Source organism: Grampus griseus (genome assembly GCF_964374135.1).
Source record: "Grampus griseus genome assembly, chromosome: 4".
Classification (NCBI taxonomy): Eukaryota; Metazoa; Chordata; class Mammalia; order Artiodactyla; family Delphinidae; genus Grampus; species Grampus griseus.
Window position 1 is genome coordinate 39,654,872 of NC_138997.1, and position 72,089 is coordinate 39,726,960.

A 72,089-nucleotide genomic window follows, 5' to 3' on the forward strand; every position below is an offset into this window, starting at 1 on the left:
TGTTTTAGTTGGCTGCAAGTAACAGAAATTGATTCCAATGGCTTTGATTGATTCCAATGGCATTGATTCCAATGGCTTAAACCACCACACGTTAATAATCCCACATAACAAGAAGTTCAAGTAGGGTGAGCTCCACTGCTCAGTATGTCATCAAGGAATCGGTTTCATTCCATCTCTCTGCTCTGTCACCTTTAGTATTGGCTTCATTCTCAAGCTGGTTTCACTATGGCTGTAGCTATTCCATGGGCCCATTCAGACCTGGCAGCAGCCAGAGAAAGAAGATGAGCAATTTTTTCTGTCTCCTTCATAGACTTTTGAAGGACCCTTTCTCAGAGGTTCTCTCAGCAAAACTCTCCTCATGCCTCCTCGTGTCATGGTCGCATGGCCATTCTCCCCAGTCACTGCCACCATCAATGAGATTCCTCCAATTGTCTCCTAATAATCTTTTGGAATGGAGAGGGTGTTTGGGAAGTCTATAACACTGACCACTACTGTTCTGTGCTTTTATCAGTAACAGAATGTATTATTTGCTCCTGTGTCTTAATTCTTAGAAATATAATTCTCCTTATATTTATGCCTGCTATGAATATTGTCATCAATTAAGTACATTTATAAGGAACTAAAGCTGAAACTTAAAGTTTGGATGCTTTAATATCCTTAAATTTTATATGTAAGTAATTTTTATATTTTCACATTTGAAATAAAGTAACTTTTATAACCTCAATATTGCATGATTATTCTTTCTGTTTTTTAATTTATTTACTTATTTTTGGCTGTGTTGGGTCTTCGTTGCTGCGCATTGGCTTTCTCTAGTTGTGGCGAGCGGGGGCTGCTCTTCGTTGCGGCACGCGGGCCTCTCACTGCGGCGGCTTCTGTTGTTGTGGAGCACGGGCTCTAGGCGCGCAGGCTTCAGTAGTTGTGGCTCGCGGGCTCTAGAGCGCAGGCTCAGTTGTAGCACGGGCTTAGTTGCTCCGCAGCATGTGGGGTCTTCCCGGACCAGGGATCAAGACCGTGTCCCCTGCATTGGTAGGCGGATTCTTAACCACTGCACCACCAGGGAAGTCCTTGATTATTCTTTCAATAAAGCTTAAGCCTACAGATCCCTTGTTTCCTTCACCACTTTATTTACACCTCCTACCTTTATTTGTCCTTTCAGCCTCCCCCATACCGACTTGACCTTGAAGAAAAGAGATCATCAGGCACAAACACGATTTCCTCCCTCATCATGTAGATTCAATCATGATCAGGGTTCGGTCCTATCTATTTTTCTTTTCCCTAACCCCTCCTTCACTTAATAAATTCAAGGCCCATTTTTTCACTTGTATTATTGTAATAATTTTCTAATTGTTCTTCCTGACTTTGCTTAAAATTCTTAAACTTTGCTTAAAGTTTGCTTAAAAATTAAAATGGCTCTCCATTTCCTATAGCATATAAGGTCCTCCATAACCTGGCACCTGCTGTTTTCTTCAGCCTCAATTCTTGCTACTTTCCCCATGAATTCTGCTCTCCACCCACACATCGGTTGAGCAGTCCAGACACACAGCCTCTTTTACCTTTTGCTCCTGTAACTTCGGTACTGCTCTTTCTGCTCTCCACCTGGACTCTTCTACCTCTCCTCTCTATGTGGCAAACTTTTATGTTTATTAAGACCCAGCTCAAACAGCAGTTTCAATGCCTCCCCTATCATTCAAGTAGCTTTAGTCATATTCTTTGCTCCTATAGCAGTTTGAACATTTACTGTGGCACTTATGATACATCTAAATTGTGTCCATATATCTTTCTAACTTGACTCTAAGCTTAAGAAAGAAGTTCAATATCTTAATCATCTTTGTATTCCCTATGCTTAGCACATTGGCACACAGTAGCCATTCAGATGTTTCCTTGATGACAGAGAAGAACGTTCAAATTTGAAACTAGCTTAGGTAGTTTGATTTTGAGTATACAGAAAAACTGAGTGATGTTTCAAACCTCAAAAAGTATTGCCTGATAACTTCAAAAATTTTTTTAAAAATTATCACTAGAAAGTTTTTACTGTGGTGGGTGGTTATATGAAGAACAGGGGCATAGTTATGTGAAGAAAGGAATGCTCTCAGTTGTATATTAATGAATATTAAATGCATTATTAATAAATAGGGTTTTTTTAACTTTTTTAGAGGAAGCTTCTTGCTTGTCACATTAGTGAGACTTTTTGAGCCCATATGATTTCATTAATTTATTTAATCAATCAAATATATTTATTTTCTGCAACTTATTATATTGGCTCAAAATTACATCTGTCTTTTAGTTTGGCCCTTGTGATTCACCTCATCTACACGATAATGGGAATTACCAACTCCTGCTGTGAAACTTGTATGTTCAGGGCTTGTCAGTTCTGTAATTGCACCCATTTTCTTTTTTAAAACTTCTGATGTGTCTCATCAACCTATTGAAACACCTCATGGTTGATAAGTCTTTTAATTATCCTTCTAACCAGAATTTTGATGACCAACCAAACTAACATAAATACCAATCTATTTTATCTGATAATGCAATACAAAATCAAAGCAGTAGTATTCAAAATTAAACGGTAGTAGAATAAATAATTAGTTTCAACTGTAGAAGAAAATATTACCAATGATGTGCAGACCAACTTACGTACTGTGTGCCTTAGAAAAATATAGTGTGAACATTCCCATACTCACTCCATCCCTGGGTCAGAGATTTGTGGTTTTTTTCAAGGATAAGTTACTCCTGTCTTCTCCTTTTGCAATTTTATACCATTCTCAATTCTACAGACTTATGGGTTAGAAAGCCCTAGAGCAAGTTAGATACTTAAATATTTAACAGTATTTTAAAAAAATCTTCCCTATCATTGTCATTAAACACTGTTTCTTTTTTTATATAAATTTATTTATTTATTATTTATTTTTGACTGAATTTGGTCTTCATTGCATGTGGGCTTTCTCTAGTTGCAGTGAGCAGGGGCTGCTCTTCGTTGGGGTGTGCAGGCTTCTCATAGCAGTGGCTTCTCTTGTTGTGGAGCACGGGCTCTAGGCATGCAGGCTTCAGTAGTTGTGGAGCGTGGGCTCAGTAGTCGTGGCACACAGGCTTAGCTGCTCCGCAGCATGTGGGATCTTCCCGGACCAGGGCTCAAACCCGTGTCCCCTGCATTGGCAGGTAGATTCTTAACCACTGCACTACCAGGGAAGTCCAAACACTGTAAGTTTTTATAACACCTTTGATTTAAGTTAAATTTGTTCCTTACTTCTATATATTTGATGATAGTCACTAGTTTTTAAATTGGTTCTTAGGTTACTTTATTAAATGCAACTTAACATATTTATTTCAATTCCCATAGACCTTTGAAAGGACAATAATAAGGCTAGTTTTCTGATTCTGCAGCACTCCAAAATTAATAAGGCAAATTTGCATATTTAACATATTCTTCCTAACCACATTTTAAAAAAATTCTTATATATCTAATAAATCACACACAAATTTAGTAGATCAAGTTCCCTAAGCATTTCAACATCTTAAAAAACAAACAACAGTGATAGCAAACCTATATAAATACAATTTGTAGGGCTTCCCTGGTGGTGGGCAGACCTGTTCCGGGAAGATGCCAAATGCCGCGGAGCAACTAAGCCCGTGTGCCACAACCACTGAGCCTGCACTCTAGAGCCCACGAGCCACAACTACTGAGTCCGTGCACCACAACTACTGAAGTCCACGTGCCCTAAAGCCCGTGCTCCGCAACAAGAGAATCCGCCACAATGAGAAGCCCGAGTACCGCAACGAAGAGTAGCCCCCACTCACTGCAACTAGAGCAAGCCGGCGTGCAGCGACGAAGACCCAACGCAGACAAAAATAAATAAATAAAATAAATTTATTTTTTAAAAAATACAATTTGTACAAAAATGTCATTTTCTCATGCCAAAACTACAAATTTACTCCTCTGGCCAGAGTTAATAGAATTACCAATTCAGGTCCGCTACACCAAGTACGGTAACAATTAGCTTTTGATTAGAGGGTCTATAGACAGGATATAGAACCACTAGTGTGTTGGGTTCAACCCCTTCCTATGCTTAAGTATCAGATGTTGGGGGTCATCTAAAGCAAAGGCTGAGACAAGGACTTGGGGTCCAGTAGTTTATTTGGGAGGTGATCTCAGGAAGCAGGTGTGAGACATCAGGGAGAGTGAGATGGAGGAGAAGGAAAAGCCAGTACTTAGGTTTGTTGCTGAATTTGCTGCAATAGGCAATGAGAACTCAGTTCCACCAGTACCACTGAGAAACATGGATGCCTTTCATAATTTTTCTCTTATTATTCTCATATTTCTTAGCAGCTATCATTTTATAATAATTTTCATAAAGAACACAAACTTCACATAAAATAATTTTAAGGCCTGAAGCATTATTGTTATTGATTCTACTATTTAAGCTCCAAAGGTACTTTTACACATTTATTTTTATTATTTATTTTATTAAAAATTTTTTTACTGGAGTATAATTGCTTTACAATGTTGTGTTAGTTTCTGCTGTACAATGAAGTGAATCAGCTATATGTATACATATATCCCCGCCTTCTTGGACCTCCCTCCCACCCCTCCCATCCCACCCATCTAGGTCTTCACATAGCACTGAGCTGAGCTGCCTGTGCTTTATAGCAAGTTCCCACTAGCTATCTATTTTAAACATGGTAGTGTATATATGTCAATCCTAACATCCCAATTCGTCCCACCCCTCCTTCCCCACCATGTTCACACGTCCTTTCTATACATCTGCATCTCTATTCGTGCCCTGCAAATAGGTTCATCTGTACCATTTTTCTACATTCCACATATATGCATTAATATACAATATTTATTTTTCTCTTTCTGACTTACTTAACTCTGTATGACAGTCTCTAGATCCATCCACATCTCTACATAAGTCCCAATTTCATTCCTTTTTATGGCTGAGTAATATTCCATTGTATATATGTACCACATCTTTATCCATTCATCTGTTGATGGACATTTAGTTTGTTTCTGTGTCCTGGCTATTGTAAATAGTGCTGCAATGAACATTGGCGTACATGTATCCTTTTGAATTATGGTTTTCTCAGGGTATATGCCCAGTAGTGGAATTGCTGGGTCATATGGTAGTTCTATTTTAAGTTTTTTAAGGAGCCTCCATACTGTTCTCCCTAGTTACTGTATCAATTTACATTCCCACCAACAGTGCCAGAGGGTTCTCTTTTCTCCACACCCTCTCCAGCATTTGTTGTTTGTAAATTTTGTGATGATGGCCATTCTGACTGATGTGAGGTGATACCTCATTATAGGTTTGAGTTGCATTTCTCTAATAATTAGTGATGTTGAGCATCTTTTCATGTGCCTCTTGGCCATCTGTATGTCTTCTTTGGAGAAATGTCTATTTGGGTCTTCTGCCCAATTTTTGATTGGGTTGTTTGTTTTTTAGATATTGAGCTCCATGAGCTATTTGTATATTTTGGAGATTAATCCTTTGTCCATTGCTTCGTTTGCAAATATTTTTCTCCCATTCTGAGGGTCGTCTTTTCATTTTGTTTACAGTTTCCTTTGCTGTGCAAAAGCTTTAAGTTTAATTAGGGCTGATTTGTTTATTTTTATTTTTATTTTCATTACTCTAGGAGGTGGGTCAAAAAAGATCTTGCTATGGTTTATGTCAAAGAGTGTTTTTCCTATGTTTTCCTCTAAGAGTTTTATAGTGTCTGATCTTACATTTAGGTCTTTAATCCATTCTGAGTTTATTTTTGTGTATGGTGTTAGAGAGTGTTCTAGTTTCATTCTTTTACATGTAGCTGTCCAGTTTTCCCAGCACCACTTGCTGAAGAGGCTGTCTTTTCTCCATTGTATATCCTTGCCTCCTTTGTCATAGATTAGTTGACCATAGGTGCATGGGTTTACCTCTGGGCTTTCTATCCTGTACCGTTGATCTATATTACTGTTTTTGTGCCAGTATCATACTGTTTTGATTACTGTAGCTTTGTAGTATAGTTTGAAGTTGGGGAGCCTGATTCCTCCAGCTCCATTTTTCTTTCTCAAGATTGCTTTGGCTATTCGGGGTCTTTTGTGTTTCATTTTTAAAATTTAACATCCATTTTTGGAGTCAAATTATACTTTTTTGTAAAATGATACTTAAAAAGAAATCTAAAACAGCTCTAGGACTCAGCTCCAAAATCAGATTAAATATAGTAGAGAAGTAAAAATTGTTCTAAAGGTCAACTATTATGATGAATATAGAATTACTTAAAAAATATAAATCCGTAAAAATGAATGGTGCATATAGAGTGAAATGTCTGGTTGATTCATCATTTAAACAAATATTTGTGGAATAAAGAAATTTATTCACCATCCACTAGGTGTTATTTTCCTGTATTCAGCGGGTTTCTCCAGAGAGTTATGATTTATTTTAAAGAATTTGCTCATGGGATCATGGAGGCTGGCAAGTCCACAATCTGCAAGGTAAGCCAGCAGGCTGGTGACCCAGGAAAGAGCCATTGCAGTTCAAGTCTGAAGGTCATTTGCTGGCAGAATTCCTTCTCACTTGGGGGAGGTCAGTCTTTTGTTTTATTAGGCATTCAAATGGTTGGACAAGGCTCACCCACATTATGGAGGGCAATTTTCTTTACTCAAAGTCCACCTTTTTAAATGTTATTCTCATCCAAAAACATCCTTATGAAAACATCCAGAATAATATTTGACCAAATATCTGAGCACCATAACTCAGCCAAGTTGACACATAAAATTTACCATCCTGGTTCCTATGGGTAATAAGTTTAAAAAAAATAAAGAGTCCCTTCTCCCAGGTACTCACAATCCAGATTGAGGGATGAGAGTGCTGCAGATATTTTAGAGATAATCCAGTCTCTGCTTTTTTCTAAAGAGTTTACAGCAGTTGAGTGCCTTGCCCAAGAGGCACTATACTGTATGCCTAGCAAGTACCTCAGCAATAAAGTCTAGAGGGGACCCTGAAAGTTGGGGTTCCACTCCACGTGACTGCTCTATTGTCCTATAAATTAAAACAGTGACATTTGAGTACTTCCCTCAGTCTCTTGTACATTTTAATTGGCCCACGTTTTTTTGGGAACCCATCACCTCAGGGCAGGGCCAGCATCATAGATATGATGTATGCAGTCCCTCAAAATCCTCCACTCAGAAAAACCTCGCACTTGGTTTAATGTCCTGCTATTGCCATTTTGAAAGTCTTAATAATTTTTGAACAAGGCACTCTGCATTTTCATTTTGCACTGGGCCCCACAAGTTATGTAACTAGTCTATTCTCTGGGTACTGGGTAAAGAAAGAGTCACTGAACCTTCAAACCAGAAGTTCATATCCATCCAGTCTTCCCAGCATCTATATTCTCTGGTAGCTTTACTTCTGATCCCACTCTCTACCAATTTTTTAAACACTTACCTTCGTGCCTCTTTTTTTTAAATTTTTTAATTTTACGTTATTGATTTTTTCATACGGCAGGTTCTTATTAGTCATCAATTTTATACACATCACTGTATACATGTGAATCCCAATCTCCCAATTCATCTCACGCCCCCTACCCCCCACAGCTTTCCCCCCTTGATTTCCATACATTTGTTGTCTACATCTGTATATCAACTTCTGCCCTGCACACCGGTTCATCTGTACCATTTTTCTACATTCCACATACATGAGTTAATATACGATATTTGTTTTTCTCTTTCTGACTTACTTCACTCTGTATGACACGTCTCTACAAATGACCCAATTTCATTCCTTTTTGTGGCTCAGTAATATTCCATCATATATATATGTACCACATCTTCCTTATCTATTCGTCTGTTGATGGGCATTTAGGTTGCTTCCATGACCTGGCTATTGTAAATAGTGCTGCAATGAACATTGGGGTGCATGTGTCTTTTAGAATTATGGTTTTCTCTGGGTATATGCCCAGTAGTGGGATTGCTGGATCATATGATAATTCTATTTTTAGTATTTTAATGAACCTCCATATTGTTCTCCATAGTGGCTGTTTCAATTTACTTTCCCACCAACAATGCAAGAGGGTTCCCTTTTCTCCACACCCTCTCCAGCATTTGTAGTTTGTAGATTTTCTGATGATGCCCATTCTAACTGCTGTGAGGTGATACCTCATTGTAGTTTTGATTTGCATTTCTCTAATAATTAGTGATGTTGAGCAGCTTTTCATGTGCTTCTTGGCCATCTGTATGTCTTCTTTGGAGAAATGTCTGTTTAGGTCTTCTGCCCATTTTTGGATTGGGTTGTTCATTTCTTTAATATTGAGCTGCATGAGCTGTTTATATATTTTGGAGATTAATCCTTTGTCCATTGATTCATTTGCAAATATGTTCTCCCATTCTGAGGGTTGTCTTTTCGTACTTTTTATGGTTTCCTTTGCTGTGCAAAAGTTTTTAAGTTTCATTAGGTCCCCTTTGGTTATTATTGGTTTTATTTCCATTAGTCTAGGAGATGGATCAAAAAAGATCTTGCTGTCAGTTATGTCAAACAGTGCTCTTCCTGTTTGACATAACTTTACCTCCTTTACCTCTAAGAGTTTTATAGTTTCCAGTCTTAAATTTAGATCTCAAATCCATTTTGAGTTTATTTTTGTGTATGGTGTTAGGAAGCATTCTAATTTCATTCTTTTACATGTAGCTGTCCAGTTTTCCCAGCACCACTTATTGAAGAGACTGTCTTTTTTCCATTGTATATCCTTGCCTCCTTTGTCATAGATTAGTTGACCATAGGTGCGTGGGTATATCTCTGGGCTTTCTATCTTATTCCATTTATCTATGTTTCTGTTTTTGTGCTAGTACCATATTGTCTTGATTATTGTAGCTTTGTAGTACAGTCCGAAGTCAGGGAGTCTGATTCCTCCTGCTCCATTATTTTCCCTCAAGACTGTTTTGGCTATTCGGGGTATTTTGTATCTCCATGCAAATGTTAAGATTTTTTGTTCTAGATCCGTAAAAAATGCCATTGGAAATTTGATAGGAATTGCATTGAATCTGTAGATTGTTTTGGGTAATACAGTTATTTTCACAATATTGATTCTTCCAATCCAAGCACATGGTATATCTCTCCGTCTGTTGGTATCGTTTTTAATTTCTTTCATCAGTGTCTTACAGTTTTCTGCATACAGGTCTTTTGTCTCCCTAGGTAGGTTTATTCCTAGGTATTTTATTCGTTTTATTGCAATGGTAAATGGGAGTGTTTCCTTAATTTCTCTTCCAGATTTTTCATCATTAGTGTATAGGAATGCAAGAGATTTCTGTGCATTAATTTTCTATCCTGAAATTTTACCAAATTCATTGATTAGCTCTAGTAGTTTTCTGGTGGCATTTTTAGTATTCTCATGTATAGTATCATGTCGTCTGCAAACATTGACAGTTTTAATTCTTCTTTTCCAATGTGTATTCCTTTTATTTTTTTCTTCTCTGATTGCCGTGGCTAGGACTTCCAAAACTATATTGAATAATAGTGGTGAGAGTGGACATCCTTGTCTTGTTCCTGATCTTACAGGAAATGCTTTCAGTTTTTCACCATTGAGAATGATGTTTGCTGTGGGTTTCTCGAATATGGTCTTTATTATGTTGAGGTAGGTTCCCTCTATGCCCACTTTCTGGAGAGTTTTTATCATAAATCAGTGTCGAAATATGTCAAAAGTTTTTTCTGCATCTATGGAGATGATCAGATGGTTCTTATTCTTCAGCTTCTTAATATGGTGTATCACATTGGTTGATTTGCATATATTGAAGAATGCTTGCATTACTGGGATAAATCCCACTTGATCGTGGTGTACGATCCTTTTAATGTGTTTTTGGATTCTGTTTGCTAGTATTTTGTTGAGGATTTTTGTATCTATATTCATCAGTGATATTGGTCTGTAATTTTCTTTTTTTGTAGTATCTTTGTCTGGTTTTGGTATCAGGGTGATGGTGGACTCATTGGATGAGTTTGAGAGTGTTCCTTCCTCTGGAATTTTTTGGAAGAGTTTGAGAAGGATGGGTGTTAGCTCTTCTCTAAATGTTTGATGGAATTCACCTATGAAGCCATCTGGTCCTGGACTTTTGTTTGTTGGAAGATTTTTAATCACAGTTTCAATTTCGTGACTTGTGATTGGTCTGTTCATATTTTCTATTTCTTCCTGGCTCAGTCTTGGAAGGTTATACCTTTCTAAGAATGTGTCCATTTCTTCCAGGTTGTCCATTTTATTGGCATAGAGTTGCTTGTAGTAGTCTCTTAGGATTCTTTGTATTTCTGCGGTGTCTGTTGTAACTTCTCCTTTTTCATTTCCAATTTTATTGATTTGAGTCCTCTCCCTCTTTTTCATGATGAGTCTGGCTAATGGTTTATCAATTTTGTTTATCTTTTCAAAGAACCAGGTTTTAGTTTTATTGATCTTTGCTATTGTTTTCTTTGTTTCTGTTTCATTTATTTCTGCTCTGATCTTGATGATTTCTTTCCTTCTGCTAACTCTGGGTTTTGTTTGTTATTCTTTCTCTAGCTCCTTTAGGTGTAAGGTTAGATTGTTTATTTGAGATTTTTCTTGTTTCTTGAGGTAGGCTTGTATTGCTATAAACTTCCCTCTTACAAATGTTTTTGCTGCATCCCACAGGTTTTGGATCGTCGTGTTTTCATTGTCATTTGTCTCTAGGTACTTTTTTATTTCCTCTTTGATTTCTTCAGTGATGTCTTGGTTATTTAGTAACACATTGTTTAGTCTCCATGTGTTTGTGTTTTTTACATTTTTTCCCTGTAATTGATTTCTAATCTCATAGCGTTGTGGTCACAAAAGATGCTTGATATGATTTCAATTTTCTTAAGTTTACTGAGGCTTGGTTTGTAATCCAAGGTGTGATCTATCCTGGAGAATGTTCTGTGCACACTGGAGAAGAAAGTGTAATCTGGTGTTTTTGGATGGACTATCCTATAAATATCAATTAAATCTATCTGGTCTATTGTGTCATTTAAAGCTTCTGTTTCCTTATTTATTTTCATTTTGGATGATCTGTCCATTGGTGTAAGTGAGGCGTTAAAATCCCCCACTATTATTGTGTTACTGTCGATTTCCTCTTTTATAGCTGTTAGCAGTTCTCTTATGTATTGAGGTGCTCCATTATGGGTGCATATATATTTATAATTGTTATATATTCTTCTTGTATTGATCCCTTGATCATTATGTAGTGTCCTTCCTTTTTTCTTGTAACATTCTTTTTTTTAAAGTCTATTTTATCTGATATGAGTATTGCTACTCCAGCTTTCTTTGATTTCCATTTGCATGGAATATCTTTTTCCATCCCCTCACTTTCAGTCTGTATATGTCCCTAGGTCTGAAGTGGGTCTCTTGTAGACAACATATATATGGGTCTTGTTTTTGTATCCATTCAGCGAGCCTGTGTCTTTTGGTTGGAGCATTTAATCCATTCACGTTTAAGGTAATTGTCGATATGTATGTTCCTATGACCATTTTCTTAATTGTTTTGGGTTTGTGGTTGTAGCTCCTTTTCTTCTCCTGTGTTTCCCACTTAGATAAGTTTCTTTAGCATTTGTTGTAGAGCTGTTTTGGTGGTGCTGAATTCTTTTAGCTTTTGCTTGTCTGTAAAGCTTTTGATTTATCCATTGAATCTGAATGAGATCCTTGCCAGGTAGAGTAATCTTGGTTGTAGGTGCTTCCCTTTCATCACTTTAAGTATATCATGCCACTCCCTTCAGGCTTGTAGAGTTTCTTCTGAGAAATCAGCTGTTAACCTTATGGGAGTTCCCTTGTATGTTATTTGTTGTTTTTCCCTTGCTGCTTTCAATAAATTTTCTTTGCCTTTAATTTTTGCCAATTTGATTACTATGTGTCGTGGCGTGTTTCTCCTTGGGTTTATCCTGTATGGGACTCACTGTGTTTCCTGGTTTGGGTGGCTATTTCCTTTCCCATGTTAGGGAAGTTTTTGACTATAATCTCTTTAAATATTTTCTTTGTTCCTTTTTCTCTCTCTTCTCCTGCTGGGACCTTTGTAATGAGAATGTTGTTGCATTTAATGTTGTCCCAGAGGTCTCTTAGGCTGTCTTCATTTCTTTTCGTTCTTTTTTCTTTATTATGTTCTGCAGCAGTGAATCCCACCATTCTGTCTTCCCCATCACTTTTCCAATTCTGCCTCAGTTATTCTGCTATTGATTCCTTCTAGTGCAGTTTTCATTTCAGTTATTTATTGTTCATCTCTGTTTGCTTGTTCTTTAATTCTTCTAGGTCTTTGTTAAACATTTCTTGCATCTTCTCGATCTTTGCCTCCATTCTTTTCCCGAGCTCCTGGATCATCTTCACTATCATTATTCTGAATCCTCTTTCTGGAAGGTTGCCTATCTCCACTTCATTTAGTTGTTTTCCTGGGGTTTTATCTCTTTTTCTTCATCTGGTACATAGCCCTCTGCCTTTTCATCTTGTCTATCTTTCTGTGAATGTGGTTTTTGTTCCACAGGCTGCTGTATTTTAATTCTTCTTGCTTCTGCTGTGTGCCCTCTGGGGGATGAGGCTATCTATGAGGCTTTTGCAAGTTTCCTGATGGGAGGGACTGGTGGTGGGTGGAGCTGACTGTTGCTCTGGTGGGCAGAGCTTAGTAAAACTTTAATCTTCTTGACTGCTGATGCTTGGGGCTGTGTTCCCTCCCTGTTGGTTGTTTGGCCTGAGGCAACCCAACACTGGAGTCTACCTCAGCTCTTTGGTGGGGCTAATGACAGACCCTGGGAGAGCTCATGCCAAGGTGTACTTCCCAGAACTTCTGCTGCCAGTTTCCTTGTCCCCACCGTGAGCCACAGCCACCCCCCACCTCTGCAGGAGACCCTCCAACACTAGCAGGTAGGTCTGGTTCAGTCTCCCCTGGGGTCACTGCTCCTTCCCCCGGGTCCTGATGTGCACACTACTTTGTGTGTGCCCTCCAAGAGTGGAGTCTCTGTTTCCCCCAGTCCTGTTTATGTCCTGCAATCAAATCCCACTAGGCTTCAAAGTCTGATTCTCTAGGAATTCCTCCTCCCATTGCCAGACCCCCAGGTTGGGAAGCCTGACGTGGGGTTCAGAACCTTCATTCCAGTGTGTGGATTTTTGTGGTATAAGTGCTGTCCAGTCTGTGCGTCACCCCCCAGCAGTTATGGGATTTGATTTTACTGTGATTGCGCCACTCCTACCATCTCATCGTGGCTTCTCCTTTGTCTTTGGATGTGGGCTATCTTTTTTGGTGAGTTCCAGTGTCTTCCTGTCGATGATTGTCCAGCAGGTAGTTGTGATTCTGGTGTTCTCACAAGAGGGAGTGAGAGCACGTCCTTCTACTCCGCCATCTTGAACCAATCTCAAGCCTTGATAAACTCTTGAACAAGATTCACAGCACTTCCGAGTTGTTGAACATATTGATATGCCAGGAGGGTGGTATACTTTGACTCCATAGGGACAGATGTTCCTGTGCTTGGGACAATTCTGATCCTTGCCCTATGTACCTCTTCAACTGATTGTTCATTTGTATCTTTTATAATAAATTGCAACCGTAAGTGTAGTTCCTTCTTGAGTTCCATGAATCATTCTAGAGAATTATCAAACCTGAGAGAGGGTCATGGGAACCCCTGAATTTGTGATCAGTCAGGCCAAGTGCAGTTAATCTGGAGATCCAATTTGTGGCTGGCATGTGAAGTAGGGGCAGTCTAATGGGACTGAATACTTAACTTATGGGATCTGTGCTAGCTCTAGCCAGTTAGTATCAGAATTGAATTGAATTTTAAGACACCCAGTTGGTATCAGAGGATTGGAGAACTGGGAATTGTTGTTGGGGAAACAACACCCAGCTTAACCTAGAGGTCTAGTTTGGGGTATTACCATTTGTCCTCTACAGAGAGATAAGAGAAATTTTATTGTCCTTTGGGTCAGAGCAATTCATTGGACAAATGGTTACAGATCTGCTCCTCATGGTATGTGAAAAGCAAAGTATTTCTAGGGAAAGCGAACACCAACATTCTTTGTCTTTATACCATATATATCTCTGTATCTCAGGAGGCCAGGGCTTTTTACAGGAGCACTAAGAAATCCAGGAAGATTTATTTTCCTACACCTCAGAACTTTGTATGTGTACTTCGATTAGTACATCCTGCCTCCATCCCTCCTCCCCCTATCCTGTCTTGACCTGGTTAATTTGAGCCGAAACTTCAGATCTCAGATTACACATCACTTCTTCTGGAAAGCTTTCTTGACCTTCCCACTGAAAGTTTGACAAGAATGCTCCTCCTGAGTGCTTGCACAGGGCCCTGGGCCTATATAGCACAGCACTGTCATATAGTATCAAATTCTGTCTGTTGTCCCTCTAGTCTGTGTACCCCTTGAAAATAGGATATTTTCTCCTTAATATACCCTGTGCTAAGTAGAGTGCTTTCAGAAAATAAGAATTCAATAAATATTTTGTTAAATTATTTAGTCTCAGACTTTAAGGAGTTTACAATCAAAATGACAAAAACATACAAATGAGTATAATACAAAGGAAAATTATGTAAATTCTGTAAAACAAATAAAGCTGTATTTGCGTTTATGGAGAGAGAGAAATCTTACATAGTTGAAGTAATAGGGAGAGTAAAGGGACAAAGTAGGTGATTAAATAGTTAATCCCACTAGGGGATCATAAGTAGAAAAAATATGGGACACCCCTGTAAGTTAATGATTACTCAAGAAAGCAGGATTGGGACTTCCCTGGTGGCACAGTGGTTAAGAATCCACCTGCAGAGCAGAACCAAGAAGAACTACAATCCTTCAGCCTGTGGAACAGAAACCACATTCACAGAAAGATAGACAAGATGAAAAGGCACAGGGCTATGTACCAGATGAAGAAAAAGAGATAAAAACCCCAGGAAAACAACTAAATGAAGTGGAGATAGGCAACCTTCCAGAAAAAGGATTCAGAATAATGATAGTGAAGATGATCCAGGAGCTCGGAAAAAGAATGGAGGCAAAGATCGAGAAGATGCAAGAAATGTTTAACAAAGACCTAGAAGAATTAAAGAACAAACAAACAGAGATTAACAATAAAATAACTGAAATGAAAAATACACTAGAAGGAATCAATAGCAGAATAACTGAGGCAGAAGAACGGATAAGTGACCTGGAAGACAGAATGGTGTAATTCACTGCCACAGAACAGAATAAAGAAAAAAGAATGAAGACAGCCTAACAGACCTCTGGAACAATAGTAAACACAACATTTACACCTAGGGACACATACAGACAGAAAGCGAGGGGATGGAAAAAGATATTCCATGCAAATGAAAATCAAAAGAAAACTGGAATAGCCATACTCATATCAGATAATATAGACTTTAAAATAAAGAATGTTACAAGAGACAAGGAAGAACACTACATAATGATCAAGGGATCAATACAAGAAGAAGATATAACAATTATAAATATATATGCACCCAATATAGGAGCACCTCAATACATAAGGCAACTGCTAACAGCTATAAAAGAGGAAATCAACAGTAACACAATAATAGTGTGGGACTTTAACACCTCACTTACACCAATGGACAGATCGTCCAAACAGAAAATTAATAAGGAAACACAAACTTTAAATGACACAACAGACCAGACAGATTTAATTGATATTTATAGGACAGTCCATCCAAAAACAGAAGATTACACTTTCTTCTCAAGTGTGCATGGAATATTCTCCAGGATAGATCACATCTTGGGTCACAAATAAAGCCTCAGTAAACTTAAGAAAACTGAAATCATATCAAGCATCTTTTGTGACCACAACGCTATGAGATTAGAAATCAGTTACAGGGAAAAGAAGGTAAAAAACACAAACACATGGAAGCTAAACAATGCATTACTAAATAACCAAGACATCACTGAAGAAATCAAAGAGGAAATCAGAAAATACCCAGAGACAAATTACAACAAAAACACGATGATCCAAAACCTATGGGATGCAGTAAAAGGAGTTCTAATAGGGAAGTTTATAGCAATACAAGCCTACCTCAAGAAACAAGAAAAATCTCAAATAAACAATCTAACTTTACACCTAAAGGAACTAGAGAAAGAAGAACAAACAAAACCCAGAGTTAGCAGAAGGAAAGAAATCATCAAGATCAGAGCAGAAATAAATGAAATAGAAACAAACAAAACAATAGCAAAGATCAATAAAACTAAAACCTGGTTCTTTGAGAAGATAAACAAAACTGATAAACCATTAGCCAGATTCATCAAGAAAAAGAGAGGACTCAAATCAATAGAATTAGAAATGAAAAAGGAGAAGTTACAACAGACACCGCAGAAAAACAAAGCATCCTAAGAGACTACTACAAGCAACTCTATGCCAATAAAATGGACAACCTGGAAGAAATGAACACATTCTTAGAAAGGTATAACCTTCCAAGACTGAGCCAGGAAGAAATAGAAAATATGAACAGACCAATCACAAGTCACGAAATTGAAACTGTGATTAAAAATCTTCCAACAAACAAAAGTCCAGGACCAGATGGCTTCGTAGGTGAATTCCATCAAACATTTAGAGAAGAGCTAACACCCATCCTTCTCAAACTCTTCCAAAAAATTCCAGAGGAAGGAACACTCCCATACTCGTCCTATGAGGCTACCATCACCCTGATACCAAAACCAGACAAAGATACTACAAAAAAAGAAAATTACAGACCAATATCACTGATGAATATAGATGCAAAAATCCTCAACAAAATACTAGCAAACAGAATCCAACAACACATTAAAAGGATCATACACCATAATCAAGTGAGCTTTATCTCAGGGATGCAAGGATTCTTCAATATAGGCAAATCAATCAATGTGATACACCATATTAACAAACTGAAGAAGAAAAACCATATGATCATCTCAGTAGATGCAGAAAAAGCTTTTGACAAAATTCAACACCTATTTATGATAAAAACTCTCCAGAAAGTGGGCATAGAGGGAACCTACCTCAACATAATAAAGGCCATATATGACAAAACCACAGCAAACATCATTCTCAATGGTGAAAAACTGAAAGCATTTCCTGTAAGATCAGGAACGAGACAAGGATGTCCACTCTCGCCACTGTTACTCAATATAGTTTTGGAAGTCCTAGCCATGGCAATCATAGAAGAAAAAGAAATAAGGGAATACAAAATGGAAAAGAAGAAGTAAAACTGTCACTGTTTGCAGATGACATGATACTATACATAAAGAATCCTAAAGATGCCACCAGAACACTACTAGAGCTAATCAATGAATTTGGTAAAGTTGCAGGATAGAAAATTAATGCATAGAAATCTCTTGCATTCCTACACAGTAATGATGAAAAATATGAAAGAGAAATTAAGGAAACACTCCCATTTACCATTGCAACAAAAAGAATAAAATACCTAGGAATAAACCTACCTAGGGAGACAAAAGATCTGTATGCAGAAAACTATAAGACACTTATGAAAGAAATTAAAGATGATACCAACAGATGGAGAGATGTACCATTTTCCTGGATTAGAAGAATCAATATTGTGAAAATGACTATACAACCCAAGCTATCTACAGATTCAATGCAATTCCTATCAAACTACCAATGGCATTTTTTACAGAACTAGAACAAAAAAATCTTAAAATTTGTATGGAGACTCAAATGACCCTGAATAGCCAAAGCAGTCTCGAGGGACAAAACTGAGCTGGAGGAATCAGACTCCTTGACTTCAGACTATACTACAAAGCTACAGTAATCAAGACAACATGATATTGGCACAAAAACAGAAATATAGATCAATGGAACAGGATAGAAAGCCAAGAGATAAACCCATGCACCTATGGTCAACTAATCTATGACAAAGGAGGCAAGGATATACAACGGAGAAAAGACGGTCTCTTCAATAAGTGGTCATGGGAAAACTGGACAGCTACATGTAAAACAATGAAATTAGAACACTCCTTAACACTATACACAGCAATAAACTCAAAATGGATTAGAGACCTAAATGTAAGACTGGACGCTATAAAACTCTTAGAGGAAAACATAGGAACAACACTCTTTGACATAAATTACAGCAAGATCTTTTTTGATCCACCTCTTAGAGTTTCTCACAAAAATAGACAAATGGGACCTAAAGAAACTTAACACTTTTGCAAAGCAAAGGAAACTACAAACAAGACCAAAAGACAACCTCTGCATGGGAGAAAATATTTGCAAATGAATCAATGGACAAAGGATTAATCTCCAAAATATATAAACTGTTCATGCAGTACAATATGAAAAAAACAAACAACCCAATCCAAAAATGGCCAGAAGACCTAAATAGCCATTTCTCCGAAGAAGACATACAGATGGCCAAGAAGCACATGAAAAGCTGCTCAACATCACTTATTATTAGAGAAATGCAAATCAAAACTACAATGAGGTATCACCTCACACCAGTTAGAATGGGCATCATCAGAAAATCTACAAACAAATGCTGGAGAGGGTGTGGAGAAAAGGGAACCCTCTTGCACTGTTGGTGGGAATGTAAATTGACACAGTCACTATGGAGAACAGTATGGAGGTTCGTTAAAAAACTAAAAATAGAATTACCTATGACCCAGCAATCCCACTACTGGGCATATACCCAGAGAAAACCATAATTCAAAAAGACACATGCATGGGGCTTCCCTGGTGGCGCAGTGGTTGAGAGTCCGCCTGCCGATGCAGGGGACACGGGTTCGTGCCCCGGTCCGGGAAGATCCCACATGCCGCGGAGCGGCTGGGCCCATGAGCCATGGCCACTGAGCCTGCACATCTGGAGCCTGTGCTCCGCAATGGGAGAGGCCACAGCAGTGAGGGGCCTGCGTAGCGCCAAAAAAATATAGACTTTATGCCCAAGACAACTGAAGGGGATCAACTTCCAAGACTAGAGGTACTTTTCCCCTAATTACTAGAAGTGCCTGACGGAGGACTTCCTGAGCCCTGATGTCAGTCTTCCCCCCCCTGACCCTTACAAGCGCTGACCCTTTATTCCAATTTGCAGCCAGACCAGTTCTTGCTCACTGTCAACAGCACTGGGGACCCCTTCTGTACTCTTCCTTTGCGACAATCTCTCGGGCATTAACACCTGGTTGGGAGACTACTTTGGAAGGGATAACATCTAAAGTTGTAAGCACAAATCTTAATTGAACTGCATGGTGGATTTTGACACGATAAGAAAACCTTTGGATGGCTAACTATTGCTCTGGTGAAAGCTGCTATATCTATGGAAATGGCTGCTCCAACAAGGGCTATCTCACAGGTGGGAGCCGTTGCTCCAGCCAAGGCTATTATCCCAGGGGAAACTGCACCCAAGGGTGAGGAGAGACCTCCTTTTATCCCAAGCTACCCAGCGGGCCCATTTTCAGCCTAGTTAGCATCCGCAGCAGCATAAGTTACCAACCAACTGCCCCTACGGTTCTGCCTCCAAGAGAAATTTCTGATAAAAATCAAGGAACAATAAGAGTTCATATGCTTTTTTCAATGTCCTGTCTAAGGCAGAGGATAAGTTGGGAAGTTTTTCTGAGGATTCTGAACTTTTCACAAAGGAGTTTACTGGGTTAATGAGATCTTTTGATCTCACCTGGGGGGATTTACAGATCTTATCCCACTGCTACACCCCTGAGAAAGAACAGCATATAATACTGGCAGCCAGAGCCCATGCTGACCAAGTGGCAGCCCAAGCCCAAAAGGGCCATACAGTACACCAGGTGGGAAACAACACTGTCCCCGAAGCAGTTCCACAATGGAATGGCCAGATAAACTTTATTGACAGGGATTGATGGGACCATATGATTAATTGTTTAAGAGGGTATGAGAAAGCTTACAGTGAAACCCGTCAATTATGAAAAAGTGAAAGAAGACCAACAGGGACCAGATGAAAATCTTACAGTTTTTCAAGGGAGATTAGTGGAAGCTTTTGAAAAGCATACAAATGTGGATCCCTTCTCCCCTGACAGACAGGCCCTTTTGGCTATGCATTTCATAGCCCAGTCTGCCCCAGACATCGGTACAAAATTCAAAAAACAACTGCCGGTCCTCAGACCCCTATGAATCATTTGCTCCAATTGGCTTATTTGGTTTTCAATAAGAGGGATGTGGCCAAAAAGACTGAATGCACCCAGAGAGATAAACGAAAAGCCCAAATGATAACAATGGCTTTGTCCACTCAGAGACCACCAAAGGGGAGGCCAGGTTTTCTAGGCCAATTTGGCCATAGTAGACCACAAGGCCCATGGGTACCTGGACAAAATCAGTGTGCCCTGTGTGGACAGAAGGGACACTATAGGAAAGATTGTGATTGATGTGCCCTTTGCAAACAGCCAGGAAATTGGAAGAGGGAATGCTCCAGATGCCAGAGAGCAACGGGGGCCTCTCATCCTTTGATGGTTTCACAATCAAAGGACTGAGGGGGTCCAAGGCCCAAGATAGCCCTGCCTAAAATTACCATCTACCTAACTAATGCTGAACCTCAGGTGGTCATTGAAGTGGTGGGCCACCTGATAAAATTTCTTACAAACACTGGTGCAACCTTCTCAGTCTTAACATAAAAGACTGGAAGCCTTAACAACCATAAGAAATACAGAAGGGAGTATCAGGAAAGAGACAGGGACACACTTTCCTGGGACCCCTTTTGTGCAACATCAATGGCTGGTCATTTCTATATTCCTGATTATCCTATTTTTTTAATGGAAGAGACATATTAATTAAGTTAGGGTCCGCTCTGTTTCTCAAGGGACAAGGAAGGCACCCTTATCACCAAATGATATTAACAAAAAATAAAGAAGAACAGATTAAATCTATAACTGAGATAAAAGACTCAGTAGACCCTAAAATATGAAACACTGACGTTCTAGGCCTAGCCAAAAACAAACAGGTAGAGGCCGTAAGTGACCCTCTTCCAGATTTAGAAACTGTTTGGGAAAAAATGGTTTGGATCTTCAAAATCATGGTTATAATCTCTTTTAATGACTCCTTTAATGCTTAATTTCTTTTAATTTATATCTTTTCGTAGACTCATCCTCTGACGCTTAACATCCAAGAGGGCTTAAAGGATGATGCTAAACAAAGTGACATTCGTTTACAGTTCTCCCAACAGAGAAGGGACAGTCAGCCAGGTGTTTTACTCCTTCCCCAGGCAGGCCTACTTCCCATCTCAGCAGGAAGCAGTTAATGATCAGTTGTCACCCCTTACTCCCTTTTAAGCATAAAATGGTAAACACCTGGAGGGGGGAATGATAGGGACAGAGTAAAGGGACAAAGCAGGTGATTAAATAGTTAATCAATCCCACTAGGGGATTGTAAGTAGAAAAAATATGGGAGATCCCTGTAAGTTAATGATTACTCAAGAAAGCAGGTTTGCTTAACCACAAAACCAAGCAGGCTTGCTTAGCAACAAAACCAGGCAACAGAAGCATGAGACACGCCCCGAAACAATAAAACAATGGTGGAATGAGACCCACATCCTACCCAGTGAGCTCAGTAAGTTAATGATCCCTAGGACATGCTCTCTGCACACATAAAAAACAATAATTTATAGAAAGGTGTTCATTGTACAGAGACCTGAAATACTTTTTTACAGTCCTGGCTTGACGATGTAGGGACAAAAAAACTCCCCTGCCCAACCTGGAGGAGGAGCTGATGATGGAAGTATGACGTCTACTCAAAAATGAAGAACAGGGCTTCCCTGGTGGCACAGTGGTTGAGAGTCCGCCTGCCAATGCAGGGGACACGGGTTCGTGCCCTGGTCCAGGAAGATCCCACATGCCGCGGCGCGGCTGGGCCCGTGAGCCACGGCCATTGAGACTGTGCGTCCGGAGCCTGTGCTCCGCAACGGGAGAGGCCGCAACAGTGAGAGGCCCGCGTAGCGCCAAAAAAAAAAAAAAAAAAAAAAAGAAGGAGAAGAAGAAAGTGGTCTTTTCCCCCTCCCCACTTTTCCTTTGATTATAAAACTGCAGCCCACTAAGTTCTCGGGATGTGGCATCCTCTCGCCCGCCCGCTTGTAAACCTCACAAGCATCCTATTCTAATAAATCACTTATCTCTCACTTTGCCTCTTGCTGAATTCTTTCTGCATTGAGACATCAAGGACTGGGCTCTTCAGAGCCCCCTGATACCACATCTATCAGTTTCAGGAGGACTGTCTACAATTCCAAAAGTCATGGCAGTGGTTATATGGGCAGATGCTGTTCTCATTTAAGTTTCAGGGTAGAGAGTATGCGCAAACAAAATAACAGACTCAGAAACTCAGCCTTCATCTGCATCTCCCCACAAAATCCAGTTCCAAGGCTCTTTTCCCCACCAAGCACAAAAAGCACTCTGATGGCAAGTCTGATGATTGCTCTACAGTAATGAGCCCACCAAGGGAGCTAGAAGAGGCCCAGCTCCAGAGGCCCAGCTCCCAGCTAGAAGAGGCACTCCCATTGAGGGTGACAATGGCAGGAAAAGGTCTAGGACTAGTACTTCTGCATCAAGCTGCAGAGCAAGGTCTGGCTACTCTGGAAGTTCACATTTTCTCTGTGTCTCCCCTGAGTTCCATTCATCAGAGATAGGACCACATACACTATTCTTATTCCTCATTTTAATCTCCTTAAAATGATGAAAAGCTAAGGAAAAGGTGGGATATTTCCCTCAAATCTATAGAAATACACACTGACAGGCTTCTAAGAAGTATAACTAAGAATCACATCACATAGATAATTTCTACTTTGGGGACAATTTAAGTGCTTGATATGCCTACAGAAACATATTGTTCCAAAGGCCAAGGCAATGTCTACTGAATTTAAGTCTGAGATGTCTTTGTTGAGTTTGAGAATCCAGATGAAAAGACATCGAAACTGTTAAAAGGTAAACTGAGGCATATTAAAAATTTTAAGAGTTTATTTGAACATTTATCTATTCAAACGGTCCAGAACCAAACTGGAAATGGTTAGGAACACACCTTGGACAGGAGCCAGGTAAAAGATATATGAAGAAAGTGTGAAGCAAAGTAAAATAAATTATTTGATTGGCTATAGCTTAAAGCCTAGTTGGCTATTTGTGACTAGTTATCCTTAGCACTCTGATTTCCTAACCTTGAGGCAGTTACAAACTTAGATTTGGGTTTGCTTATTTAGGCTGCCACAGCATAGAATCACATAAGTCTAACGTTCTCCTCATTTAATTAATTTAACAAACATATGGAGGAAGATGGCTGTGTGATCAGGAGGCCCCCTCCAACAATGCTGACCCTTGGCCTAAACCTCTTACCTGTCTCCCAGCCACACAAGACACCCTATGAAGACCCATATCCCCAAAGAGTACTCTTATCCTAGGGCCAGTGCAGCCTCAGGAGCTCTTTATAGTCCTCCCTTGAATCAGGGTTGCAAGAACTCCTGCCTCTCTGTAGCAGATCCCAACCAGAGAAATACTGTAATGTTTATAACTGGGGGAGGATAGGTAGGAAAAGTCCATGCCAGAAGGCTGGATCAGCAAGGGCTGCCACTTTAGAACTTTCCTCATCCCCAGAGGCAGGCATACAAATCTTTAACTGAAGTGCTTATCTGATGTGAGTCTATTTGTTTGGGCTGCAGAAGAGTGGTGTCTCTGGGTTACTGTTTATCACTGCCCTCCAGTTCTGTGTCCTTAAAAGTGAGCTCATCTGTTTCCAACTTCTGAAAGAGTAAGTCGCAAAGTCAGCTGGAACAAGTAAGCTTCAGGATGCTACTGCTCTGTCTCGTCCTTGGAGCATGTTTTTTATTTTCACATAAAATATCCTAAGCTGAGTCTAGGGACCTGACTGAAAACATCTGCCTGTTAGTCTGTCTGTTACTTTAAGAAAGGAAGAAGTTTATGCAGGTAAAGTTTCTATTAGGACTAGAACTGCTATACCTTTAAGTCCCCTTCTGACTCCTATATACATATACATATGTATGTATATATAACATTTATATATGGAATATATATTTATGAATATTTGTATATTTATATAATATTGCCATATAAGAAAAATATTTACTTTTTGTCTCTAGTTCCTGGCACAAAGTTCCTAAAACCCTTGGAATTTCCTGAGTGGTGTCTTTTCTCATTCATAAGGAGCCCCCTTTGAATGCACCAGAGTTTATACTAATGAGGGGACTTTTGTAAAGTCCCAAAGAATGGGGGCTGGTTGCCAGAGGAACCAACCACCTGATTAGTGGGTTGGAACTTTTAGCCCCACTCAGATCTCCAGGGAGGGGAGAAGGACTAGAGATTGAGTTCAGTCACCAATGGCCAATGATTTCATACACCATGCCTATGTAATAAGACCTCCATAAAACCCCAAAAGGACAGGGTTCAGAGAGCTTCAGGGTTGGGAAATAAGTGGAGGTGAGGGGAGAGTGGTGCACGTATAGAAAAGGCATGGAAGCTCTGTGTTCTTTCCCACATACCTTGCCCTATTTATCTGCTCAATCTGGCTGTTCCTGAGTTATGTCCTTTTATAAAAAACTGATAATTAGGTACGTGAAATGTTTTCCTAAGTTCTGTGAGTCACACTGGCAAATTAATCAAACCCAAGGAAGGGGTCTTGGGAACCTCTGATCTATAGCCAGTGTAGGGAAGCAAAACTTTGTCACCCCAAAATGTGTCTCTTTGACATGGAGATCTTTTTTTTTTTTTTTTTTTTGCGGTACGCGGGCTTCTCATCATGGTGGCTTCTCTTGTTGCGGAGCACAGACTCTAGGCACGTAGGCTTCAGTAGTTGCAGCACACAGGCTCAGTAGTTGTGGCTCACGGCTTCTAGAGCACAGGCTCAGTAGTTGTGGCACACGGGCTTAGTTGCTCCACAGCACGGGGGATCTTCCCGGACCACGGCTCAAACCTGTGTCCCCTGCATTGGCAGGCGGATTCCTAACGACTGCGCCACCAAGGAAGTCCCAATAAGCTGGACCTGTGATGGGCTTCTGAAGTGGGGGTCAGCGAGCTTACAGAACTGAGCCTGCAACCTCTGGGCTCTGATGCAAACTCCAGATAGATAGTGACAGAACTGAGTAAAGTTATAGGACACTCAGGGGTCGCAGAGTTTCTTGATGTGTGGAAAATCCACACGTCTGGTGTCACAAGCCAAGTAGTGTTGTAGTAGAATACTGAGAGCAAACGCAAACAGGAGGAAGTGTGTGTTTTCCTTTACAAATATAAAACGAAATTTCCCAGGGCCTTGATCCCTCTGTCTACAACTGAACAGGCTGTGAGCTACTTTTGTAAATTTATTAAGGACCACCCCGTTGCCACCACCACGGGAGACAAGATATCACAGAATCACTGTTGAGGTTTTAAAGAAAGGTGCTGAAAGACTAACCCAATTCCCTAGAATACTAAAATTCAAATGACAGACTTGCCCATAGTCAGTCAGTAAGTGATTAAATGGGATAATACATGTAAAGTGCCTGTAACCGTGTCTGGCACAGAGCGCTATCCATTAATTGGCTATGATTAACCCCTTCGATCAGATATTCTAGCTGCAGGCTCATAGCATCCCACACACTCGCTGCCTCTGGATTATACGAACTGCTTTGAATTGATAATCAAGTTTAAGGTTTTCACTTGTGTAATGCATGTCTGTTAACTCTGAGTACGATTTTAATGTACATTCTCGGATTTGGCCGCTTGGTGCCCTTTTAGCTTTAAAAAGGAAACACCGCAAATCAGTATTTTGGGTTCAGTAAGTTTTTCTCGGTGTTTTTGTTTTTTTTTTCCTGTTACAACTGCTACGTATTTTGATAATAGGAACTCCTTTACCTGAAGAACTCCCTTACAGGTCAAGGTGACCACAATCCTTCCCGTTTCACGTTACTCGAAAAGCTCCGACCAACCGGTCATCCTGCTGATGTCACTGCGCATGCCTGCCTGTGACAGGACGCTCGGGAATGACGTCAGGCCCCCGCGGGTCCGCGCTCTCCCGAGCGCCATGCTGGGCGCGTCAGGCACGGGGCTCGTGCGGGCCCTGCGGGCAGGGACGCAGGTGTGGCTGTGGGGCTCGCGCGGCCGCTCCCTCACCTTGCCGCACGCGGCCCGTGGGCTACACGCGGGAGACTGGCGGCCCTCAGCCGGGCGGGGACCGCTCGAGCGGCGGCCGAGCCTGCCTGCGGCGGCGATCGTGAACTCGGCGCCCCGCCCTCTGCAGCCCTACCTGCGCCTCATGAGGTTGGACAAGCCCATAGGTGAGTGTGGACGGATGTGGCGGTCCGGGGGCTGCGGGCGCAGTGGAAGTGAAGTCCGAAAGCCGGGGCTTGGCCGCCAGGTGCCGAATACCGTCAAGACACCCGAACAGGGCTATCTCCGAGGTAACCGGCCGGCTGTCAAGCCTCTCTGAATCCTGAGCACGTGAGCTGGGCAAAAAATTCGCTCATTCCACAGTCCGTGTTTAAGTAGTGAATCGAGCAGAAATTCCGTACCCGTATCTCTGCATTTGCGCAGATTTACAGTGTGGAAACACTTCTACGTTCATTATGTTTCATCCTTCCCATAATCCCAGAGCAAGTAATTGAGACGATAAAGACGCTGAGGAAATTAAGGCTCTTTGGCAGAGCCAGACCAGATGATGCTGAGTTTTTTTTTGCTCTTTGCCCTGCACCATCCGTCACACAAAGATTTAATTCATTTGGATGCTGCGGGTACAGCATTTATGGACTACTTATCAGCTCACAGTCGCCTCCTAAGGGAGGATTTTGCTGAACTTCCTATTTAAATTCACCTTTCTCCTCAGTCTCTCTTTACCCCCCATTTTTCTTCATCGCATTCGCCACTAGCCGTATGCATTTATTGGTTGATACACTTCTCCAGTACAGTATAAGCTCCACTTATATGGGACTTTTATATCTAGTGTCTAGAACAGCCTAGCGGTAGTATTGAATGAATTAAGTCCTACAGCATTGCGTAGCCTTAGGGCTAGAAAGAGCTATGGAAACTTTGTACTTTCAAAGAACTCCCAGTCTAGTTTAAAAAGACAAAGGTTTGTGTGAGTTGGAGAAGATTCGGTTAATAGTATTATGTATGTTAAGAAGATACAAGCCTGCTTGCTTTGGTTCTAAATAAGGTGACTGCAGGATTTTTCAGACAACTTATGAATAGTACTATCAGAATTCATTCAGCAGACATTTTTTGAGCCCTTACTGTATGCCAGGAACAATAAATTGACAGTAGTAGAATTCCAGGTTCAATACTTCTTTACTTAAATTCTTCTTTTGTGGGGTAATTTTATGTTTATTGTTTTATTTTGTTGAATTTTGATCTTGTTAAAAAGTGGGTTTCGTTGTTTTTCAGAAAGGATTACAACTTCCTACAACCATGTCACAAACTACATTATTTCAGGAGGTTTCAGCAGGTAGCACTCTTTCCATTAAATTGGTGGTATAACTGGTTTTACCACGTTTATGGCTGAAACTGCATTTATGTTTTCTTGAAGACAATGTGTAATTAGTGAATGAATCTTAGACTCAGTTTACACAAGCTCTTTGGTCTGCCCATCACCTCTCAGAATGCTTACTCACTTTATAATCTCCCAGAGAGTTTTTACTTTTTCTATAATAAGTATATCTTTCTGAAACCTATTGTATCCTCCCACCTCTGCATCTTTCTTCATGGGAGAGAACAGAATGAAAGTGTCATAGGGGAGACCAAAAAATGTTGGTGAGAATCAGGAGGGCAAAAGAACAATAAGAACTCATGGGTGTTTAGAGCTTTAGGTATCCAGAGTGATAGCCTGGAGCCAGACTGCTTGGGTTTGAATCCAGCTCTGCCATGTTTTTGCCTGTGTGGCCCTGGGCAAATTACTCTCTCCATGCTTCAGTTTCTGTGTTTGTTAAATGGGTATAATAGAAGTTGTGCCTATCTCATAGGTTTGTTGTGAGAATCAAAACTATTGTAGGACAGCACCTGGCACAGAGTAAGCACTATGAATTTGTTATTGTTTTCATTATCACCATTATTAATATTGTCTTATAACAACTCTAAGAGGTAGATGATGTTCTTTCCCCTCTTTTGTAGATGAGGAGCGCTGAGGCTTCAAGTTTAATATACTTTAGTGTCTAGTGTCACTTACTAGGAGCAGCCATTGAACCTTCACTGCAGGAACCCTCCTCATCTATAGGGGTGCCCTGCAGATTCCTATCAGTGAATACGGTACCTAAAATGCAGACTTACAGCCAAGGAAATTTTGACACTGACACAAAATGCTATAGGTGGTTACACATCTTTCTCTTTAGAATTCTTTTTTAAATGGAGCCTTCATTTCTACTTGTACCAGGAAAATGCCTGTGAAGTAGTGATCTTTTTTTTCTGTCAGGGCAGGATCAGCTAGCTACTCCTCTGTCCCTCTGAGCTATACTGATAGGTCCAGGGAAAAGGAAGTGGTTAAACCCATTGTGTTTTAACCTCTTCGTGCATCTGTTTCCTCATCTGTAAAATAGGAATAATAATAGTGCCTACTTTATAAGGGTGTCTTTGAGGATTAAATGAGTTTGTATATATAAAGCATTTAGAACACTGCTTGACATTTCACAAACATTTAGAAAATGGCATTGTTGTTATTGTTTTAGATGGGACACACTGAATATGAGTCTGCCCAGGACAACCTGAATTCAGGTCTAGACTGGTCATTTCTGATTTTTAGCCTCTCCTTGTCTTGCCTTTTCTGTGTGTTTAAGCCCCTTTTGGAAAAGACTTCCTGAGTTTTTCCTACTCCATCCCCCGTTAACTTGGGTGGCATTGTTTTATGCCTTTATAGCATGGTGTACTTTCCCTGTTGTTGAATTGATCTATTTCAGTGTTATTTATTTAACCGTGTTTCTTCCTTTTGCTTTATAAGCTGTGTGAAGGCAGAAATCAGCCCTCACTTAGTCACCATTGTATTCCCAGTTCCTGGAACAACTCTGGTACAAAATATGTGCTTTATAAATATTTGCAAATGAATAAAGCTTAAATTTAATGAAGCTTAAACATAATCATAATGACTTTGTCATTTGACCATTTTTGTACAGGATCTGATTTTTCTTTAGCCACATGTCCTATTTATTCCACTTTTTGAGGAGGAAGAAATTATCCTCTACTCTTCTAAGTTAAGTCTAAGAATTAAGTTGACATGAGACAGATTAATAGGAAAAAATCAAACAAAAATTTAATAGCATGTGTGGGTGAGAGAGACCCAGGAAGACTGAGTAACTCACCAAAATGGCCAAAATACCCTCACCTTAAATATCTTCAGCTAAAGACACAGCAGGATATTGGGGGTAGTGGTTTGGGAATTAAAAGGGGAGGAAGGTAATTCACTGGAGATGGAAAAGTAAATGTTTGGTAAACGGTCGTCTCTGGTCTCTAGGCCCTATCAAGTTTCCCCACCACACCTAGCCCATATTTTTGGCAGATATCTGATGATAGGTCTACTCTGGTAACATTCTTGAAAATGTTCTTGAATCTTCTGTTTCTTAAAAATAATTGGCCTAAATTAATCCTCATGCCAAAGGGACACATTTGTGGGGTGGCACTCTTATATTACTAATATACACTCTTATATTACGAATAGGAAAGAAAAGCTCAGAATTTATCTAATAGGTACAATATCCAAACATTTGTTGAAAGATTTTCTTTTGAAAATAGGATATCTACTACAGGTCATGTGTGAAGGCTCCTATTCCTACAATTTATTTGGTTTTAGCTTAATTTCATCTAGTTTATGGGCTGAGTACCAAGAACTAATCCCATTTGTGCATGTAGTAGCAAAATATTTAAAAAAAAAAACAGTAGGTTAATCCTTCTTTCCCCCCCAAACCATTTTATTATATTATATTAACAATAAAGAAAGTTTTATTAAAGTTTTTTGAGGAGGTAATACATGCAGATGATACAAAATTTAAAAAGGTATAAGGGTATAGAGTGAAAACTAAGTCTTCCACCCCTTTTTCCCAACCAACCAGTTTTCTTCCCCAAAGGCAACTCTCAGTATCAGTTTCTAATGTTTCCTTCCTGACATAGTTTATGAACATACATTCAAATGTATGTATTTGTTTTATATGTGTATGCATGTGCGTATACACACACACACACACACACACACGTATAGGAAAACTCTTCAGCTTACCCTCCATAGGAACTGGAACATTTGCAACCTCATCAGACATATATGACTATCCAGCTCCCCAGAGTATGTTGTCAGCCTTTGGGTTGTGCCAGTCTGCTAGGTGGAAAATGTTATCTCAATGTAATTTTCATGTGTATTTATCAAAGTTGAGTATCTTTTCATTGGTATAAGAGCCATTTGTATTTTCTATTATGTTTTTTGTCCATTTTTCGATCAGGCTTTTGATCTGTCTTCAGTTTCTGGGAACCCTATATATTAGGGAGAATAGTCCTCTGTTATATGAGTTGCAAGCTTATTTTCCCAGTTTTGTCATGTGTTTTTGACTTTGTGTTCCTTCTTTTGGACACAGCATTTCAAACAAATGAAAACAGCTAACTTAATTTGTACTTTTTTTGTCTTTTTATTTTGCTTAGGAACCTGGCTACTGTACCTGCCATGTACTTGGAGCATTGGTCTGGCAGCTGAACCAGGTTGTTTTCCAGATTGGTACATGTTATCCCTCTTTGGCACTGGAGCTGTTCTGATGCGTGGAGCAGGCTGTACTATTAATGACATGTGGGACCAGGACTACGATAAAAAGGTAGATTCGTCCCAGAAGGGAACAGAGAGGCTCCTCTCAATTCTGCAGAGTAAGATGGTGGCATCACTTTTGAATGCCACATAAAGCAACAGGATCATTTAGCGTCCTCACTGAAATCCAGCGTAAGAAGTGCCAGTATCAGTTGAATAGCTGGTGTTGCAAAGTGCGGTGTGCTTCCTTTCTCAACAGAGGAGCGGCCATGGGGGCAAGGTGTGTACATCATTTTTACAAAAGGAATTAGAATTTGGAAGGCCAGGGAAAGGATGTTGGGAGTGAAGGTGAAAATTCCATTCTGAACCTTTGGGTGTCTAAAAGAACTGTCATCCCTTCCTTTGAGATATATGTTGGAGCCATAACTATTCGTATGTAAATCAGATCTTAATTTAAATGAATCAAGGCAGCCCTATTAGCATTTGCTATAATTATTTCTTTTAAAAACATAATTTTATTTTTTTCTCCTTAGAAAAATAATACATGTTTATTCTGAAAAATTCAGACAGTACAAAAATAGAAAGGATAGAAAATGTAAGTCTTCCTTATCACCTCCCCCGAGCCCCCAGAAAAAACTTCATTTAAAGTTTGATACATCATATGTCTCTAGATTATTTTCTATGCATGTTCTAATGCATGTGTGTAATTATTTCTTTGTTCTTCAATAGACCATTATTTTCTCAAGGGAATGGTCTGTCTTGTTTGCCTTTTATTCCAGCAGCCATACTATAACAAGTATAAAATCATTAAATGCTTGAGTAAATAATCAAGTAAACGTTCAATTTATAAGAAATCCAGGGTGAATTATGTGAAGTAAATAATCATGTGACACTCACATAAAGTGAATAATCTTCCCTGGTTTGCCTTTCATATAAGTCTTAGTTTTCCTTAAGCAAAGCACACCCATAATGATTTTTAGCTTATAGAACAGTGTCACATTAATAATTTTTAAATTCAAAAACATTTATTGAATACCTACTATCTATGAGACACAGTGACAGGTTCTAGGATTGTGTGGATGAAAGACAACATTGCTGACTTCAGTTTAGTAGCTATCAAGAGATGGTGTCCACAGGGCACTTACTGCAGACCACCTACCTTACCTTAGCATAATGCAGGGGGTTAGAGAGAAGTTTTGATGGGGTGAGGTGGGGTAAGGTGACTTTGGAACTATGACAGACTAAGATGGCAAAAAAAGCCTGGACAGGAGGGTGAAGGTCACTCTAGGCAGAGGAAACAGTGGACACAGAGGCATGGCTGTGAGATAAAATATATTATGCTTGACAACTGCAACTATGTGGTTTGTGTGTGGCTGGAGGGTAGGATAGTGGCAGAGTGGCAGGTGATGCATGTTAAGGCATCTCTATGTCTCGCTGACCATTGGGATGCTTTGATCTATGCCAGGAGATGCGTACTTTCTTGTTTTGGGGGTTTGCACATCCTGGTCAGTTTTTCATCTGCATAACCATATTAATGAGGCTTCTGGCCAGTATCACTTCAAAATAACTATTAAACACATTTAGAGCAGCCTAATATCAAAATCCTGGTTGTGATATTGTACTGTAAAGTTTTGCAAGATGTTACCCTTGGGGAAAACTAAATAAAGGATACATAGGATCTCTATATTTCTTATAATACAGAGATTTTTTTTAAAAAAATTGCATGTGAATCTACAATTATCTCAAAAGAAGTTTAATTAAAAAATAACATAGGGCTTCCCTGGTGGCGCACTGGTTGAGAGTCCGCCTGCCGATGCAGGGGACGCGGGTTCGTGCCCCGGTCTGGGAGGATCCCGCATGCCGCGGAGCGGCTGGGCCCGTGGGCCATGGTCGCTGAGCCTGTGCGTCCGGAGCCCGTGCTCCGCAACGGGAGAGGCCACAGCGGTGAGAGGCCCACGTACCGCAAAAAAAAAAAAATAATAAAAAAAAATAACATAATCAAACCAACCAACATTTTCTACTTCTTTAATTAACGAAATAGAGCCATTTTAGTTTTGTCTTAAGTGATTTTTATACTCACTAGATAAAAGGGAACTGATTAGATATCTTACATCTCCCCTGTGCCATTTTTCTCTGATTAGAGGAATCTACAGTCTGTGGTGACATACAACAAAGCACTTAAATGAGTATTGTATAGCTATGGTTTTGCTAACATGAATTTTAAAATGTTATGAGCATCTCTTTTACAGAATGGGTTAAAAACCTTGGTCAAATTGTAATGCTTACCTTACATTTTCTTAAAGACAGTATGTTTATGGCTGAGGGTTTTGCTTAATATGTTAGATGACTAAGTAAATTGCTAATACATTAAGTGGTAAGTGAATTGCTATTAGGTTATTTGGGTTAACTGTGTTTTGTTGATGATGTATGTAATCTGCTAGTCATGCGATAAACATTAGGTCCAATAAACATTGAAATAATATCAATGCACAGGTATTAATGATTTGGTTTTGTAAGCTGTGAGCATTCTAGTTTCATAAAAGCCACACAGAATATGTTTTTTGATCATCATATTGCATCGTTTTTATTCTTTTGATGGAGTGCTTGTTTTTCACCTCTTGAGTTTAGGCAGGCAATTACCATTGTACTGGAGGGGCAGTGTAATTTTGTGGTTAGTACTGTGGTTGGTGGGACTGGACTGACTGTGCTACCTTAGTATCTGTGACCTTGGAAAGTTACTGAGCCACTCTGCCTCAGTTTCCTAAAACTTAGAAATGGCAAGAACTTGTGAGTGGCTAAAAGAGAGTTGTTACAAGGATTCAATGATGTGATGCATATATAGCTCTTAGATTATTAGCATTCAAATACTGGCAGGAATAATCATAATATCCTAAATCAAATACAAGAACATAAATATTATTCCCACTTGAAGCTACAGGGACCAAATCAAGGATGAGATATCCAGTTCTGGCACTAAGCAAGATGAGTCATTACAGTTTTTGACAAACTGTTTTATTGCACAGTGAAGCATGCTATAAATTGGGTCAGCAAATTTCTTCTGTAAAGGACCAGATAGTAAATATTTTAGGCTTTGTGGGCCACGCAGTCTTTGTTGCAACTACTGCACTCTGTTACAGTGTGAAAGCAGCCACATAAAATATGTAAAAAAATGGGTGTGTCTCTTTCAATAAAATTTTATTTGTGGACACTGAAATTTGAATTTCTTATTTTCATGTGGCACAATACATTACTATTTCTTTGTTTATTTTCAACCACCAAAAAAAGTAAAAACCATTGTTAGCTCATGGTTCCAACCAAAAACAGACAGAAAGCTGGATTTGGCTCACAGGCCATAGTTTGCTAAACCCTTGCTATAAATCATACAAAAATATGTTATATTAATTATAGTTAACATTTATTGCATCAGGCATTGCATTCACTCTGTAAGGTACGTGCTATTATTACGTCTCCCTCTCTTTCTGTTTTTCCTTAAATAGGTAAATAACCTAAGCCTGAGGGAGGTCAAGTAACTTGCCAGAATTCACACAGCCAATAAGTGATGGAATTGAATTCAAATGCTAGGCTCTCTAATCCCAGATCCTGAGTTCTTAACTTCCAGCAATGCTGAAAATTTTTGTTATGCTCTTTATTTGTGGTTGAATTTAGAATAATCACATTTCATGATCTCTTGGAAGGAAAAGAACAATATATATTATTTGTTCACATAATTGCTCTACCTATATTCTTACAGTGAGTTTGCCCTTTATATATGGGTGTAGTTAATATAAGATTACAGCCCCATTCCTACGTAGACTGGCAAAAGCACTCCCACTTTCAAACTCAGATAATCTGTCTTCTTTCTTCATGTCTGATATCTGATTGCAGTGCTTCCCATACTCAAAGCATTTACATGATATCAGCCTTATCTAACATGCTCTGCACTTTCTTCTTTCCTGAGAATTCTTATTATTTTTGTCCCTCTTTGCTCCATGGAAATTGAACATATACTTGCTAAGCTGGATAGGTAATAGTTAGATTACGAAATTGCTTTGTTTTGTTTGTTTGGAGATGGGGATAAGAGATGGAAAGAAAGAGGAATGAATGTTGGGAATTTTTAGTTCTTTTCAATGCTATTTTAAATAGAAGTTTTGATTCATGGTAGTACTTCCAATGTTCACCTTTTATTCATATTTCTGCCTTAGTACTTACCATGGGCCAGTCTCTTGAGTAAATGTTTAAGTAAATGATTGAGCTATTCCCCGATGCTAAGGTATCTGTTTTTATGTTGTTAAGGTTACAAGAACAGCAAGTCGCCCAATAGCTGCTGGAGACATTTCAACTTTTCAATCCTTTGTTTTTCTTGGGGGACAGCTGACCTTGGCACTGGGTGTTCTTCTGTGTCTGAATTACTACAGGTACAGTATATGTGTTTTTCATAATCATGTAAAAAGTCTTTCCTTTGACATAGAAGTACATATAAAATAAAATAGAAATATCTGTATTACAAAGTTGTTTATTACCTAATCAAGCATCTGTAAAGTTAGCAATGTAAGTAAGTCACCACACAATGTAAAGTCAAGAATGCTTTCAGCCAAAGGAATGAAGAGATCAGTGTTTCGTTTATTCTGCACCACCTCCAGTACTTGCACTATGTGTTCCCTAAAGGACTCAAGACACTTTTCCTAGGTTTTCTAGGTGCATGCGTGGGAGTGTGTGTATATACCCATTTGTATAATTTTATTTATCCTGGTAGTATCTCTGAAGCGTTAGAGGCAGAAGTGATTATGCTTACTTTGCAAAAAGAGGAACTGGGTCTTTCCCAGAGTCATATTCCTAATCAATGACAGAAGAAAAAAGAACTCATTCTTATACTTCTTAAACAGAGACAAAATTAGACATTTGTGTACCAGATGGCTGCTTACATAGTGCTTCAATAAGACAAAAAGAGGAGTTCAGCAAATAAGCATATTTTATAGAGACTAGACTTAATTGTATATCTTGTTCTGATAGCTTCAGTCAAGTGAAAACACTTTGAAAGGTTATTCCTGGAGGGGTAGTGTTAAGTGAGCTGTGAACTTCCTAAAAACATCTTATCTGACTGTCATCCTTTCATAGGTACTTTGTGACCTTATCCTCTTCTAGAGAAGTAACCCCTTGTGCATATAGGGAGGGATATCTTGACTCTAATTCTCTGTTAGGACATCTCAGTTTACTAGCTATCTTAATGTTTGAAAACAAAATTTAGGCAGCAGCACATGGGGAGTATTATGTTGGATACTGGGGCCAGATGCCTTAGGTTTGCTTCCTGGCCCTGCTACTGACTAGCTGTATAACAATTGGCAAATTACTTTCTCTCTTTGACTTTAGTTTTTTCATCTGCAAAAAACCAAGTAGAATAAAACTACCTGCCTCGTAAGGTTGTGGTGAAGGTTATAATGAGTTAACATATGTAGAGCAGTTAAAACAGTCCTAATACATGAAAGCAATATATGTGTTAGCTATTCTTATTTTGTTTCATTGTTTGTAACACTTAAGATATTTTCTAATCACCCTTTATGTTAATTAAAGTCCAGGAATAAACGTCTAGGAAGAGAATTTTACAAAAAATACAATTTAGATAAATCATTTCCTCATTAGTGTTGCTATTGTTGTCTTATTTACCGTTTTTTTTTTTTTTTTTTTGGTGATACGAGGGCCTCTCACTGTTGTGGCCTCTCCTGTTGCGGAGCATGGGCTCCGGATGCGCAGGCTCAGTGGCCATGGCTCACGGGCCCAGCCACGCCGCGGCATGTGGGATCCTCCCGGACCAGGGCACGAACCCATGTCCCCTGCATCGGCAGGCGGACTCTCAACCACTGCGCCACCAGGGAAGCCCCTTATTTACCGATTTTTAAGAGATGGTGATATTAATCTTTTTCATGTTTTTTCTTGATTTCAGTATAGCTCTTGGAGCAGCATCCCTACTTCTTGTCATCACCTACCCGCTAATGAAGAGAATTACATACTGGCCTCAATTAGCCTTGGGTGAGCTTGAAATAACTATAAGTATTTCCTTCGATACCCTCAAGCTATACTTTTATATATAATATCAATCAATGCATGTGTGTGTGTGTGTGTGTGTGTGTGTGTGTGTGTGTGATGTGGCAGAGATAAAATGTTAAGTCAGTCATGAAATTTTCCAAACCAGGAATAGATTTTCATGTTTTAATGGAGGGCAATTAGCTATTTTTATTGGCTAAAAAATCTTGGACATCTGCTAAGATTATCATCATTATTATTTTCTGAAATGCTCTTAAAAATCTAGGTATGTCATGAAGAAAGAAAATTAGCCCCTTGACTTCACCGCTGTCTTTAGGTAGTTGATCTAGATGCCCTGAAGATTTTGGGGATTGGAATAGAAAGCACTCTGAGGCAGGAGAACAAGAGTTGAAGTGTGTGATAGCTTAGCTCCCTTTCTGGGAAGCCTTTCTTAAACTTACCAGAAGAAAGTTAGCCAGTCCCTCCTGGGCTCCCATAGCACTCTAATGTGACACTTACTCGTTTCAACAGCAGTAATTCAACAGGAAGATATTGAGAGCCTACCCTCTCTTCCCATTAATAAATTGTAAACACCTAGAAGATAAAGCATTCTTTATATATGGATGGTGCAGCATCTAACATGGTGCTTGGCACATCACAGGTATTCAATAAATATTTGTTGGCAGATAGAGGAAGATAGGTAGGTAAGTCGAAACCTATTGCAAAAATATCTACTCCTAGACTTTTCTGTTCTATTCCTAGAATAGAGTATTAAGAAAACTAGTATTTTTACTTTAAATATTTATTGAAACCCTGACTTTTACTTTGTGCCAGGAATCACACCAGGTACTAGGAAAATAAACATGACTGAAACACATTCATCATCTTGAAGGAGCAAGTCCCTCAGATACCTCAAAGTCAGTGGGTCCCAAACACCTCAGAAACCCTTTTTCTCCTCCTCATTGCCTGTTTCCACTTAGAATCCCTCCACCTCAGTTGATGAAGTACCTCTCCTCTGTGGCCCCACAGAGCATGCATGTCAATGTACCTGAGGGACTTGCAGGTGGAGATGTCTAGCAGGCAATTCAGTTTCTAGTCTGAAGCTGAGGAAAGTGATTAGGCTTACACATAGATATTTAGGAGTTGTCACCATGTGGAGTTTGTTTACAGTCCTCAGAGAGGGTGGACTTGAAGAACAAGTGTTCCTGTCTAACTGTTGTTTCTGTAACTTAAAGGGGAAATAGAGCAATAATGGAAAAAACACAGGAGTTTGACTCAGATAGATCTAAGTTCAAACTCTAGCATCTAATACTATTTATCATTGGTGCCAGTCATCATACTAGGTAGGATAAATGTTGTTCTCATGAAACCTCCTATTTATCAGGGAGATATTATTCTTTCTGTTAGCTCTGTTATTTTAATTGTTATTTAACCTTTCTGGTTCTGTTTTCCTTTTTTGTAAAATGTAGCTAATAACTACCACATGAGAGACTTGAGAAAATTTAAGGGAGAAAACAGCATACACAGAGCCTAATACATAGAAGCATTTAATACATGCTGATGCCTCTCTCCTTCCCTTTGGAATTCTAAAGTACATTTAGACTTTTCTCCTCTTTCTGTTTCACTAATTATAGGGTTGACTTTTAATTGGGGAGCATTACTTGGATGGTCTGCTGTCAAGGGCTCCTGTGATCCATCTGTTTGCCTTCCTCTTTATTTTTCTGGAATTATGTGGACTCTAATATACGATACTATCTATGCTCATCAGGTAAAGAAATATTCTTTTTCATAACTTTGGCTTAACTGTTATCATTTTTTAAGAACTTTAAAAATAAGTACTAAATTAAAGGGAAAGTTTTTTTTCTTTAGGCTTTTAAAAAAAATTGAAGTAACATTATATGTGTCATGTGTACAACATTATATTTCGACTTCTGTATACACTACAGCATACTCAGCATCAAAAGTTTAGTTTCCATCCATCACCATACCATTGACCCCCTTTACCCATTTTGCCCTCCCCCTTCCCCTTTCCCCTCTGGTTACCACTAATCTATTCTGTGTATCTATGTGTTAGTTTTATTTTGTTTGTTCGTTTATTTCTCTCTTTCTTTTAATATTCCACACATAAGTGAAATCATAGTGGTATTTGTCTTTTTCTGTCTGACTTACTTTACTTAGCATAATACCCTCAAGATCCATCTATGTTGTTGCAGTTGGCAAGATTTTATCTTCTTATGGCTGAGTAGTATTCCACTGTATGTATATACCACATGTTTATCCATCCATCTGTTGATGGGCACTCACATTGTTTCCATATCTTGGCTTGTAAATAACACTGCAGTGAACATTGGGGTACATATATATCTTTTTGAATTAGTGTCTTTGTTTTCTTCAGGTAAATATCCAGAAGTGGAATAGCTGAACCATATGGTAGTTCTATTCTTAACTTTTTGAGGAATCTCCTTACTGTTTTTCCGTATTTATATTCCCACCAACAGTGCACAAGGGCTCCTCTTTCTCCACATCCTTGTCAACACTAGTTATATTCCTGTCTTTTAGATAGCCATTCTAACAAGCATGAGATGATATCTCATCGTGGTTTTGGTTCGCATTTCCCTATTAATTAGTGATGTTGAACATCTTTTCACGTGCCTATTGGCCATCTGTATGTCTTCCTTAGAAAATTTCTTCAGGGCATTCTATTCATATCCTCTGCCCATTTTTTAATTGGGTTATTTGTTTTTTGGTTGATGAGTTCTTTATATATTCTGGATATTAACACCTTACCGGATATATGATTTGCCAGTATCTTCTCCCATGTGGTAGATTGTCTTTTCATTTTATTGATGGTTTCCTTTGCTGTGCAGAAGCTTTTTAGTTTGTTGTAGGCTCATTTATTTATTTCTGCTTTTGTTTCCCTTACCTGCAGAGACATATCCAGAAAGATATTGCTAAGACTGATGTCAGGGAGTGTACTGCCTATGTTTTCTTCTGGGAATTTTGTGGTTTCAAGTCTTACATTCAAGTCTTTAATCCTTTTTTTTTTTTTGTGGTACACGGGCTTCTCACTGCTGTGGCCTCTCCTGTTGCGGAGCACAGGCTCCGGATGCACAGGCCCAGCGGCCATGGCCCATGGGCCCAGCCGCTCCACGGCATGTGGGATCCTCCCGGACCGGGGCACGAACCTGCGTCCCCTGCATCGGCAGGCGGACTCCCAACCACTGCGCCACCAGGGAAGCCCCTTTAATCCATTTTGAGTTAATTTTTATGTATGGTATAAGATAGTGGTCTAGTTTCATTTTTTGCATGTGGCTGTCCAGTTTTCCCAGCACTGTTTGTTGAAGAGACTGTCCTTTTTCCATTTTATGTTCTTTGCTCCCTTGTTGTAAATTAATTGTTCATATATGGGTAGGCTTATTTCTGGGCTCTCAATTCTGTTTCCAATGATCTGTGTGTGTCTGTTTTTCTGCCAATACCATGCTGTTTTGATAACGATAGCTTTGTAGTATAATTTGAAATCAGGACGTATGATACCTCCAGCTTTGTTGTTTTTTCTCAAGATTGCTTTGGCTTTTCAGGGTCTTTTGTGGTTCCATACAAATTTTAGGATTTTTTTGTTCTATTCCTGTGAAAAATGTTGTTGGTATTTTGATAGGGATTGTATTGAATCTGTAGATTGCTTTAGGCAGTATGGATATTTTAATAATTTTAATTCTTCAAGTCCATGAGCACGGAATATCTTTCCATTTCTGTGTGTCTTCTTCATTTCTTTTAACAATGTCTCATAGTTTTCAGAGTACAGGTCTTTCACCTCCATGGTTAAATTTATTCCTAGGTATTTTGCTGTTGTTGTTGTGATTGTAAATGAGATTATTTTCTTAATTTCTCTCTCTTTGAGCTCACTATTAGTATATAGAAACACAACAGATTTTTGTATATTGATCTTGTACCCCACAGCTTTACTTTATGTGTTTATAATTTCTAATAGGTTTTTGGTGGCCACTTTAGGGTTTTCTGTATATAAAACCATGTCACCTGCAAATAGTGATTGTTTTTCTTCTTCCTTTACAATTTGGGTGTCTTTTATTTCTTTTTCTTGCCTAATTGCTCTAGCTGAGAATTCCAATACTATGTTGAATGAAAGTGGCAAGAGTGGGCATCCTCATCTTGTTTCTGATCTTAGAAGGACAGCTTTCAGTTTTTCACCATTGAGTATGTTTGCTTTGGGTTTGTCATATATGGCCTTTATTATGTTGAGGTACATTCCCTCTGTACCCACTTTGCATGCAGCCTCTGATGTCACATGACTGTGATTACAACATTATATGGAAATGCTTACAAATAAAGTTGCTGGAGGAGACCAGTCAGCCAGATGTGAGTGTATCATCAGGACCTAGCTCTACTTAAACAGGAAGGATTTGATGGGAGAGGCAAGGAATAAACTGAGCCAGAAGTGAAATCTGAATGGATGTGGTTAGGTGGCAAGTGAGCATTTTTCCACATGTGTGATTTTAGCAAGATTGAAACTAAAATGTATAGGAAATTATTGAGATTTGAAAACTCAAGTAAAGAAGAGCTATGTGAAGAATTAGAGTCTGACTTCTAATTTACTAGTAAAAGTATAGTTGAAAGTCAGTATAGGGTCGTAAAAATACGACGATATGTAGAAATAGGTCTGGAAGATAATTTTAGCAGTAACATTTAACTTTGATTTGGCCTGCACATTCATTTTTGATCAACTGTTTCTGAGTTACTGTCATGTTCTTTAAAAGACAGTTTCTCCTGGAATTAGATGGTAGTGATGGTTGCACAACCTTGTGAATATACTAAAACCACTGAATTACATACTTCAAAATGGTAAACTTTATATGTGAATTAAATCTCAGTAAAATCCAGGCAATTTCTTACTGCTTTCTCATGTTAGGACAAGAGAGATGATGCTCTGATCGGGCTTAAGTCCACGGCACTGCTGTTCCGTGAAGATACCAAGCAGTGGCTCAGTGGCTTCACTGTGGCGATGCTGGGGGCACTGAGCCTGGTGGGAGTGAACATTGGTCAAACTGTGCCCTACTACACTGCTCTGGCTGCTGTAGGGGCCCATCTGGCTCACCAGGTTTGATCTTTTCCATATCTTTCCCTCTTTTTTCTTTGGTGTAAATTATAGAAATTATTTAAACAGGGCTTCCCTGGTGGCGCAGTGGTTGAGAGTCTGCCTGCCGAGGCAGGGGACACGGGTTCGTGCCCCGGTCCAGGAAGATCCCACATGCCGCGGAGCAGCTGGGCCTGTGAGCCATGGCCGCTGAGCCTGCGCGTCCGGAGCCTGTGCTCCGCAACGGGAGAGGCCCGCATACCGCAAAAAAAAAAAAAAAAAAAAACCACTCCCCCCGCAAAAAGAAAACTATTTAAACAAAATGCCCTTTGTGTTTACCAAGCAAGTTAATTCCTTAAACAACTACTTGGCTTGTACTGCCTTGAACTGCCCTTTCCCTGCCCCAATATGTCATATAAGAAAGCTAGCTGTATTATTTTAGAGAAATAATGTAAACCTAAACCTAGATATTTTTTTCCTTCTAATTTTCCTAGAATTATTTCTGATGTGTGTCTAGAGAAATTTGAGCAATGTCTTAAGGTTGTGGGTTGAGTTGAATTACTCTGAAAGCAAACTGGTCAACACAAATGTATTGTTTAAATGTGGGCATCTATTGATGGTTAGCAAACTAATCATTCATATGTTTGAGTCACACTGGCACAGGGACCAAGGCAAGATAAGACACAAAATGGGAAGATGTCAGAGTTCTGCCTACACAGTAGGAAACTGCCAGGATGTTCACCCAGCACCTCAGCCCCACTTGTTTATATGGCAGGTCTACATCACTGACTTCTGTAAAATGAATGAACTAAGTAGAATTTAATTAAATAGGTTGCTTGTAAATGGACTGTATTTTTGCATCAGTATTACTGTTATTTTCTTTGGACAAAATCGAGAAGATGCTAGTAAGCCTGTGTTTAGATGATCTATTTTATACAGATCGGTGCATGTGTAAGCAGGACTTGCATAACATGGTATGAAGGAAACTAAAATCTGATGTCCATAAAGTAAACCACATACTATATCACCTTCATTGTTTTCCTCACCAGGAAAGCTAAAAGGTTTGAATTAGTGATTCTCCACATTTCACCATTTTCCTCTTCAGAATTTCTCAGCATCTCCTTTTGGTCATTACTCAACTCCACGGGAGTTGTTATCATCAGTTGATTGTCTCGTTAGGATAATGGATGTTTAGCAATATTTAAGCGCCTGGATATTAGCAGAGGAAGGCAAAAATTATGGGGATAATCACAAATATAGGAAATATTTGGAACCCACTTTATATTCTGAATTGCCTTTGTGGTCCTCTGCCTAGTCCTTGACACAGTACTTTAACATGGACATAGTCTTCTAGTATTTGGAGAAAGGAAATCATGATAATTTTAAGCCTGCAGGTCACATAATAAAGAATAGTTGAGGGCTTCCGATGCTTAAGTCCAGGGAAGCGTAAAATAGGGACATGAGACTTTCTCAATATATTTGCAGGACAACTGTGGAGAAAAGAGAGTATGTTTGGTCACTACCTGCAAATCTAGGATTTTAGGTGCCCTTCTCTATGTGGGGATGGGAGGGAGATTTTAACATGTATGGGGGTATTTTGGGGTATCATAAATAGACTGGGGAGGGACCACTACAGGCATTTAGTGAGCGAGGGCCAGGTACATTAAATATCTCTTGATGCAGTAGACAGCCCTGCACGGTAGAGAGTTGTCCTGCCCAAATGTAACTTGTTCCTCTGTTGAGAAACATTGCTCTGAAGAATAGAGCTAAACTGGAGGGTAGGAGTTATAGAGAGCAGATTTTAGATCAATCAGTTTAAGGAAGAATTTTCAAAATAGAATTAACAATAGCATGCGTTGCCTCTCAGAGTGTTCGTGCACCCGTCAAGTGCAAGTTTTTAGCTTAGATGATATCCATTGAGAGATATGGTAGATTTTTTCTGTGTTGGAAAACAATCTGGGGTACATTAAAGGCTTCCCATTGCTTAAAATTCTATAACAAAGTGCTGTTATCTTCTTCATATTGATGTGTTTATTTGTGATGCCTAGAAGTCCATACTGAGTTCTAACATGGCATGTATTCTTTTCTTATAGATTTACACTCTGGACATCCACAGACCTGAGGATTGTTGGGATAAATTCACCTCCAACCGAACAATAGGACTAATAATTTTTTTAGGAATTGTCCTTGGGAATTTGTGGAAAGAAAAGGAGACAGATAAAACAAAGAAAAATATAGATAATAGAGTAGAAAATTAGCAAATTAAGTTTATCTGGGGATTTTTAAAACAAACTTTTACAAAATACTCTCAGGTCTTATTACCACATAACTAGATTTGAATAACAGTCTTACAATATATTAATGAATTACAAACCAGTAGATGAAGTTGTAGAGCATTTTTGCCTGGATTTTAGTTCAACTATGGACTAGTCAAATTCTTCCCCATCACAGAAACCAGGAACTCTTCAGGATTTGCGATCACCTGGAGTATTTAAGTTATAATTCTCATCTGCAGTTACAGGAATTACATGAGTTTTGGCACTTTAGAAAAAAACTTGATGTGTGTCTCATCTAAATGACTGTCTTTGTAGGAAAATGGACTCTCTTTTTAGGGCAAAATAAAAGCTGCTACAGGAAGTTGAGGCTTATTGTTCTTTGCGTTGACCTTTACTTACTGCCAAAAGCTGTAATTCAGGAAACCGTTCTGTTTTTTATATTTTAGGAGAATTTAAATCAGTAAATAAATTTTTTTACCTGTTGTACCTGTACATACTGCTGTTTGTTACCAACCCTGACATTTATTTGAGAGGTCTCTGTATACAACCATAGTGACCAGAATGGGCAGACAGTCACTAATGATGATTTTAATTTCTATTTATTTATTTTTTATCTCAGGTGATTGTAATTGATAGGATAGCAGTATGTTGGCTAGGTGTAGTAACTATTTTTTCCTTACCCCCTTCAGAATATTCTCAACACAGCAGCCACAATGATTTTCTTAAAACCTCTATAAGGTCATGTCATTCTTCTTAGAACCCTCCAGGATCTTCCCAGGTCACTCAGTACAAGCTAAAAGTCTTGTCACCTGCTAAGCCCACCATGATCTGGCCTTGTCTGTGGCTCCTCCACTCACACCCCTCTGCAGCCCTGCTGGCCTCCACACTGCGCCTCAACAGGCTGGACAGACTCAACCGAGAGCCTTTACATGTACAATTTCCTTTGCCTACAGTGCTCTCCTTGAATTATGTCTTAGTCCTTCACTGCAGGTCTTTTCCTAAATGTCACCTTCTCAAAGAGGCTTTTCTTAGCCATTGTTTCTAAAATTTCATTTACAGGGGCTTCCCTGGTGGTACAGTGGTTAGGAATCCGCCTGCCAATGCAGGGGACACGGGTTCCAGCCCTGGTCCGGGAAGATCCCACATGCTGCGGGGCAACTAAGCCCGTGCACCACAACTACTGAGCCTGCACTCTAGAGCCCGGGAGCCACAACTACTAAGCCTGCACTCTAGAGCCCGCGAGCCATAACTACTGAAGCCCACGCGCCTAGAGCCTGTGCTCTGCAACAAGAGAAGCCACCGCAATGAGAAGCCCGTGCACCGTCACGAAGAGTAGCTCCCGCTCGCCGCAACTAGAGAAAGCCCACGTGCAGCAACGAAGACCCAATGCAGCCCAAAATAAATAAATTTTAAAAAATAAATAAAATATATTGAAAAAATTCATTTACAGATACTACCTACACTACCTATATTATTGGGGGTTTTTTTCTCTTCACAACTTATGACTCTCAACCTAAAATATGTCTTACTTGATTTAAGTGGCTGTCATGAACAGTCGGGTGTAGTGTGTTTACTGCTGCCCACAATGGAGATGGGTTATGGGCAGCAGTAAACACAAAATTGCTTAATGATGGTAGTGAGGATGATGTGATGCAGCTGACACAGAGCACTTACACATGCCAGGCACGGATAAATGAGCATAAGAAAATGTATTTAACTGCTTATTCGGCAAACACTAAACCACTGAGTGTGAGTGTTTAGACTTCAGACAGTAGTAGCAGCTGTAATTGTACTCTGCTATAGCAGCAATGAGTTGAAGAGGAGAAGAAATAGAAACTTTGTACCCTATTTTTAGGGAAATACATTTGGTCACTATTTTATCTAATCCTGACACTGTACCAGGATACATAAAATTTAAATCTTTGTTGATTTCTGTTTTCTTACAAATATCATCCAATCCCACCCCCCCGAAAAGATTTACTTAGCAAAATTTACACAATTTTTCTAGAAAATATAGTAATAATAAAAAATAGGGAGTTTAAACAGATGGGGGATATCTTCAACAATGAATGAAGTGAGAACCAGGAAAAAAAATTGGGCTTAGAAAAGGGTTATGCCTCTTAAAAATATACCACTTCTCATAGCAGAAAAATGTTGATCTCTAAATGCCTTTTTTGCAGGTGTAAGGTCTGGAAGAATTTTGACCAGGATAAGTGGCAGAGGAGCAGAGCCAAAAGGAATCTGTTTTTCCCTTATACAGCAGAAACCAACACAACATTGTAAAGCAATTATACTCCAATAAAGATATTAAAAAAAATTATCTTGCTCTCAAAAAGCTGCTTAAGCTTAATTGAATTATTTTAGTTCCTTTTCATTTCTCCCCTCCAGGTAGAAAGGCTGAGAAAGTAATATAAATGGGTAAGGGGCAGTTAAGGGGGAAAAACTGAAATAGATTATTTGCTTCTAAAATCACAGACTTTAAGCAATTCAGGGTTGGAAAGAAGTACATCCGTCATCTGTCTGGTATCAGGGTTGTCTATCTCCTGTGTAGTCATGACGGGAATTATAACAAGATAAGTGAAACTACCACTCCTGTCTTGGGAAATTTGATCAATGGAGTGGGCCCTTGCCCTAGTTTTCTGCTGTAGAGTCACCGTGAGGTTGTAAAGAGCAAGGATGTGAAAGAACTTTGTAAGCTGAACACTTACCTAATATAAGTTTATGGTGAGGGTGGAGGTGGGGTGGAAGCTATAGGAAATTTAGCTTGCTGTCTGAAAATTGCATCACAAGCGCTGCCTCTCCTGCTTCCTGAACTTTGCTGAATTGCTTTATACCTCTTGCAGATTGTAAAGGCCTCCACAGTTAGGCCCTACGATTTTCCCCAAATCAGGATACACTCTCGCCCTTGGGCTGGTCTCTTCACTGTCAGCACTTCTGCCATCAAGCTAGCAGCTGGTAGGATGACTAGGACCTGGCCTTCAGGGCAAACAGGCCTGTGTGAGAATTCTCCCTGTGATACTTGCCAGCGGGAGACCTCAGACCAGTGATGAACCTCCCTCACAGCCACCACCTCATCTGCCAAGCCTGAGCTGTTGTGAACATTAAACAGAGTTGGTATATGTTAAAGCCTGTGACGGGCTGAATTGTATTGCCCTGAAATTCATATAGTGAAGTCCTAGCCCCCAGTAACTCAGAATGTAACCATATTTGGTGATAAGGTCTTTAAAGAGGTTATTAAGTTAAAATGAGGTCATTAGGGTGCGCCCTAAACCATTACATGTCCTTATAAGAGGAAATTTGGACACACAAAGAGACACTTGTACACAGAGAGATGACTGTGTGAATGCACAGGGAGAATATTGCCATCTACAAGCCAAGGAAAGAGGCTTCAGGAGAAACCAACCCTTCCAACACCTTGATCTCAGACTTCTGGCCTACAGAACTGTGAGAATATGAATGTGTTTTTTAACCACTCTGTCTGTGGTGTTTTGTTATGGCAGCCCAAGCAAACTTAATATGAAGCTGTACTGTAGTACTGAACTGCGCAGAAAAGATACTCTACCAATGCAGTTTACTAGAAAGTGTTCCCTTTTCTACCCCAACTCTGCTTTTTTGTCTCAAAGCACAAGTTTTAGCCCTTACAGTGTTCATAACAGTGGTAGGCTGAATACAACCTTCCAAAGATGTCCGTGTCCTAATGCCAGAGTCAGCAAATATATTTCCTTATATGGAAAGGGGCTTTGCAGATGTAATTGAGAAGGACCTTGAGAAAGGGAAATTATCCTGGTTTATCTGGGTGGGTGCAGTGTAATCACAAAGATCTTTACAAGAGGGAGGAAAGAAGGTCAAAGTCAGTAGTAGCAGATGTGATGACAGAAGCAAGAGGTTAGAGTGAGGCAAGAAAGGGTTTGCAAGCCAAGAAACGCAGGTGGCCTTTAGAAGCTGAAAAAGACAAGGACACAGATTCTCCCCTCTGAGCCCCTAGAGGGAACCAGCCCTGCTGACACCTTGACTTTAGCCCAGTGAGACTGAGTTTGGACTTCTGACCTCCAGAATAGCAAGATCATAAATTTGTGTGGTTTTAAGTCACTAAATTTGTGGTAATTTGTTGCAGCATCAACAAGGAAACTAAAACAACTATTTGAGCTCTATTGAGCTGTCCTCTGAACCGCCAGAGCTCCTCATTGGCATCAGTAGAGCAGTGGTTAAGAATGCAAGTCCAGGTGACAGCTTGCCTGGGTTTGAATCTCTCTTTTAACACCTGCCAGTTACCTGATCTCCCTGTGGTTCTGTTTCTCAAATGGGGCTAATAATAGTACCCTTCTCATGGATTTAAAAATGATCTGTCTCGGGCTTCCCTGGTGGCGCAGTGGTTGAGAGTCCGCCTGCCAGTGCAGGGGACACGGGTTCGTGCCCCAGTCCGGGAAGATCCCATGTGCCGCGGAGCGGCTGGGCCCGTGAGCCATGGCCGCTGAGCCTGTGCGTCCGGAGCCTGTGCTCCGCAATGGGAGAGACCACGACAGTGAGAGGCCCGCGTACAGAAAAAAAATAAAATAAAAAAAAGAATGAGTTTACGTCTCTGACATAACATAATAAATACTCAATGAATATTTTAAATAAATTCACTTGAAAACAAGAAAGTTTTTTTTGGCTGTGCAGCTTGTTCTTAGTTCTCTGACCAGGGATTGAACCCAGGCCCTCGGCAGTGAAAGCACGGAGTCCTAACCACTGGACCGCCAGGGAATTCCTGAAAACAATAACGTTTTTAACACTAATTAATTAATTACTAACTGAAAATTGTTAAGATCTCATGATGTGCAAAAGAACGTAGGGAAAAGGTATGCAGTTTCATAATTTCTCCCCATCCCTGCCTTCGGGTTTCTGAGTGCCTCGGTTTTATTCCTGGCTGGTGTTTATTTTGTGTACAGGTAGGCCCTCCTTCAGAGTCAGATGTGAATGAAATTACAATAACAGGTGCGGATGTGCTCCAGCAGGAAGGAACAGCAAGTGCGAAGCCTGGAAATAGGGACAAACCAAGCAGATTCAAGGAACAGCAAGGTCAGATTTCTTATTTATTTCCAGAGCCATGCTGCATTTTAACACATGGTGGTGAGGCTGCTGCTAGAAGGTGCAAACGGTGTCACCACTTTTGAAAAAAGTGTGGCAGTTTCTTAGAGTTAATTCTGCCTTTACCAATTGACCCAGCAATCCCATGCCTAGGCATTTACCCAAGAGAAAAGGGAGCAGGTTCACACAAAAACCTGCACATGAATGTTTACAGTAGCTCAATTTATAATCGCCCCAAACTGGAAAAAACCCAAATGTCCTTCAACTGATAAAGGGTAAATAATCTGTGGCACATACATATGATAGAACACTACTCAGCGGTAAAAAGGAACAAATTACTGATCGAGGCAGCCACGTGCATGGGTCTCAAACGCATTATACCAAGTGAAAGAAACCAGACTCCAAAAGCAGGGTACTGTAGGATTCCATCTATATGATATCCTGGTAAAGGTAAAACTATGGGGATAGAAAACAAATCAGTTGTCGCTAGAAACTGGCGGTCAGGGGAGAGGTTGACTATAAAAAGGCACGAGGGAGTTTGGAGGAAAGCTGGAACTGTTCTGTATCTTGATTGCAATGATTTTACACAATTGTATACATTTGTCAAAATGCAGAGAAATGTACATACACACAGAGATGAATTTTACTGTATGTTAATTATACCACTCACACACAAAAACTGAATGGAAGTCTTTTCATCAAGTTAAGGTGAAAACAGTCAAAATGCAATCACATTGTTGTTATGCTAATTAAGCTAGAAGCTAAAATTTTATCCATCCACATATAGATTTATGCTCCGGAAGAACCACCCTTTTTCCAACACCTAGAGTCATTCATTTAATCATTATTTATCGTATACCTACTGTATGCTATGCACTGTTCTATGTTCTGAGGATACCTCAATGAACAAGATGTGTCCCTACCTTCCTAGAGCTTGCATTTTAATAACAAATAAATAAGTGAATAAATGCATAGATAAATAAATACATACACTATTTAAAATAATATAATTTGACATAGTGGTAAGTTGTAAAGAAAATAAAGCATGGTAAAGGGAAAGAGAGTTATGGGGCAAGGAGACTATTTTTTTTTCCTTTTGGCCACACAACACGGCATGTGGTATCTTAGTCCCCCGACCAGGGATTGAACCTGCACCCCCTGCATTGGAAGCATGGAATCTTAACCACTGGACTGCCAGGGAATTTCCCAGGAAGGAGACTATTTTTGATAGAGCGCCAGGGAAGAAATTCTGAGTGGCAGTTGAACAGAGGCTTAAACGATGTGATGGAAGGACTGTGTAATAGCTGTGGCAAGACTGTTCCAGGAAGAGGGAACAGCACGAATATCAACCTTGAAACAAGGATGAATCAAGCAGATACAAGGAGCAACCAGATTGCCGGATTTCTGGTCTTGTTTCCATAGTCCACTATCATGCCACATTATGAATTCAGATCACTTTAATTTATACCTATCAAAATTATAATATACTGGGGAAAGTTTAGTCTATTTATCCCAAAAAGATAACTGGAAGATACAATCATGCACAACTACTGTCAAAAAGTGGGAAGCAAAACAAAACAACTGTGCCAATTCTTAGTTGCAAACTGGTCAATCTCAGCAGACAATTTATCGAGAGAACATCAGAAATCTCACAGAGAGGCTTCCCTGGTGGCGCAGTGGTTCAGAGTCCGCCTGCCAATGCAGGGGACGCGGGTTCGTGCCCCGGTCCGGGAAGATCCCACATGCTGCGGAGCAGCTGGGCCCGTGAGCCATGGCCTCTGTGCCTGCGCATCCGGAGCCTGTGCTCCACAACGGGAGAGGCCACAACAGTGAGAGGCCCGCGTACCACAAAAAAAAAAAAAAAAAAAAAGAAAGAAAAAAAAGAAATCTCACAGAAATGAAGAACTGGTGTGCTTGTTATCAAGTTATTGCCTCTCAGGTCTAAATTCAACCCACATTATCTGCTTTACAATAATGGGGCTGGACCCTTGTAAGCATTTCTCCTTGGCATTGAGCATGATATTAAACTTTGTCAGTAGAGGGTGCTGGAGGGACATTGCAGGAGGAAGGGGCTCCCTTTCCGGATTCAGGTGCGTTTCTATTTTCTTCTTGTTTCTACATGTGGCTGTCAGCAGCATGTGGTCAGGATTTCAGTAATGCTTCTCCCCAGCTATGAGCTGAATTGAGTTCCCCCAAAATTCATAAGTTGAAGTCCTAAATCCCCAGAACCTTAGAAAGTGACTGTATTTGGAGATAGGGCCTTTAAAAAGGTAGTTAAGGTTAAATGAGGTCATTAGGAGGGGCCCTAATCTGATATAACTGGTGTCCGTATAAGCGGAGATCACACAGAGGGCAAACCATGTGAAGACACTGGAGGAAGGCCATCTACAAGCCAAGAAGAAAGGTCTCAGAAGAAATCAACCCTGGTGACAATTTTTTCTTGGACTTCTAGCCTTCTAGCCTCCAGAACTGTGAGGAAATAAATTTCTGTTGTTTAAGCCACATAGTCTGTGGGACTTTGTTATGGCAGCCCTAGTAAATTAACACACCAGCTGTGCACATAAAGGTAAGCTCTCAGTCCCTACACAGCTAGGCGACCACCTTGCTGCAGCCCTCCTGACATCAGGCCTCATGACTACCAGCTGGAAAATGGGTTCTTGTGCCCATAACCCCTGCACAGGCCCACGTGCCAGCCCCTGTCCTTCTGTACTCCAGAGTGTTTGCCATCCTTGCCCATGTGTACCCCAGAGGATGTTTCCTCTTGCCAATTCTGACCATGGCTTCCCGGCCAAGTTCAGCCTTCCTCTCCCCAGATGGGTGTTCCCTGCTTGTCTGGTGGCTATAGACCATCTGGCTGAGGGCCACCCAGCAGCTTGGCCATGGGCTACAATCCAGTGGGCTACAACCACTCCTTCCCCCACAGGTTTGAGTTCCAGCTTAAGGACAGGGAGACATTCCAAGTTTGTTTCTTCCTTGGGTACTTTTCTCAGACCTAGGGTATTCTTTTTTTTATTTTTTATTTGTTTTGCAGTACGCGGGCTTCTCACTGTTGTGGCCTCTCCCATTGCGGAGCACAGGCTCTGGACGCGCAGGCTCAGTGGCCATGGCTCACGGGCCCAGCCGCTCCGCAGCATGTGGGATCTCCCTGGACCGGGGCACAAACCCATGTCCGCTGCATCTTCAGGTGGACTCTCAACCACTGCGCCACCAGGGAAGCCCTAGGGTATTCTTTAGAGTTCTCTTTACCTCTCATAGTTATCACCCTGTTATACTTAATAGTTCTTTATATTAAACTTTCCCTGTTCATATTATGCTTAGACTCTCACTGCTGCAGTCTGTTACAGAATCAGTACTGCGAGCAGCCCTAAGAGGTAGACCTGTAAAAATGGGATTGGGCAGTTTGTTTGCTGATGCCCTTGCATTTGAGCACAGTGTTGAGCTCCTTGCCAATGGGATATGGGAAGCTAGTGGTTCCTGGCATGCTGGGATAGCACAATCAAACTATCACCTGTGTTTGATTGTAACGAAGTGCAAACTGAAGCAAATGTCTTAGCATCCCAAGTGGTTGCTGCACCTGCCTGTGACAGCAGTCAGTGATGACGATAAGGGATGTGGTGTGAGATCAATTTTTCTGAGTTCGCTTGAGTACTTACAGAAAGAAAATGACAAACTCAAATCTTTGAACTCTCAGCTCAAGTCACAGTTGGAGAACCAGAAAGCTCCCATGACAGCCCTAAAAGAATCTTTTCCTTTTACCCAGAGAGCTGGTACTACTGAAAATTAAACATAAAATTTAATTGTTTGGATTGCTGAATTAAAACAATGGTGGAACTTACAGTTTCTAAGCCTCTCTTTTGTACGAGAGAAGCTTGCAAACTAAGTCCAAGCCAACTAGCCTTCCTTTGCTTAAATACCTGTGAAAACCTCATCTGAGGCAGATGTCTTGAAATGGGTCTTTCATTTTCCTGAAGACCCAGCCCAGTTTTGTGACTAGATGCATAACTAAGGTTAAACCTCAGCATGTTCCCACAGGACAGGTACACATTATGACCCAGGAAGAAATACTTTACCCCCTGAAAGAACTGCCACACTTTTCTAATATATCTCCCATGTAGGAGTTTATTCTAAAGATGTTAAAACCAGAAGAGTGGAATATAACACTAGGTCAGGCCAAATGTATTGATATGAGTGCACTTACCGGAAAGCTTTCCTGGCATAATGTGGAGGAGGGAATGCAAAGGCTTAAGGAGATAGGAATGTTGGACCTGATTTATCACATGCACTCTGTACATCCACCTCCCAGCTATGTTCCAGGAAAAGACCCAGGAGACAAGTCTCTTCACTAAGGCACCTACATTCTTGGAAATCTCTGTCACTCTTTTTTTTTTTTTTTTTTTGCAGTACGCGGGCCTCTCACTGTTGTGGCCTCTCCTGTTGCGGAACACAGGCTCCGGATACGCAGGCACAGTGGCCATGGCTCACGGGCCCAGCCACTCCGCGGCATGTGGGATCTTCCTGGACAGGGGCACGAACCCGTGTCCCCTGCATCGGCAGGCGGACTCTCAACCACTGCGCCACCAAGGAAGCCCCAGAGTCCTTGCTTTAACCGTCAGTCATATTGCCCTTTCACAGGCAATAACACAGTCACACACAAAGGAATTGAGAAGGACTGTATCAGTGGTCCTGTAATTTGAGCTAGGACTGATGCAAAAAAATAAGAACCACTTTAATTTATAATAAAGATCTAGAAACAGGAAGTGGAAATCCCCAAATGGTGTGAGATAAGTGTGGAACCCCATAAAGGGGATCAAGGTCATCCTGAAAATATTCCCCTGGCACAGAGGTTAGCTTTTATGGCCGGTTCCTTAGAAAGGGGAACCAGAAATTGACATATGGACTTTTAGAATTGTGTAAAGTACAGAATGGATTCAATCATTTTTCAATACCTTTGTCTTCTTCATAAGATCCTGAATTACAGAATCTCTCTGGGAAAATTTGTATGTTGATAACTGGACAGAATGAACCCTACCTGATAATTATCATCTTTATCCTGTTTTTTTCCCTTTTTTTCAATTTTATTTTATTTATTTTTTTATACAGCAGTTCTTATTAGTCATCAGTTTTATACACATCAGTGTATACATGTCAATTCCAATCTCCCAATTCATCCCACCACCACCACACTCGTGCCACTTTACCCCTCGTGTCCATATGTTTGTTCTCTACATCTGTGTCTCAATTTCTGCCCTGCAAACTGGTTCATCTGTACCATTTTTCTAGGTTCCACATATATGCGTTAATATATAATATTTGTTTTTCTCTTTCTGACTTACTTCACTCTGTATGACACTCCCTAGATCCACCAACGTCTCTACAAATGACCCAATTTCATTCCTTTTTGTGGCTGAGTAATATTCCATTGTATATATTTACCACATCTTCTTTATCCATTCATCTGTCGATGGGCATTTAGGTTACTTCCATGACCTGGCTATTGTAAATAGTGCTGCAATGAACATTGGGATGCATGTGTCTTTTTGAATTATGGTTTTCTCTGGGTATATGCTCAGTAGTGGGATTGCTGGATTATGATAATTCTATGTAATGGTATGGTAATTCTATGTTTAGTTTTTTCAGGAACCTCCATACTGTTCTCCATAGTGGCTGTATCAATTTACATTCCCACCAACAGTGTTAGAGGGTTCCCTTTTCTCCACACCCTCTCCAGCATTTGTTGTTTGTAGATTTTCTGATGATACCCATTCTAACTGGTGCGAGGTGATACCTCATTGTAGTTTTGATTGACATTTCTCTAATAATTAGTGATATTGAGCAGCTTTTCTTGTGCTTCTTGGCCATCTGTATGTCTTCTTTGGAGAAATGTCTATTTAGGTCCTCTGCCCATTTTTGGATTGGGTTGTTTATTTTTTAATATTATGCTGCATGAACTGTTCATATATTTTGGAGATTAATCCTTTGTCTGTTGAATTGTCTGCAAATATTTTCTCCCATTCTGAGGGTTGTCTTTTCATATTCTTTATGGTTTCCTTTGCTGTGCAAAAGCTTTTAAGTTTCATTAGGTCCCATTTGTTTATTTTTGTTTTTATTTCCATTACTCTAGGAGGTGGATCAAAAATCATCTTGCTGTGATTTATGTCAAAGAGTGTTCTTCCTATGTTTTCCTCTAAGAGTTTTATAGTGTCTGGTCTTACATTTAGGTCTCTAATCCATTTTGCATTTATTTCTATGTATGGTGTTAGGGAATGTTCTAATTTCACTCTTTTACATGTAGCTGTCCAGTTTTCCCAGCACCACTTATTGAAGAGACTGTCTTTTCTCCATTGTATATCATTGCATCCTTTGTCATAGATTAGTTGACCATAGGTGCATAGGTTTACCTCTGGGTTTCTATTTTGTTCCATTGATCTCTGTTTCTGTTTTTGTGCCAGTACCGTATTGTCTTCATTACTGTAGCTTTGTAGTATAGTATGAAGTCAGGGAGTCTGATTCCTCCAGCTCCATTTTCTCCCCTCAAGACTGCTTTGGCTAATGGGGGTCTTTTGTGTCTCCATACAAATTTTAAGATTTTTTGTTCTAGTTCCATAAAAAATGCCATTGGTAATTTGATAGGGATTGCATTGAATCTGTAGATTGCTTTGGGTAGTATAGTGATTTTCACAATATTGATTCCTCCAATCCAAGAACATGGTATATCTCTCCATCTGTTGCTATCATCTTTAATTTCTTTCATTAGTGTCTTATAGTTTTCTGCATACAGGTCTTTTGTCTCCCTAGGTAGGTTTATCCCTAGGTATTTTATGCTGTGTGTTGCAATGGTAAATGGGAGCGTTTCATTAATTTCTCTTTCAGATTTTTCATCATTAGTGTATAGGAATTCAAGAGATTTCTGTGCATTAATTTTGTATCCTGCAACTTTACCAAATTCATTAATTAGCTCTAGTAGTGTTCTGGTGGCATCTTTAGGATTCTCTATGTATAGTATCATGTCATCTGCAGACAAGGACAGTTTTACTTCTTCTTTTCCAAATTGTATTCCTTTTATCTCTTTTTCTTCTTTGATTGCCATGGCTAGGACTTCCAAAACTATGATGAATAATAGTAGTGAGGGTGGACATCCTTGTCTTGTTCCTGATCTTACAGGAAATGCTTTCAGTTTTACACCATTGAGAATGATGTTTGCTGTGGGTCTGTCATATACGGCCTTTATTATGTTGAAGTAGGTTCTCTCTCTGCCCACTTTCTGGAGAGTTTATGTCATAATTTGGTGTTGAATTTTGTCAAAAGCTTTTTCTGCATGTATTGAGATGATCATACAGCTTTTATTCTTCAGTTTGTTAATATGGTGTATCACATTGATTGACTTGCATATATTGAAGAATCCTTGCATTCCTGGGATAAATCCCATTTGATCATGGTGTATGATCCTTTTAGTGTGTTGTTGGATTCTGTTTGCTAGTATTTTGTTGAGGATTTTTGCATCTATATTTATCAGTGATATTGGCCTGTAATATTCTTTTTTTGTAGTATCTTTGTCTGGTTTTGGTATCAGGCTGAGGGTGGCCTCATAGGATGAGTTTGGGAGTGTTCCTTCCTCTGCAAATTTTTGGAAGAGTTTGAGAAGGATGGGTGTTAACTCTTCTCTAAATGTTTGATAGAATTCACCTGTGAAACCATCTGGTCCTGGACTTTTGTTTGTTGGAAGATTTTTAACCACAGGTTCAATTTCATTACTTGTGATTGGTCTTTTCATATTTTCTATTTCTTCCTGGCTCAGTCTTGGAAGGTTATACCTTTCTAAGAATGTGTCCATTTCTTCCAGGTTGTCCATTTTATTGGCATAGAGTTGCTTGTAGTAATCTCTTAGGATGCTTTGTATTTCTGCGGTGTCTGTTGTAACTTCTCCTTTCTCATTTCTAATTTTATGATTTGAGTCCTCTCCCTCTTTTTCTTGATGAGTCTGGCTAATGGTTTATCAATTTTGTTTATCTTCTCAAAGAACAAGCTTTTAGTTTTATTGATATTTGCTACTGTTTTCTTTGTTTCTAATTCATTTATTTCTGCTCTGATCTTTACGATTTCTTTCCTTCTGCTAACTTTGGGTTTTGTTCATTCTTCTTTCTCTAGTTCCTTTAAGTGTAAGGTTATATTGTTTATTTGAGATTTTTCTTGTTTCTTGAGGTAGGCTTGTATAGCTGTAAAATTCCCTCTTAGAACTGCTTTTGCTTCATCCCATAGGTTGGATCGTCGTGTTTTCATTATCATTTGTCTCTAGGTATTTTCTGATTTCCTCTTTGATTTCACAGTGATCTCTTGGTTGTTTAGTGATGTATTGTTTACCCTCCATGTGTTTGTGTTTTTATGTTTTTTTTCCCTTAAATCATTTCTAGTCTCATAGCGTTGTGGTCACAAAAGATGCTTGATATGATTTCAATTTTGTTAAGTTTACTGATGCTTGATTTGTGACCCAAGATGTGATCTCTCCTGGAGAATGTTCCGTACACACTGGAGATGAAAGTGTAATCTGCTGTTTTTGGATGGAATGTCCTATAAATATCAACTAAATCTATCTGGTCTACTGTGTCATTTAAAGCTTCTGTTTCCTCATTTATTTTCATCTTGGATGATCTGTCCATTGGTGTAAGTGAGGTGTTAAAGTCCCCCACTACTACTGTGTCACTGTTGATTTCCTCTTTTATAGCTGTTAGCAGTTGCCTTATGTATTGAGGTCCTCCTATGTTGGGTGCATATATATTTATAATTGTTATATCTTCTTCTTAGATTGATCCCTTGATCATTACGTAGTGTCCTTCCTTGTCTCTTGTAACATTCTTTTTTTTAAAGTCTATTTTATCTGATAGCAGTATAGCTACTCCAGCTTTCTTTTGATTTCCATTTGCATGGAATATCTTTTTCCATCTCCTCACTTTCAGTCTGTATGTGTCCCTAGGTCTGAAGTGGGTCTCTTGTAGACAGCATATATATGGGTCTTGTTTTGTATGCATTCAGGAAGCCTGTGTCTTTTGGTTGGAGCATTTAATCCATTCATGTTTAAGGTAATTATCAATATGTATGTTTCTATGACCATTTTCTTAACTGTTTTGGAGTTGTTTTTGACGGTCCTTTTCTTCTCTTGTGTTTCCCACTTAGAGAAATTCCTTTAGCATTTGTTGTAGAGCTGGTTTGGTGGTGTTGAATTCTCTTAGCTTTTGCTTGTCTGTAAAGCTTTTGATTTCTCCATTGAATCTGAATGAGATCATTGCCAGGTAGAGTAATCTTGGTTGTAGGTTCTTCCCTTTCATCACTTTAAGTATATCATGCCACTCCCTTCTGGCTTATAGAGTTTCTGCTGAGAAATCAGCTGTTAACCTTATGGGAGTTCTCCTATATGTTATTTGTCATTTTTCCCTTGCTGCTTTCAATAATTTTTCTTTGTCTCTAATATTTGCCAATTTGATTACTATGTGTCTTGGCATGTTTCTCCTTGGGTTTATCCTGTGTGGGATTCCTTGCCCTTCCTGGACTAGGGTGGCTATTTCCTTTCCCATGTTAGGGAAGTTTTTGACTATAATCTCTTCAAATATTTTCTCGGATCCTCTCTCTCTCTCTTCTCCTTCTGGTACCCGTATAATGCGAATTTTGTTGCGTTTAATGTTGTCCCAGAAGTCTCATAAGCTCTCTTCATTTCTTTTCATTCATTTTTCTTTAATATGTTCCATAGCAGTGAATTCCACCATTCTGTCTTCCAGGTCACTTATCCGTTCTTCTGCCTCAGTTATCCTGCTATTTATTCCTTCTAGTGTAGTTTTCATTTCAGTTATTGTATTGTTCATCTCTGTTTGTTTGTTCTTTAATTCTTCTACGTATTTGTTAAACATTTCTTTCATCTTCTCAATCTTTGCCTCCATTCTTTTTCTGAGGTCCTGGATCATCTTCACTATCATTATTCTGAATTCTTTTTCTGGAAGGTTGCCTATCTCCACTTCATTCAGTTGTTTTTCTGGGGTTTTATCTTGTTCCTTCATCTGTTACATAGTCCTCTGCCTTTTCACCTTGTCTGTCTTTCTGTGAATGTGGATTTTGTTCCACAGGCTGCAGAATTGTAGTTCTTCTTGCTTCTGCTTTCTCCCATCTGGTGGATGAGGCTATCTAAGAGGCTTGTGCAAGTTTCCTGATGGGAGGGACTGGTGGTGGGTAGAGCTGACTGTTGCTCTGGTGGGCAGAGCTTAGTAAAACTTTAATCTTCTTGACTGATGTTGGGTGGGGCTGTGTTCCCTCCCTGTTGGTTGTCTGGTCTGAGGTAACCCAACATTGGAGCCTACCTGGGCTCTTTGCTGGGGCTAATGGCGGAGTCTGGGATGGCTCATGCCAAGGAGTACCTCCCAGAACTTCTGCTGCCAGTGTCCTTGTCCCCATGGTGAGCCACAATGACCCCCTGCCTCTGCAGGAGACCCCCCAACACTAGCAGGTCAATCTGATTCAGTCTTCCCTGGGGTCACTGCTCCTTCCCCTGAGTCCTGATGGGCACATTGCTTTGTGTGCGCTCTCCAAGGGTGGAGTCTCTGTTTCTCCCAGTCCTGTCGAAGTCCTGCAATCAAATCCTGCTAGCCTTCAAAGTGTGATTCTCTAGGAATTTTTCTTCCCATTGCCAGAATCCCAGGTTGGGAAGCCTGATGTGGGGCTCAGAACCTTCACTCCAATGGGTGGTATTCTGTGGTATAAGTGTTCTCCAGTCTGTGAGTCACCCCCCCCCCAGCAGTTATGGGATTTGATTTTACTGTGATTGCACCCCTCTTACCATCTCATTGTGCCTTCTCCTTTGTCGTTGGATGTGGGGTATATTTTTTGGTGAGTTCCAGTGTCTTCCTGTCGATGATTGTCCAGCAGCCAGTTGTGATTTTGGTGTTCTCGCAAGAGGGAGTGAGAGCACGTCCTTCTACTCTGCCATCTAGGTTCAGGGCATCACCTTTATTCTGATATCTAGTCTCCTGTATTGTGTGTGTGTGCACGCACTTGTGTATAATGTTTGCAATATGTATCAAGAGCATGGACAATGTGATATACATGTGTTTGTTAGTTTTAATCTAGGGATAGTAATTAAGCATGTGAAAGCCCCTCATCAGGAATTTACTCCCCAGAATATATTTGAAATGCCTTTATCAAGTCTCCACATTCCAGAGGACTTATTACAAGTGGTTCAACTATTTCTATCTCAATATGCTAATTGTTAATAAGCTTAAGAAACAATAGAAATAATTTTAATTGAAAAATGAGCAGTGTTTAAGTAGTATATATTAACTATCAGTACTGTAGAGGCACTTCTGCACTTATATGTACAGGAATATATGAATTTATGAGCCCAGCAGACTATGTCTTTCAGAGTAGTTTCTTTGGCTCTGGCTCTGTTCTAGACCTGAAGTTTCTGCTACCTGTTCTAACTAGTGAGTGAGTTGCACTTGCCTCTAGAATATTATTGAACCTGCCTAGATTAACCCTTTCATGCAAGATATTTGGCAATAGGCCAGCAGTGGTGACAACTGGTCATCTATGAAAAAATCCATTCTGCCTTCTTCGTAGGTGCATGACTACACCATACTTACGGCCCACCTAATGGATAGCTATAGTCACACAGCTATGTTTTGTCTGATGGAATGTAAGAGAATGTGAGCCTAGATTTTTGGGCCTAAGCCTTAAGACCATGAGCATGCCTCCTCCATGTTCTTTTCCCTTCTTGCCATTTGGGTAGCTAGGGCCTTGGCCATGCAGGCAACGAGGCCCTGGAGATGGTGGAACATCATGTTAGAAGGAACCTGAGTCCCTGCATAACTGCATGGAATAGAGGCCACCAACTGACTTGAAACGTTCCCTTTAGACCCTTGCTTTAAACTACTGTACTACTGTTGGATCTCTTTGCTGCAACAGCTTTGCCTTACCTCAACTAATACCTCAACTAGTACCTAATGGATTGAGCTGAACTTATAGAAACAGGGTACCTGCTTGCTAATAATGACAGGCAGAGCAGAATTTAGTCTGAGGGTTGATACTAGAGTAACATGCCAACTTTTAGTGACTTCTAAGTTTAAAGACATGAAGTCTTCACCTACCTTTAACCGTGGGAGGTCTTCAACATCTCCCAGTAAGAATCTAACAGTTGTTAACAGCCAGTTAGACTTAGTTTAGTTTGCAACATGCCCAGTCTGAGCTCAGGGAGAGAAAGGGAGACACCAAGAATAACTCAGGTGTCTGGCTTGGGCAACTGGGGGACAGAATGGCATTTTCTAAGTGAAGAGACAAAAGGATGAGTTCACTTTAGGATATGTTGAGTTTGAGGTGACTGCAAGATTTCCAGGTAGATCCAGAGTGAAATATTCAGGCTTAGAAATCAGAAGAGAGAGATCTGGTTTCGGGATAAAGGTTTGGGACTCATCCACATATGGAGATTACCTTAGGAGAGGGTATGAAGTGAGCAAATCAGAAGGACTAGGCCAGAGCTTTAAAGAGAGCAGGCATTTAATGGATGAGGGAAGAAGAGGAACCTGCGGAGGAGATGGCGAGGCGGAGGGGTATTAGGAATTAACCAGAACACTGATTTCCTGGAAGCCAAAGAGGGGACCTATCAGGAATGAGAGAGCAGTTAATAGTTCCAGATCCCAGAGAGAGGGATGAATTTGGATGGTGCAGTGAGAGCAGGAGCCAGACTGCAGTGGATTTAAGGTGGGAGTTAATAAAAGAAATAGAGTCAACTTTTCAAGAATTTTGGCTCTGAGTATGAGGAAAGAAATAGGACAAGAGCTGATAGAGGAGGACCAGTCTAAGGAAGTTATTATTTTGTGTTGAGTTCACATGAGAGAAATGTGAGCTTATGTAAACACTGATGGGAAGGATCCATCAGAGGGTTAGGGTGGAGGATGTGCAGGAGAAGATGGTTGGTGGACTAAGGCCCCTGAGAGAGCAGGAACGGAAGCACAGGTAGAGGAAATAATGTTTTACTTGGAACTCAATATTCTGAAGTCAAATGTCAGCTGAAAACTCTAGCCTCTCATGCTCATCATGACCAGATGTATGGCCTCTGTTTCATTCTGCATCCACCAAGGACTCAGCACTCATTCCTTCTCCAGTTTTCAGGGGGAAAAAATCTAGTAACCCAGGCATTTCATAATTTTTCTAGAATCTACTTGGAATTTGAAGGATCCATAGAGAGGGTCGTTGTGCAATGCCAGCATAATAGCATCCTTAGACCTATAGGAAAATCACCCGTGCTGGGCTCCGTGCTTTAGAGAGCCTTACTCTGACCTCTGACCCTCCCTACAGGGCAAGGAATCCATTGGGCCTGGAAGACATGCTCACCTGGGTCCAGCACCACTCCCTTCTATATCATGTTCAGGCTGCCTGAGAGCCCAGAATTATCTGCCCAAACAGCCCTGAACCAGCCCTTCAGGAGCTGTGCAGCCTGTTTCCTGATTCAGTCCTCCCAAGGGAAGACTGCCCAGTGGGAGTACATACCCATAGTCCCCAAGGGTGCCAAAGGGACACACGTTTTATAGAGAGGGTGTAGATATGTCTAGATATGCAGTTTAGTTTGGCCACACGTGGGCACAAAGCCTTTGCAGAGTGGGATGGGGCAATGGGTAGAAATAGAAGAGGAACTGGCTCTAGGCCAGAGAGCGGCAGCCAGGGAGCCAGCTGTCTCTATATTCTGCTGTAGAACCCCAAGGAGTCTGAGAAAGCTAAATTTGAACCTAACCTTTCAGGTCATTCTAAATGTATACTTGTCAAAAGTAGGAAGGTCAAACATTTTATTTATGTTTTTATAGCTTTTAAATGTTTAGACATATGTTATACTGGCTTCTACTTACAGGCATATCTCGTTTTATTGTGCTTCACTTTATAGCACTTCACAGATATTACATTTTCTTTTTAAACCAGTTGAAGGCTTGTGGGTTGTCAGGTGATGGTTAGCATTTTTTAGCAATAAAGTATTTTTAAATTGAGGTATGTACATTTTTTTAGACATAATGTTATTGCATACTTAACAGACTATAATATAGGGTAAACATATCTTTTATATGCACTGGGAAACCAAAAAATTTGTGTGACTCACTTTATTGCAATATTTGCTTTACTGTGATGGTCTGCAACCAAATCCACAACATCCCTGAGGGTGTGCCTGTATACTCTTGCTCCGGACGTAGAGGTGTTCTGTGAAATAGGCTCTCAGAGGAAGGGTAGGGTTGGTGACCCCAATTTGTAGTGCTCACCAATTTCTGTGGTATAAATTCTCCTACCATGGATTATTTCCAGCTAGCAACATGACATCACTGCCAGAGTTGCACAACCGGCTTTCCTGAGCCAAACAGGAAAAGCCACATCCCTGCCCAAATCCACAAATATTCAGGGTTGGACTGGCCTGCATTGCGTCATCTTGCTTGCCTCTCTTTTTCTTATCCTACTCCTTCTCCTCCCCTCTTTTCGTCCTTTTTCCCTCTTAGGAGCAACCTAACTTCTCCTCATAGATGGGTAATAGTTTTATAGCCATCTTCTGTTGCTTGAGTCTGGCCTTGGGTCTTAACCCTTCACCCTCACTAGCTTTTCAAAGTATTTCTTTCTTTCTTTTTTTCTTTTTACAAATTTATTTATTTATTTATCTATTTATTTGTGGCTGCGTTGGGTCTTTGTTGCTGTGCGCGGGCTTTCTCTAGTTGCGGTGAGCAGGGGCTACTCTTCGTTGCGGCGCGCAGGCTTCTCGTCGCGGTGGCTTCTCTTGCTGCGGAGCACGGGCTCTAGCCGCGCAGTCTTCAGTAGTTGTGGCGCACGGGCTTAGTTGCTCTGAGGCATGTGGGATCTTCCCAGACCAGGGCTCGAACCCGTGTCCCCTGAATTGGCAGAAGGATTCTTAACCACTGCGCCACCAGGGAAGTCCCTCAAAATATCTCTTTTATACAAATTTGCCACTCTTTTCTACAGAACTTCTTATTGAATTTAAATCTTCTCCAGAGTGTTCCACTGCAGACTGGCTTGTATAATAATTTGGTCTGGAGATAGATAATTCACCCTAATGGCAATGATGAACTTGAAACAGAGAATGTTAAGAGGCTTTTGAAACTGTAAAGCTGTCCCCTGCTATTGTCCCAGTTTACCAACTCTTCACAAACTATGTGCAGTTCATCACTGTCACTTACCCAGCTTCCATGTGCGGAGTAACAGCTAAGGAAAGGAGTCCAGCATGGGGGGATCCAAAGTTCATTTTATTCTGAGACTGCAGTTGTTATTTGTAACAGGAGTGGTACCCACTTGGGTATCTGCCTCTGAATCCAGGTTCTGAGAGCTGGTTTTAAATTACCTCGTACAGTTTGTCTGCTGGTTATCATGGTGACTGTTTCCCTATTTCAGTCCTCATTCTGGAGATAGTCCCTGGAGGGATGCTATGTGGACATCAAACATCATAATTGTTTTTATTTTAGTGAATATTTAACTTTAATCAGGTATTCATTAAACTTAAACTAGTTGACTGTTTAATAGTTGTGGAATGCCTTTAATACTCAAGAAAATGAAACCAAATGAAATTCTAGAAAAGTGCTAAAGATCATAATGTTAAAAGTAAGTCAATAATAAAGCTTCTATGAATGTATCTCTTTTGAAACAGTTCTACCTATGAATTTAAGCATTTTAGTATACATTTCAAGAATAGACTCTAGGGCTTCCCTGGTGGCGCGGTGGTTGAGAGTTCGCCTGCCGATGCAGGGGACACTGGTTCGTGCCCCGGTCAGGGAAGGTCCCACATGCCGTGGAGTGGCTGGACCCGTGAGTCATGGCCACTGAGACTGCGCGTCCGGAGCCTGTGCTCCGCAACGGGAAAGGCCACAACAGTGAGAGGTCTGCGTACTGCAAAAAAAAAAAAAAAAAAAAGATTAGACTCTAAAAATAAAACAGGTTGTTTCAACTGTCTTAAGCTACCTAAGACAGAAGCCTACATTTTCTAAGATTTGATAGTTTGCATTAGCTTTATCTCACCATACTTCTTCAGATTTTGCTCTTCTGAAACATAAAGAAAAAGAATTACCTCTGTTAGTATTATATTCCTAAGAAAAACTGTATGCAAATAGGTTAATTTTAGATGATCACCCTTCTACAAGATGGGAGTGGAGGAAGGATAAAGACTGTAGTGACATAGGTTACATATGTTAATCTCAGTTTGTGTCAGGTGCACGTACATTTTAAAAATAGTCCCTTCATCTTATTGGATCTTTACATTCACATCACTTCCAATAGTGTAGGTGCTAATTTAAATGCTTGATCTCAATCTCTTCTGATCATTACCAAATCAACTTATTCAATACTTAACATTGGTATTAGAATAAATAATGAAAGATTGGCAGTGCTTTCTTAGGAGCAGTAAATAGAATCTAGGGATTGGTTAATAATTTTCAGTACTTATAATTTTGAAAGAAAGTAGTATTCTGTTTTTGCCAATTAATATAGTCTTTAGCCTGATAAACTATTTCAATATGCATTATGATTCCAATTATAAGCTCCCTGGGGCAACAGCTATGTTTATATTTTATATATTACCTGTCATTGTGCCTAATAATCCATATTTTCTTTTCTTTTCTTTTCTTTTTTATTTTTTTTCTGAGGAAGGTTAAGAGGAAGCTTTTTTTCTTAAAGTTTTGTGTGTTGGAATATAGCTAATGGTACAAAAATTCCATGTTTATTGGAGAACAAGGAAAGGAGATAAGATATAGAGGTCTTAATGGCAAATTAACAGACAAACTAGGGGACAATCTTTCATAGTATCATAAAATAAGATAGTCCTCAAATCATAATTTAGTAAAATCCCCACCTTGTTTCTTTTATTTTTTAAAATATTTATTTATTTATCTGGCTGCACCGGGTCTTAGCTGCGGCATGCAGGATCTAGTTCCCTGACCAGGGATCGAACCTGGGTCCCCTGCATTGGGAGCACGGAGACTTATCTGCTGGACCACCAGGGAAGTCCCCCCAACCTTGTTTCTAAGAAAAACTTCAATACTAAAGAATTGGGGGAAAAGAAAAATAGTATTATCAATGCTAAACACACTCATACACATATAAGTACTTATTGGAGGAGAAGTTCTTTCTACCCAAGGACACCTTAGAGATTCCTATTTCCCAATCATTGTTCGCTCACAATCTTCTCTCAATAATTAGTCCAGAGGTAGGTCTGGGCTCCTGTGATGGCAGGACATTCAAATCACTCAAGATAGTTCACCACATCCTCATTGATACCTTAATTAACCAAACTCTTCAAATCAGAGGATACAGAGAGATAAGGAATCCACATCTCCTGATCTCAAAACAGACTAGAGAAAGTTAAGAAAACAGCAGTGACACTTGTGTGAATTCCTGCTTGGTGTCTGTTTATTTTTATCCTCCAAGGAAAGTTCTCCCTTGTGACATTCTAATGCCTTGGATAGAATATTTGGAATTTCCTGGACCTTGTCTTTGGAGATTACTTAGACTTTTTGATGGCAAATCCTTTATGAGGCTTGTGGTCCTGAGATCAGAGCCAGATGTCACAAGGGGGCCCCTGCTCCACCACACAGGGCAACAGTGGTTGTTTTTGCTGAATCTCACATCGACCATCTTTGAAATCCATTAATGGAGGTCCAAGGTCCTTTGCTACCTCAGCCATCCTCTCCAGCACAAATTATACAATGGATTTCTCATCTCTAAGTGTCCTTACACTCAGAGCAGGGGACACGATGCAAGGTTTCTTTCCAACTTCTTAGGACCCACTCATAGCAAAATGTGTCCTCTTCAAATTGCAATTGATCTGGTCAAATAGTGTAAACAAATAATGAAAGCAGAACAAGTCAGGTCTTCTTGAAATCTGGTGGATTTGAGGCAACCATCTTTCTTGATATGATATCACTATGATATCTGCAGTCAAAGCTCTCAAACCAACCCTCAAATGACAGCTTTAGTAGTTCCACACAGTTTTTTTAAAAATAATCTCTTACTACCCCCTCCTTCCCCCTTACTGTGAAGTTTATGGGGCAGAGGCCATAGACTGATGAAGTTTTATGAGTCTGAACACACTGATCACTGATTTTAAGGTCTGTGGGCTTTACACACATTGTCCCAAGAGTCTACTTTCATCTCAGAGCATTCTAGCCCAGCATAGAGGAATTCCACGTTCACTCATTACTGATTAACTCAGGATCCTTGACTCCAGGGGACAAACTTCACTGTTTCTTTGCTTTTAGTTCTTTTTACATTATTCTAAGAAAACACAGGGAGACTTCCCTGGTGGCACAGTGGATAAGGCTCTGCACTCCCAATGCAGAGGGCCTGGGTTCTATCCCTGGTCAGGGAACTAGATCTCACACACATACCACTACTATGAGTTCGCATGCCACAACTAAGGAGCCCGTGAGTCACAACTGAGGAGCCCACGAGCCACAACTAAGGAGCCTGCCTGCCTCAACTAACACTCAGTGCAACCAAATAAATAAATAAATATTAAGAAAACACAGGGATGCATGCAGACTGATTCTATGTATAGGAAGTTCTAGAATCAGCAAAACGAATCTATGGTGCTAGAAATCAGATCAGTGGACACTTAGGGCAGGTTGGGGGATGACTGACTGAATGGAGCACAAGGGAGCTTCTGAGGTTGTTGAAAATGTTCTATATCTTGACAGGTGTGTATATTTGTTGAAGCTCATCAAACTGTCCAATTAAACGTATGCCTTTTATTGTATGTAAATAATATCTCAATAAACTTGATTTTTAAGTCTTTTTATTGCCTTTGAAAATTTTCACAAGTATCATAGCATTCTGAAGATTGAGCTTCCTGAAAATTGCCTTTCAATTCAAGGCCACACTTGAAATTTAATCTTCTTCTGTCTTTCGTGCATGTCGTTTAATATCTGAGTTTACTAGAGAATTTACTAGGCTGCTAAGTTTGTCTCTTTAGATAACTCTCCCTTTTCTTCCTACCCAGGATCATCCATGTCTGCAAGATTTAGAATTTCATTTCAAAGGACTTCTCCCAAACACTTGCATCTTCCCTTTGGGGGTCTCTATCCAGAGAGTCTTATCATTTATCAAAAAACTTTCGAGCTATCTTACCAAAGTCTAGGATATACATCTGGTCACATCCAACTCTCCCTGACTATCACGAACTCTAGAATAACTTGATCATTCTCTTCCCACGAATTCAGGTCACTTTCACTTCTCTGACCAGTTTCCCTTGTGGCCAGCATTTGGTACTTACTTCCTGAGAAAATTCCCACTTCAAAAAATTGGTGGCCCCTGGAGCATGATGTTTTTAGATAAAAAGGACCTTATAGGTCAGTAATGACCTATTCACTTGCTGCATGAGACAAGTGAAGGTTTTCAGGTTTTAAGAACTGAGGTGTTTGCCCAATGTCAGGCAGTTAATAAAGTTCTGTATTGAACCGGCATCTCTCTCAGGCCTCTGCAGACTCTTGGGCAGGATGTTTATTTCCCAAGGGCAACTAGCTGAGGGCTGAGTGGGGACTGAATTTAGTCTGTGCTCTGTTTCCTTTCCCAAGCTGTGAGTCCTGTTTAGGGCTATACCCCACCTCAGAAGAAAGGGCATCCCTCTAATTTTCATAAAAGTATCATTTGGCTAATAGTAGCTCTGATCTATAATTAAATTTTCTTCCAAATTATTTCAAATTTAAATATTTCTTAGAAAAAATTTTATTAGGAAGAAATTTTTAATTTTTATTAAAAAACTTAGTACCTTATAACTTTTAGGTTCCTAGCAATTCTTATCACATCTTTTTCAAATGATGTTTTGTGAATTCTTAAGCAATCCAGGACATTCCCAAATTTGATGTCTTTTGCTTCAACTCCTTGAGAAATGGAGGCCCAGCTGCAGATCCAGTCCAGGGTCTCAGTGTCCAAGCCAGCTAGGAATGAGAAAGGCTGGCCCAGGACAACAGGGTGGGAGCAAAGGAAGACTTAAGTTCCCCACCACATAAGGCAGCTTTCAGTCTGACAGAAGGGACCAAGTCCAAGGAGACCAGAACTTAATCCTAAGGAAAACATCTTGAGTTGAAGACAAACAGGACAGAGAGAGCAGTTCAGACAGAGCCTGGAAAGGCTCCCTGAGACGGTGGAATTTATCCCTGTATAGGGTGCCTCCTTGTGCCTTGGATGAGTCAGGAAAAGTATGAAAGACCTCATGGACCTGTAGAGTCAATGCAAAAATGCCACTGGAGGCCAGGAGGATTCAGTGAGAGCATACACCAATGTCCTGGGCTAAGTGGGACAAGACACTGCAACCAGAGCCCAGTAAGGGCCCACTGAGCAAAAGAGAAACTCACTGTGGACCAGTCACCACTCCACTCAATGCTATGTGGAGGCATATACATTTCCCCTCCCAGACATTGTCTTGGCTAGGGGAAGAGGGAAAGAGGAAAACGCCTGAAAGACTGAACACTTACCCCAAAGAGATTGGATTAACCCAAAAGTTGTTTCCGGTAACCTTTAATTGTAAAGTTGATGTTTGGTTATCTACCCTCATTCCACCACCCCATCTCTCCGTCAGAGGAAATGGAACTTTCAGAAAAAAAGAATAGTTACAGAAAAGAAGAATGCCACATTTTTTCAACCTTTGAGTGCAATTTAACCCCACTACACTGGTCCTTCTAATTCCATAGGACATCATGTGCCCAATACCCAGGAGTCACAAAGTCGAAATATAAATTGTCAGTGTGAGTCTTTGGATGCCCTTGAGGCTGGTTTTTGGTTTTTGAAAAGATTATTCAGAGGTTACCTTTGTTTTTAAAATTAATATTTAATTTACTAAAGTTGCCATCTAAAAACTTAGTTTACCTTAAGGTTTTACATACAACTTACAATTCTTATTGTTCTTTTACAAATATAGCAAAGTTTAAAAACCACTTTGAAAGGACTTAAATATTATTTGGTGCCATTTACAAAAGTTATTAAATAAACTCACTAAAATCTTTTAAATTACACTTATAAATTTAGTATATTTTTTCTTCATAAATATATAATTATTTGATTTAATATCAAAACTTCCCTGGGAATCTACATAAGCATACAAATCTAATAAATCCAACTTATAAACGTTGTGATTTTTAATTTAAGAGATTTAGTAAGAACCTGACTTAAAATCAAAAATGTTAAATCAATTACTCCCTTTGACATTTTTAAATGAAATCATAAGACTGATCTCTTGTTCTAACAAGACAAATTATCTTAAACATTACAACTACTTAAAACACTAAGTTTTACATTAACACAAAAATATTAATACTATAGGTGTCATCCTCTTAAACATTTCTATTTTTAAATCTAAATCTTCCCAGAGTTGAAAGATGATTTGTACTGTATTAATTTGCTCAGGCTGCTATAACAAAATAACACAGACTGGGTGGCTTAAACAACAAAAATTTATTTTCTCACAGTTCTAGAGGCTAGAAGTCCAAGATCAAGGTGTCTGAAGGTTTGGTGTCTTCTGAGACCTCCCTCCTGGGCTTGCAGACTGCCACCTTCTCTCTGTGTCTTCACGTGCTCTTTCCCCTGTAAGTGTGCATCCCTGGTGTTTCCTGTTTGCCCAAATTTCCTCTTATAAGGACAACAGTCATACTGGTGGATTAGAGTCCACCCAAATGGTCTCACTTCAACTTAATCACCTCTTTAAAGACCCTTTCTCCAATTAGTCCCATTCTGAGGTGCTGGGGGTTAGGACTTCAACATTTGGTGGTAGGGGTACAATACAGCCCATAACATCCGCCAAAAACAATTGTGCCAACCCAAGCAATTTGGGGAGGGGTTGTCTTTTCAAGACAGTGCCTTGTCAGGATGAAGACTGGAATGAGGTGCCTGTAGCCCTTACTGTGCAAATGGTGTACATCCCTGACTAGATCTATCTTTACCTCGCTCTGGAGGACTGCACCCCACCCAGACTGCTTGGTCAGAGTTTGTATTTCTTCCACTCTTAAGATTAATATACAGTTGACCTTTGAACAACACGGGGGTTAGAGGTGCCACGAAGTTGAAAATCTGAGTATAATTTATAGCTGGCTCTCCCTATCCCCGGTTCCTCCGTATATGCCGTTCCACATCTGCGATTCAACCAATCTCGGATCGTGTAGTGTTGTAGTATTTTCTATTGAAAATTATCCGTGTGTAAGTGGACCTTCACAATTCAAACCTGTGCTGTTCAAGGGTCAACTATAGTATCTCCTATTTAGCTTCAAAGACTGTGAACTAGGTAAGAATCTTTCAGTCTTTCCATAGTCTTCTTTTCTGGTATGATCACAAAACTATTTCAGATATAAAAAGTATTTCCTTCAAACTCTTATTGTAGTAGTTTTCAAACATCCAGAAAATTTGAAACAACAATACAATAAAAACCATATATCCTCCTTTCTTGGCCATATTTTTTTTTTTTCTCTCTCCCTCTTTCTGTCTCTGTGTGTGTGTTTGGCTGAGCTTCTTGAAAATGAATGATAGAAATCGTAGCACTTCACTTTCAAATATACATACTTCCTAGAAATGAAGACAGGCTCTTACATAAACACAATAATATTATCATACTTAAGAAAATTATTAATAATTCCACAATCTAATCGAATATACTGTTCATATTTGAATTTCACCAGTCCCAAGAATGTCTTTTTTTTTTTTGTATTAAAAAGTTTTTTAATTACACTTTTCGTGTTAGGAGATAAAAAAAATTTCTAATAAAAGTTCACATCTTTTTTAGGCATACATAATTACAATATAAATGTGACACAATTCACACCATTATTTCAACCCTATACTCACCTGGATCTAAGTATATACCCAGCTTTTTTTTTTTTTTTTTTTTGTGGTACGTGGGCCTCTCACTGTTGTGGCCTCTCCCGTTGCAGAGCACAGGCTCCGGACGCGCAGGCTCAGCGGCCATGGCTCACGGGCCCAGCCACTCCACGGCATGTGGGATCTTCCCGGACCGGGGCATGAACCCGTGTCCCCTGCATCGGCAGGCGGA

At 39.9% G+C, this 72,089-nt stretch overlaps 1 protein-coding gene across 1 annotated transcript; it reads left to right on the forward strand.

Annotated features, from left to right (window-relative positions):
* Positions 1-25,843: 25,843 nt before the first annotated feature.
* COQ2 (coenzyme Q2, polyprenyltransferase) lies at positions 25,844-44,467 on the forward strand (the record flags this gene model as incomplete). Its single annotated transcript, XM_082653472.1, has 7 exons — positions 25,844-26,177; positions 30,505-30,671; positions 34,895-35,016; positions 36,540-36,625; positions 38,254-38,387; positions 41,544-41,732; positions 43,802-44,467. 7 exons carry the CDS (start codon positions 25,844-25,846, stop codon positions 43,964-43,966), a joined length of 1,197 nt encoding a protein of 398 aa, XP_082509598.1. The 3' UTR covers positions 43,967-44,467.
* Between the last annotated feature and the right edge of the window lie 27,622 nt (positions 44,468-72,089).